The sequence below is a fragment of the Leiobunum rupestre genome, chromosome 3 (genome assembly GCF_980474605.1).
Source record: "Leiobunum rupestre chromosome 3, qqLeiRupe1.1.hap1, whole genome shotgun sequence".
Classification (NCBI taxonomy): Eukaryota; Metazoa; Arthropoda; class Arachnida; order Opiliones; family Sclerosomatidae; genus Leiobunum; species Leiobunum rupestre.
The window spans coordinates 27734828-27785548 of NC_143386.1; the positions used below are offsets into that span (position 1 = coordinate 27734828).

Consider the following 50721-nt stretch of genomic DNA (forward strand, 5'->3'; position numbering starts at 1 on the left):
CCAACAGCTCCCTACACTAACTATTACCGTTAACCTCAACAAGTTTTTGTGGAAGGGGAAACCGAAGATCTCGGGGGAAAACCCCTTAAACCAGCGGGGAGAGAACTTGCAAACTCTACGCAGAAGGAGTTGTTCCGAGTTCATAGTTTAGAAAATACGTTTTTATTGAAATTTAAACTTTATTCTTTAAACAAAATTAAAGTGTATTCTAAAGCATGATCCATAAACTTATAGTTATTCTGTAAGTCTATAAACAATGCCTACTACCGGCGACGAAACATCCGTTGTTACAATTTTAAAAAACACTTTCTGGAAATTCTTCATCCATTGTTTTTCTCAAGGAAGTCGGATACTCAAGTTGAAACGTATGGTATCCAGAAAACAAGGATGCGACTGTCATTCTTATAGAGTTGACGTCAAATGACACCCCGTCAATTTTAACCTCCAAGGGAGAATTGAATATTTATCTAATGTTTTCATTTTGGAATACTATTTTCGGTCTATTCACAATTGGATTCTGTATGAAATATAAAAATATAAAAATATACATTTTGTAAAATATAAAACCGCATGCTTTAAAAAAATTATTCTCACTTTAAACGTGAACTATGAAACTATGTGGTAATTCACCACTTCAGTATTTATTGTGCCATTTACGGAAGTTTTCCGAGAGCACATACTATATAAATTGTGTAGAAACGGAAGAAGGAAATTGCATACTAAGCAGTAGATGGCGCGTCAGTCACTGCGTTTGCGCAGATCGTGTTACTGAAGTGGTGAATTATCTTAATTTTTATTTAGTGAAGGCTGAAAAGCTCTTTCTAAAAACGCCAACCATTAATTTCGAGTTACCAGATTTTGGAGATCAGGTAGCGAAATAAAATGAAATCTAAATTCCCAATTTAAATTTATATCAAGTATATTTCTGTTTAAAATCTGTAGAGTCAATAGTTTTCATTTCTATACTAAACGTTTACTAGTTTTTAAAAAATCTCGTTCCATAAGCTTAACGTAGCCATTGTTTACCGAAAGCGGGGAACCCTATATTTTCTTTAAGAACAAATAATTTCATTACTTAATTCTAAGCCAAGAATAATATAAAATTAGAATAGCAAAACCAATTGATATTTACCTGCTTGATAAAAGGTACCCTCGTGAAGTCGTGGTAGTTGAACAACAAAGTAGGTTAAGGCTTAACACGACCGGGAAAAAATGGCTTAGTTCCCACGATGCTCTTAAGTAATAGCAGGGTCTTTTTGGAGTGGGTAGCGACGCATCGCTGCCACATTTTAAAACGCAAATGATTCCAGGCCGGAGCGCTTCCGCAGCCGTTACGAGAAAGCGGGGCTGAACATCGAAAATTATTGTAAAATGAATTTCAAAATTTTGTAAATTATTTTAATCGTATAAATTTGTGCTACTAGAGGGTTTAAGTAATATTCATTTTAGATTAATTAATTGGTTCGTATTTTAAATAGCTCAGCCCGATCACGTTTGGTATACAAATTTATGGTACCCTGAATGTGGTTTTCGATGGTTACGGTCGGTCGGCAAAACAAATTTGTTTAATTCAATTAATTTAATAATAAGGTGTATCCGCTATATACAAGATAATACACAATGATCTTAGCCAAGAGTCCAAGTTTTTTAATTCTTTAGCCATTACCCGCCTAAACCTAGTGATCCGGGTTCGATTCCATACCGTTTAAATATTGCTAATTAAAATAAAAAAATTCACTGAATTGTCTTTAAAAAAAGCTCAGCTCAAATTTTATTATTAATTATATAAATAATGTATAACAAAACTATTAAAGAAACAATTGTCTCTTCCAAAATTAAAAAGCATAAAGAATGGCAGAGAAACGTTAAGCTTTATGTTTAAAAAAAGTGTCCGATGCAGTAAATGTCGGAGGCTCAACGGTTAAGCACTCGCTCGGAGTGCAGAGCGCCGGGAGTTCTATTCCCAGTAGCCGGATTTGTTAATTCATTTGTATAATTACTAATACGCGAGTCGCAACATTTCAATTTCTTCTGTGCCATAATTTAAATCGAACCCAAAATTTCGTTATATTTATCATGGAAGAATAAAGCTTTCTTCTTCCATGTATTTACATAAGAAGCGAAAAATAAAACACTATTGATATACGCTTTTGATGAAACTGAATTTCTAATTTTCAACAAAGTGATTTAAAGGGGCTCCAAAGTTCGGTGGCAAAAAAAAATTGAGCATGCTTTTCATTCCCCCAACCCCTCACTCGGCCTTGGCAGAGGCGGGCAGAGTCAACCGTATATTTCGCACTTTACTGACTTTACACACATTTGCCACCGAACTTTGGAGCCCCTTTAAGTATCGGAGGTTCTTTGGTACTGGTAGAACGCCCGCCTGTCATGCAGGAGGACTCGGATTCGAAACCCACCCGATGCGATCACAAGTAAGACATATACCGTGAACATTTGTTGGAAACCTGGCCATTTGGTTGCTTAGACGTCAAAAGCATCGTGAAAGATTTTTCAACGCAGAGGCTTATGCGTGTTCGTTAAGGTTGAGCAAACCGTCATCTGCTAAACTTCGGCTGCTCACAAAGTCGCTTGGATACACTATTTTTAGCTCGCGTAAGCGTCGTCACTTTTTATAGCAGACGACACAGCAGCCGAGAGCTCACTCGACCAACGATCTTTTGTGCAGTGGCGTCACCAGGATTTTAAAACTGGTGGCGCTTAAGCCATTAGCACTGGTCAGGGGCGTCCTATAGTGAGTGATATGGGGGAGGGGGGGAGCTCCCAAAAAGGTTTTTAAAGTTGAAATATTGAGGCCGACTATGAAAAATAAAATTTTTGATGCCCATTTTTAAAATCGAAGAAACTTTTCGACAAGTGAATTGGAAAAATTTTGAATTTTAGGTGGCGCTTCTCAGAAATTTTAGGTGGCGCAAGCACCGCCTAAAACACCCTAGCGACGCCACTGCTTTTGTGTAAACTGCTGTTAAATTGAATGGATGTAGAACTTGTAGTCAAAATTTAACGCCAGGATGACTGTTGAATTGAACTTGAAAGGTTTTTATTAAATTTGAACGCCAAGGTGAATGTTTATTCAAAATTTAAAGGAATTAGTAAAATTAGAACGTCAATTTGAAAGCTTTTTTAAAATTGAATGGTAGCGGTTAAATTTGAATGCCTATTTGAAGCGGCATTCAAAATTGAATAGTGTTATTCCATTTTGAAAGGAAATTGAATGCTTGTTTTTAGAGTGTACGACACTTATGCAATAATATCAGAAATACATGAACCGAAATTATCAGCGACCTATTCCTCTAACGCTAGAGCCTAATTCTCTGTTTCCCCCTTCTTAAACGCAGTATGTCATCAAGCCCTCCTCAAAAAACGAGAATCTCCGTCTCCGGGGTGAGCGTTTCAATACGCCACCTGGTGTTGCTAAGGTAAACTTTTGAGTTAACACAAACTAAAAAGGTGCTTCGCGTGCATCATTTTTAGTCTGTGTAAAAATTTAAAACCACGATAATTTTATCTTTATAAATTGTTAAAATTTAATACGAAAACCTTCAACTTGTCGAGTATAGATGCTTTTACACGGTGCTTTTTTCCTACAAAACAAGCCGAAGTTAAGAGATAAATCGGTACTTTGCAATATAATTAAACGACTAGAAATGCCAACGGCATTGAGTATACTTCAGAAGCTTTAACAGATATTTTAATATTTACATACATTTTCAGACTTTAACAATACAAAAATAACTCTCTTCTTTCCAAAAGAAACGGACGCGTAAGGTTTCCCAAATAACGAATTAATTTTCGTACGTTTTCCATTATTATTAACTAACAGACGTTTAGCTTACATACACTAAGCCTCGGTTGACAGATGACGTTTCGCGTAGTTTTTTTTATAAGAAAAACGATACATTTTACCTCACTAGATGGCGAACTAGTTACCCGTGGTGCACTCGGATATATTCCCCGCGGTCGGGCGGGACGAAATAAACGAAGCTAAATTTTCTACCCTCCCCCTGGCGTACAAAGAAAACGTATCCCCCGAAAAAAGCGCTCGCTGATAATTTCGGTTCATGTATTTCTGATAATATGTACAAGTGTTTTCTTTTAAGTGGTTCATTTTTAAGTATGTCTGGATATTATCTGCCACCAGTATTGTTATTTCTTGCATCAGTTTTAGGTTGTTCCATTATTTTAAAATCAGATGAGGAAAGTTTGGAAGCTAGCAAAGCAGATTAACCAAGAGTCCAACTGTTTCCCATCGATTATTCTGCTTATAGTTATGAGCACTGCTTTTATGCCGCTGAAGCTCTTCACATTTGGGTTCCTTAAGATGGGGAATAGAGGCTTCCACTTCCTCCACAGTATGTGAAGGGTCTTCATCACCCATTTTTAAACAATTGCTTAGTGCTTACGAAAATATTTCACAAATCCGAATTGAGTGAAATATTTATTTCATAAATTTCTACACATTTTCCAAACAATACTAAAAAACATTATTTATTTTTGTGATTGGGAGAAAAAAACCTGTAGGGATGGCGAAAGGGTGAGCAGTTTTTTACATAAGTGGATTTAAGAGCCATCCCAATTTGAAAACAGCCAATTATAGCAACAGAAAATATGTAATTGTCACCACCGCCTACATTTGGGTGTTGGAACAGAGCTCCAGCCGCTTAGTAGCTACTGATAATACAATCACTAGTTCGCTACTCCTACAGGTTCATATTTCTTGCTAGAATTTAATTCCATAAAGTAAACGAACTAAAGAATATTCGTCCCTTGTTGGTAACTTCACGAAGCTCTTCTTCCGTTTTTCCCGCGCAACTGAGTGGTCAAAGTTGGCTGTACTTTTATGTAAATTTTATTCAATAAATTGTACACTTTAGCTGAATATGTAATAAAAATATTGTAAAAAATACTGATGTTTTTATTCTGTGTTAATTTCAAACAAGATTCAGATAACTATGAAAGGCTATTTTTAATTATTGTTATTATCCTAAAATATAATGTTCTAAAGTTAATGAAATTTAAAGTAGATGGCATTGTTTTAGGGCTATTACTTTTTGGTTTGTAAGAAGATGGCATTACAAAAGTTTGAATAAAAAATGAAAAATCGATGGCATTGCAAATAATCTTCCCTAAAATAACACTAGATAACACTGTACGCTTAATTTTGGAGAAGGGAGCGTTTTAACGTTATTTCCGGAACATGGGTCATCAAGAGTCAGGTCACACTAGTGACGTCGCTGCAGCCCTTCAATTGGCCAAGCAAGAGGGGAAGAAGAGGGAAATCAGTGAGCTCTCGTCGAATGGTAGTCCCGAAGTAAGTAGGCGTTTCCCTTCTTACTTGCGGGGTCATGCAGAATACGGCCAGACAAGAGCCTACTGATTTCCCCTCTTGCTTGGCCAATTGAACGGCTGCAGTGACGTCACTAGTGTGACGTGCTCTTGATGACCCATGTTCCGGAAATAACGTTAAAACGCCCCCTACTCAAAAATAAAGCGTACAGTGTCATCTAGTGTTATTTTAGGGAATATATTTTGCATGAAATCTATTTTTCATTTTTTATTCTAAACTTTTCTAACGCCATCTTGTTACAAACCAAAAAGTAATAGCCCTGAAACAATGCCATCTTCTTTAAATTTAATTAACTTTAGAACCACATCTTTTACGATAATAACAATAATTAAAAATAACCTTGAATATATAGTAATCTGAATCTTGTTTGAAATTAAAACAGAATAAAAATAAAATATCTTTATTACAAAATCAGCTTTAGTGTACAATTTATTGAATAAAATTTACATAAAAGTACAGCCAACTTTGACCACTCAGTTGCACGGGGAAAACTAGAGGTCGGGGATGGTTAACTTTTATTCAATAGATAAAGCTCTCAAAATTATTCGTAAAACGTTTTGATCAAGTAATTTATATTTCTGTATTATCCGATTAATTTTTTGATAAATTTGTAAAATTAAACGGAAAAACGACGTTTTCTTTCGATAAAAAGCTCAAATTTTACGAATAATACATGTTTTTTAATCATTTTCCGAAATATTAACCGGTAAATTTCTTTGTTTACATTTTTCCCCCGAAAAAATCAATTTAATCATGGATAATGTTTAACCGTCACCGACCTCTAGGGAAAACGGAAGAAGAGCTTCGTGAAGTGACCAATAAGTGACGAATATTCTCTAGTTCGTTTACTATATAGAATTAAATTCTAGCAAGAAATATGAACCTGTAGGCCATATAGAAATATGAACCTATAGGCCAAATAGAAAAATGAACCTATCGGAGTAGCGAACTAGTGATTGTATTATCAGTAGCTACTAAGCGGCTGGAGCTCTGTCCCAACAACGAAATGTAGGCGGTGGTGATTACTACACCTTTTATGTTGCTATAAATAAAGTTTTTTAGTATTGTTTGGAAAATATGTAGAAATTTGTGAAACAAATATTTAACTCAATTTGGTTTCGTTAAATATTTTCGTAAGCACTAAGCAATTGTTTAGTTATGCTTTGTTATTATGGAGCTAAAAATTAAAAATGGGTGATTAAGACCCTTCATATATTGCGGAGGAAGTGGAAGCCTCTATTCCCCGAATGTGAAGAGCTTCAGCTGCTTAAAAGCACGATTCAAAACTATAAGCAGAATAATCGATGGGAACCAGTTGCACTCGTGGTTAATCTGCTTTGCTAGCCCCCAAAATTTCCTCATCTGATCTTATAAAAATTGAACAACCTAAAAACGCATGCAAGAAATAACAATACTGGTGGCGGATAATATCCATACATACTTAAAAATAAACCACTTAAAAGAAAATATTTGCACAAATTATTGCATAAGTGAGAGTGAGTGAGACGTTTGGAAGATAAATGAAGCTTCTGGAGTAGGGGAACATTTTTAAGTAAAAAGCAATTGCGATAAAATAAATATTACCTTTAAGTATAATGCTAATGAATTAACTGAGTTTAGTGCTCTCGATTGAAAAATATTCTTGCGAATTGTAACAGGACGGGGGAGGTTTTTCAAAATTCGAAAATTATGCGAGAGATAAAATGATATTCCAATACTCCACCGACACGTCGGCCCTCAGAGTAAATAAAAAAAAAACATTATAGTAAATATAATTCGTATTGATGTATTTTTAAGTGGGTTAGGACACTAAGCCAACGTGCAAAGATATCACCCAAATATACATGGGAATGTGTATTATTGATGTAGTAGTACGCATCTGTAAATAAAATTATTTTTATTTTGAAGCGAGGCGAAAGTGCTGACCACTCCGCCACACTAGAGTTATCTTCCAATTTTTGTTAAAGGAAAAGTCCAACTTGCTTAAATTATTATTTATAGTGAAAAAGCATCGTTTAAAACAGCGATAAAAATAATATATGATACAATTAAATGCCAATTTAAATACCAAAATTAAAATTAAATTGTATTATTATGCCGTTTGTGTGGACAGACATACTTCCGAACAAACTAGCCGTTTTTAATGTAGTATGACGTGTTTTCTAAATGACTACGCGATTGGCTGACCGATCAACCATAAACCTATACAGAACCACGGCCCCCTGCACGCGCTCGCTCCGCGCGCGATCGTGTTTGAGAATTCCAGATATTCCGAAAAACCAACAATTAGGCTCCTTTTCTTCTCAATTGGCGTGAAAAATTCTGATTCGTAACCAGCTACTCTTCTACTACGTCTTAATTGGTGAGCTCAAATAATTCCAATTCTCTTTATAATAATTATTAAACGAGTTAATTGATGCTATTGCATGTGATAGAGACCTCCAGTGGCGGAATTTGGAATCACCGAGTGAGAGGTACAGTCGTGGTAAAAAATATTTTCCCATAGCGTTACGCGATTTTCGAGGCATCTTAAAATATTTCTTAACCTAACTAAATATAGTTAATAAATAATAAATATTAGCGAAACGGCTTCAGAAAGGCTCGAAACATAATCTATTAGCGTTTTGAGATACACTGGAACTTTATTTTCTAAGTAAAAAAGGGGAAAAATATCACAGTTGTTTAAGCCTCGGCGAGTCGGCGAATATATTTTTGCGTCCTTCATCCGCTGGTAGCTTACAGCTGTGTGTAAAAGCCAATGAAATTGAATTTTAAATTGACATCAACTCTAACTTTCGGAGCCAATGAGAAGCAAATTCAGGACTTTCGTCACAGCCGGCTCTAAACTAAAATGGCGCCACCCTACTAGTTGATTTTTATATATTATAGAAGCGTAAATATATTTTATTTGAAAGTTTAAAAACAAAATGAAAATTATTTAAAAAAATTGAAAACTGGGCCTTTAATTTTAAATTAAGTTTATTTTATCCTGGACTTTTCCTTTAAATTAAAATGTTAATGGGCTTATTCAAAATTGGTATTATCCTGCGAAGGAAATTAGAACATTAAATTTAAACGCTTACTATCTGATAATTTTCAAAACCCTTCGTGACAAATCGGCGATATTTCATTTCGCTAGACAGATTTCCCCAACTAACAGTAAATACGTCCTCGACTCCTTTCATCAAGCCACTGTCAGAGACTTTGGGTATTTATTGGTTGATTTGAAACCAACCACGTCAGATGAACACATAATTTGAACCGGGCGTACACCAGGAGAAGAAGCTGAAAAAATATTTTACTTCCGAAACGGAAAATTAACAGGACTTCATAAGGAGATTTTAAAATATCTGACGAAGTGTAATACGTGAATACGCAAACAAAACCGAGCTGCAGCACAGGGCCTCGCGATTTGAAGGGACCTCGCCAGGGCTAGGATCCCACCCTCCTGAGTCTCCTCCGAAGGGTTTTACATTAAATTATAGAGCCTTGCCGCCTACAAAATGTTTGTAGTAGTTTGCACAATTTTCCGCAGACTGCATCATTTTTCTCTACCTCGTCAATTGGCAAAGGAATATTGGCAGTCATAGCCAAAGGTAGGGCGTGACGTCATGCTGCCAAGTCGCTGTTTAATTCCTGCTAAGTGCCGATTTTAGTATAAAAACTGCAGATGTAAATTTGTTAAATAGATTATTGATTATAAGATTTGAATTCCACTGACAATGAGACGACCCGAGGTGTTATTCACCGATTTTGTTCAAACTCGGGGATTAAGTAGACCTTCGTGTAACTCAAATTTCAATGGGCTTCCGTTTTGCCATGGCAACGAAATATGTTTTTGATATCTAAATCGAAACTTTTCTTTACGGGATTTAACATGGGAAAATATAAATATAAATATTTGAAAAAATTAAACAATTTGTTGTAACAATATCTTACCCAAATGAAATTTTATTTTTATTTTTAGTGAAATTCGGCTTATTTTGGGTAAATTAACGTAATTTAGTTTAGAACAATAAAATTTTGGGTAAATGTGAATAAATTTGGGTAAATGAAGAGAAACTTCAAAAAATGCGAATAAATTTGAGCAAATGTGAACAAATTTGGGTAAACGCCAATAAATTTGGGTAAACGGAAACAAAATGGGGAAAATTGAAACCAAATTGGATAAATGTGAATAATTTTGAGTAAATGCTAATAAAATGGGGTGAATGAAAACAATTCGGTTAATGGAAATAAAATTGGGTGAATGAAAACAAAATTGGGTAAATCGAAATAAAATTGGATACATGAAAACGAATTTGTATAAATGCGAATAAGTTTGGGTAAATGCCGAATAAAATTGGGAAATGCAAATAAATTTGGGTAAATGAGAATATATTTGGGGGAATGGAAACTAAATTGGGTAAATGCGAATAAAATTGGGATATTATAAATATATTGGGTAAATGGAAACATAATTGGACAAATGGAAAGAAAAATTGGAAAGATGCGAATAAGTTTGAGTAAATGCGAATAAGCTTAGGTGAATACGAATAAAATTGGAAAATGCGAATAATATTGGATAAATGGAAACAAAATTGGGTAAATCCGAATAACTTTGGGTAAATGCCAATAAAATTGGGAAATTCTAATAAATTTGGGTAAATGACATTAAGTTTGAGTAAATTCCAATAAATTTGGGTAAATGAGATTAAGTTTGAGTAAATGGCAATAAATTTGGGTAAATTAGATTAAGTTTGAGTAAATGCCAATAAATTTGGGTAAATGGAAACCAAATTGGGTAAATGCCAATACAATTGGGAAATGCTAATAATAATTTGTTTATGGAAACAAATAAATGGTACGAGTTATTAGTAAGTTTTTTAATTTCTTCAAATATTTTTAGAGATAAGTTATATTATCCCTTTTAATTATGGACTAATCTACTTTTTCGCGTATTTAATCATCCTTTGCACAGTCCATAGGTGGTTTCTTCTAACTAAAAATGAATTTGAAATTGGAAACAAAACAAAAAAATACAACCCTTTCAAAGACTTTCCGCGAGCTATGGAATGATGTATCCGAAGTGGATGATTTTGCACTTGGGCATCTCGGGCTTTAAAAGGGACAACCACCCCCCCATCCTCCCCCAAATGATTTTAGATAATTGGATTATAGAATCAGATAAAACTTTACAGATTTCGCTTTAAAATAAATGGAAGTAACGTTATTATAAAAAACGTTCCGTGAACTATAGGGTTAAAAATCTTTCTACGGCGGGTGATAAACGTTTTTCCGTATTCAGAGGCCAGTCGTGCGTATCAAAGAAGAACTTCTAATAAAAACTGTGTTATCTGCGGGTGACGCAAGGTTCGCGAAAAAATGGAAAAAATAATTGGCCTATTTTATCGCCTTCACGCCGTGCTTTATCGGAGTTCAAAGTGTCAGCAACAGCTTTTCATGGGCGAAATCAACATCGTGATCCTTCAGTTGGCTGGCGAGGCTCATACGAAGCGCTTAGAGACGACTGCTAACTCTATTGTCTCTTCTAGTAGGTTTGTAAATTGTATAATTTTTAGTTTGTATATATACATATCGAGTGGGACTATTGTTTTCGTTAGAATGTTGTGAAGTGTCGTCGTCGTCGTCGTCCACATTTGCAACACCTTTCATATCTTTTTAAAGGGGTGACATAAACAGGCCGTGTTTTCTAAGAATACTTAATAGGGTTTCCACTATCTGCACAACCAAGTGCTGCGGGTTAAACGTAGTTAGTGGTGATTCGCCAGCCCCTTCTATCCAACCCCTCTTAAACACTTAAAAAAAAATAGTCAGTCTTATAATTTTGGATAAGATTGACTTTAAAATTCCGTTTCTCTTTTAATCAATATTACCACTATACCTCTACACTGTGTGCAAGTTTCAACTCCGTAATTTAAACGGGGGGCGCTACATCCCCTTTTCTGATTTTGAGCGTTGATTTACATAAAAAATTTATTTATATTTAAAATACGTATTTATCTTACTTTTAATGGTGTGCCGGGCTATGGCGCTCTAGAAAAATTAGGGGCCCTTGTGCGCCACTTAAACCGCATTTCCGCAGACGTTCGTTTTTGCAGAGTACGTGACTTACTTATCGAAGCCATGTATGGCCAGAAGTAACTAATAAGTGTGACACTTACTTATCGAAGTCGTGTTTGGCTAGAACTAACAAATAAGTGTGACACTTAATTATCGAAGTCGTGTATGGCCAGAAGTATCGAATAAGTGTGACAGTTACTTATCGAAGCCGTGTATGGCCAGAAGTAACGAATAAGTGTGACACTTACTTATCGAAGTCGTGTTTGGCTAGAAGTAATAAATAAGTGTGACACTTACTTATCGAAGTCGTGTTTTTTCTAGTTACTTGGTTTTGGAAATAAAGTAGGGAAACGCTAACAAAATTAATTTTTAGACAAACCGAACTTTTCGAGTTTTCTGTTTTGGGAAATATGTTAGCGAAACCCAAACACGTTAATTAAAAATTAAGTTTTAGACAAAATGAATTTTTCTAGTAGAATGGGTTTGGAAATGAGGCGCCTGTATCAGTTGGCAATATGAACCCGCGAATTGGCGCGAAATCTTATTTAAAATTAAAATTCCTAATGCAACCGAAAAAGTAGTTCAGAAATGATCAGTACTACCTAAATATATGATATTCAACCAGGCTGGTCTTAATTTAAAAAAGGTATGTACATTGAAATTCCAAAATCGCCAAAATCACTTAAATGGGCAAATGCCTCACTTCTGGGGCTCCGATCTCGCAAATGTCCACAATGCCGGCGAGGGCATGATATTTCCAATCGATTGACGTCGGCGGCGGATACAATACGTGAAACTAATGGTATGTAGGAAATAGAGCGCTTGACTAAAATAGCGTTTTCAAAAGCGCGTTTTTCAAAACAGCACTTTGTTGCTACGGCGCTTTGTTAAAACAGCGGTTGTTGAAATAGCGTTTCTCAATACCGTGGTTTATTGAAAGCGCCGTTTTGTTTAGTCAGCCTTTTTTGGTTAAGCGTTTCTCAGTAGAGCGGTTTTTCAAAACAGCCTTTTCCATAAACAGCGTTTCTGAATATAGCGTTTCTCAAATTAGCGATTTTGAAACAGCGGTTTTGGTCCAGACAGTGGTTTTTTTCGATATATAGAGGGAGTTATCTCGAGGCTAGCGTGTTATGTTAGCCGGGCGCGCCGAAGGCACTGTTCCCCCTCTTTTGTACCTTCTACGCCCTTTGGTAGATCTTGTCGGCTCTTTTCCGATCTATTAATTTCTTGGTAAATAAATAATAAGAATTCGAAATTGGAAACTTTCTTTTGCAGACAATTCTTAGTTATAACTTTTATTGATATAGAAAGCAGCGCGGTTTTGGAAAACGCTGTTATGACAAAGCAAAACCAATACACACAAATTCCTAGGGATTGAGAATATAAGACACCGTTAGCCTCATCTGTTTAGTTATTTTTGTACTTAGGTTTTTTCTTTGAATTTTAAAATTATTATTGTTTATTTGGATATTATTAATAATAATTAATAATAAAGAAATTTTCAAACGCATTTGATAAATTTTTCCATATTTTTTTGTTTTACACCCATAGCATAATTATACATCTGGTACTCTATTGCACCGTGATTTGTGCCTTTTCAAACTTTTGTAATTTTGGCAGATTGAATTTTCTCGGGATTCCCCGTAAATACTGTAGCATAGACAATGGCTGTTCTTCACTTTTGCCCCAGTGCAGAACCGGAAACCCGACAACGAAATGTCCCTAACCAAGGTCTATTTTTAAGGTACTTTCCTACCATTCTCCCAATCACGCACTACTACTTCAAAGCTGATCATACGGTTTATATCAACCCAAGGGTCGAGCATTGATTGATTTTTCGGAATTTTTCCTGGATTTGCGGATTTGTAATTTTAGGAGGATTTCTCGGTTTTTAATTGAATTTCCGTGTCTTTCCTTAGATATGTATATTTTATAAAATCTATCTGTATTTGCTGGTTTCGTAAGTTAGTTTGAGAATTTTGTGGATTATGTCTTCATATTTTGTTTCTTTGTTAAAATCCAGATTATTTTTGAATTACGAAATCACCGGCGAATTTTTGTCTGAGTGTATATTGGAATCCAGCAGCTTGGAATCCAGATCATCGACAGCCTTCCAGAGACAGGGTGCCCACCAATGAGTTCCACCACCACCCCCAAATAGGAGAGAGTAAGTAACTGTCAAACCTTATAGTTTATCAGTAGAATTGCATAACTGTGGTGCAATACGAATCTCAACATTCTACAACCTTTAACCGCCTGCTGTGTAAGCCATTCAATTAGCTCTTTTGAAATATGGCGTCTGTTACGGCATCTTCCTCAGATAGCGTGACCACCGAATCCATTTTTACGAAACATTTCGTGATTGCTAATATAGGAATTTTATTTGTTCAGGCTTTTCTAAAAGTGGTCTTCAGCGAAAACAAACGCAACAAATCCTTCCAGTCATAGCAGCGAGACAGATTCAGCAACTTCCAGATACCTTGAAGCGTGAATCTGGTAAAATGAGCAGCCGAGAATTGAAGAAACACAAGTGTACAGAGTGCGTCTATGCCACCAACAAAAAGGGACATTTTATTGCTCACAAAAGAAAGCATACCGGCGAGAAACCATTTCAATGTGACCAGTGTAGAAAGGCTTATTCCCAAAAGAGCCATTTGGTTTTTCATAAAAGAACTCACACGGGCGAGAAACCTTTTCAATGTGATCAGTGTAGTTACGCATGTTCACAAAAGATTTATTTGATTTCACATAAAAGAACTCACACGGGCGAGAAACCTTTTCAATGTGACCAGTGTAGTTACGCATGTTCACAAAAGATTTATTTGATTTCACATAAAAGAACTCACACTGGCGAAAACCATTTCAATGTGACCAGTGTAGAAAGGCTTTTTCCCACAAGAACTATTTGGTGTTTCATAAAAGAACTCACACGGGCGAGAAACCTTTTCAATGTGAGCAGTGTAGTTACGCATGTTCACAAAAGATTTATATGATTTCACATATAAGAACTCACACGGGCGAGAAACCTTTTCAATGTGACCAGTGTAGTTACGCATGTTCACAAAAGAGTTCTATGATTTCACATAAAAGAACTCACACTGGCGAGAAACCTTTTCCATGTGACCAGTGTAGTTACGCATGCTCACAAAAGAGCCGTTTGATTAATCACAAAAGAACTCACACAGGCGAAAAACCATTTCAATGTGATCAGTGTAGTTACGCATGTTCGCAAATGATCCGTTTGATTTCCCACAAAAGAACTCACACGGGCGAGAAACCATTTCAATGTGATCAGTGTAGTTACGCATGTTCCCAAAAGAGCTCTTTGATTTTCCATAAAAGTACTCACACGTGTGAGAAACCCTTTCAATGTGACCAGTGTAGTTACGCATGTTCCCATAAGAGCTCTTTGATTTTCCATAAAAGAACTCACACGGGTGAGAAACCCTTTCAATGTGACCAGTGTACTTACGCATCTACACAAATATCCCATTTGATTTCCCACAAAAGAATTCACACGGGCGAGAAACCATTTCAATGTGATCAGTGTAGTTACGCATGTTCCATTAAGAGCTCTTTGATTTTCCATAAAAGAACTCACACGGGTGAGAAACCCTTTCAATGTGACCAGTGTAGTTACGTATGTTCACGAAATAACTATTTGATTTCCCACAAAAGAACTCATACGGGCGAAAAACCATTTCAATGTGACCAGTGTAGTTACGCATGTTCACGAAAGAACTATTTGATTTTCCATAAAAGAAGTCACACGGGCGAGAAACCATTTCAATGTGATCAGTGTGAATACACATCTGCACAAAAATCCACTTGGATTTCCCACCAAAGAATTCACACGGGCGAGAAACCAACTGGAGCTCCAAAGCGTGGATACCGGGCCAGATACGATATAAAATTATTTCCCAGTGAAAAAGCGCGTCACGCTCAGAGGGCAAGGTCACGCAAGTGCCCAATTTGCGACCAGACCTTCACCACGAAAAGAACCCTCCGAGCTCACCTTCGAATTCATGGTCTTCCAGGAAACCAAAGTGGCGCTTCAACCAGTCACGACCCAGATCCACTACACAGAACACCTTCACGACCACGGCTGATTGAGAGCCTTTGTCGTCAATGGGGAGTTAGGACTTGCTTGGTGCAGCTACGACGCCTGACCAATGAACAGATTCAATCTTGCACCAAGAGATCTGACTCCGCCCACATCGTTAAATCTGAAGTTCCAGACGCTGACGCCGACCAAACCGTGACCATACCCATTAAGAAGGAATTCTTGGTCCTTGGCCCTGATAACCTCTCAATCGATTGCAGCGACATCAAAGAAGAGCCCTTTATATATCGGGCAACTGGGGATTAGATCCAGGGTGTCTCAATGAACACGAACACTCTCGTCAAGGTCGAATGCAGTTCCGAAGAACAAAACTTCTGAATTTTAGATCCAAACTTGCGAAACATGTGTATTTTTTGTTATTTTATGTTCTTATTTTTCCCCCAACTAATGACACGGTCCATTATTTGGTTTTTGCAACTTGTTTTATAATTTATACAAATAAAAAAATAATTTGTATTTTTCTAAGAATAATTTGGTACCGATAGCCATCAGACAAAGGATAATGTTGTACAGCGTACTTTTAAATCTGGAAAATTACGTCTAAAATAGCTATCGCACGCCCCTTAATATATATTTCCTGTATATTCAAATTTATTTTACCTGGTTCCTCAATTCAGAAAATTTTCGGATAATTTTACCTAATTTCATTTTTCTGAAAGGTTTACTACTTTATTCAGTATTCAAATGTAATCCAAGTTGTTAATAATTGAGAATAAATATATTTGTTTATACTTGGAACGAAATAAAACGTTTAAATAAACGATATTTAGACGAAACGATATTTAGAGGAAATATTTTTGCGTAACCCTGGAGATTTTGATTCGTGTTGCTCTGCGCAGGTGGAAAGACAAAGTTTGTTGCATTTCATATCTCAATTTACAGGGTGTTTCAGAGAAGTCTGGCACAAATTTACAACCGTTTTTTTAGGGTAAAACGAAGTGAAAAAGGTCCTAAGAAACGTTTTCCTTAACGGAACCGTATCCGAGTAATTGGCCGTCACAAATCGACCTCCAAAACGTCGAAAAACGTGCAATTGTGAAGTTTCTATTATTCCTTGGACCCAAATGTTTCCTTTCACTATCTTTTTCGATAGTCAAACACAAAAAAACTATTAACATGTTCAGTGTACAAAACTTGTTCTATTACTTTTTGGATGGGTTCGAAGCTCCAATTTACAATAAATTTAGGAGCCTCAATAATTAAATTCAAATTTTAATCTAAAACTTGCTATGCAATGGCGTAGTTCACGATTTCTGAATATGGCGATATGGATCTTATGTATGGACTCGCTCAGGGAAATGCGAAGAAAGCGCGGCTCATGTACCAGGAGCACTTTCCTCAAAGACAGCTTCCCAATCGACAAACTGAAAACATACAACCCACGGCACCTGCTACTGCAGAGAGAGACGCGGAGGAACAAGAACTTACTATCCTACGACAAGTACGAGGCAAGTTGGACGTCAATTGCGACCATGAACTTGTCTGGCATATCCTTCGAGGATACCAGTTCCATTTACAAAAGGTTCAACTTTTAAATGAGGCCGATTATCCAAGACGAGTCAAATTTGTCAGTGGTTTCAGGAGCAGACTTACGTCATCAATTGGTTAAGTACGCTCCTAGTTTCTGACGAGGCTAATTTTTCTCGTGACGAAATGTTCAATTTACATAATGAGTGGCGGCCATAAAATCCGCGCGCGACTACCGTTTGGTCACATCAAGTGCAGTTTAGTCTCAACGTCTGGTGCGGAATTGTTGGCGACCATTTAATTATTTTCTACCACCAAGAATAACTGGTGAGTTGTACTTTACCTTTCTACAAGACACGTTACCAGAGCTACTTAGAGACGTACCACTAGCAGTAAGACCACGAATGTAGTTTATACACGAGGGAGCACCCCCTCATTTCAGCCTTTGGGTTCGAGCTCATCATGATGCAGTTTCCTCAGAGGTGGGTAGGTCGAGGCGGAACTGTTGCATGGCCTGCCAGATCTGTTTCGAACCCATGCGGTTTCTATCTTTGGGGCCATATCAAGGACTTGGTATATAAGATTTAAGTTCGAGACGCTGAAGACCTACGTCAACGCTCAATTGACGCCTGTGACACAATTCGAAACACGGCAGAAATGTTTTGCCGTGTTCGAGAATCTATCCGAACACGTGTCCAAGTTTGCGTGCACGCCAAAGGGGGCCGTTTCGAACAACTTTTGTAAATACAAAGATCAATTATCATGGTGTTAGTTAACAGTACAAGTAACCTCTGAGAAACCCAGTGCCGAATTATAATTATACCAGATGAATTATTTAACACTGATGTTGAGATAGACGATTTATCAGTGATTAAAGATAAAACGATTATTACCGTTAAATTTGCGGTAAGAAAAATATTTATTTTAAGATAATATAATTTAACATGATTTTTCATTTTTTTATTAAAATTTATAGAATGTAGTAATATATGAAATTAATCTATATAAAGTTTTCCAATTTTAATTTCAGGGTGAAGCAGCTAAAAAACGCAGAACAAATAGCTACTCAGATTCAAGTTCTAAAGATTTGTTTGATATAAGCAGTACTATTTCTGAAAACAATTCCGAGACTCCTGAGACTAACAAATCAAATGAACAGTGTCAAGATGAAAACAAACCTGAAGATAACACAAACCTAAACCTTCCATCTGGATCTTTGTAAGTTGAAAATTTTTGTTAAAATTTAACTTCTCATTCTTAATAGACTTATTTCGCTCTGCTCTCGTGTAAAAATAATGCTTTCCAAAAATCCAATTTTACCGATTCCATTAATTGTATACTAATAAGTAATGAGCTAATGATGTATCTGATTGAAAATTTTCAACCCAATTTTTTTTACTATTGGTTATTTTTGGTACTTGTATGTTGTTAACTACTAAAATCGTATGCATTATATTAGGTTGTTTTTCGTATTGTAAAATCAAATTAAAAATAATGATAGAGAAAATTAATTCAATACTTTAAATTAAAAATAATGATAGAGAAAATTAATTCAATACTTTAAATTAAAAATAATGATAGAGAAAATTAATTCAAAACTTTAAATTAAAAATAATGATAGAGAAAATTAATTCAATACTTTAAATTAAAAATAATGATAGAGAAAATTAATTCAATACTTTAAATTAAAAATAATGATAGAGAAAATTAATTCAATACTTTAAATTAAAAATAATGATAGAGAAAATTAATTCAATACTTTAAATTAAAAAACTCAATAGACATTTTCCTACCAAATCTTAAATTCTTAATATTTTAAAATCTATTGCCCGTATGATAAAATGTTAAATTTAATAGTAATTTAAAAGTTCACTCATTTAAGCTACCATTCACTATTAAATTTCTATTTAATATATAATCACATTTTAAATAATTTTCGATATTAACCTATCTAACATAGTTTTATACCAATTGTCACCAAATGTAAACGAATGAATGAATTTGAAATAATAGAGAGCCAGCCAAATTTGTTCTTTTTTAGAGATTTGAATGATTGATTACTTAAAATTAATTGTTTTTTTTAATAGGATAATTAATAATGAAAAAGAAAGCATTCCCAATACCTGCAAATTTAGTTTTGGTTATGAATATCAAGTTCCAAAACTTCCCGAGGAAGCAAGTAATCGTGATAAATATTTAGCTTTATCTGATGACCAAAGATAATTACTAAACAAAGAGGTTCTCCAGGTTATTGCTAACAATCTGATGCACTAATACTCCTTGTAAGTAAATGATTATAATAAAATATATAAATTTCAGCTTAGCTTGGATCCGATCTTTTTATTTTAATTTTCTACTACTTATTGTTGAGAGACCATGTTTTTAAATAACAAATCTTAAGTTGATCTTTTTAACTTATTATATTTTATATATTTCACCTTGTTTATTGCATTTTTAGAAAGTTTTGAGTATTATTTTACTCTAAATTAATTTCCTTTAACTTTAAGTTATCCACCTTCATGGGTTGTTATTGCTTCAAAATTGTACGGGAATATCCACATTTGGGTGATGAACCAGGCGCAGGATACGGATACGTACGTTTTATCTATTAAATGACCATTTGAAGTATTAACAAAATACCAATCTAATTAAATTTTTAGGAAGGTTGGAGAAGTAAACTTAGGGGCCAATTCAAAAACTTTAGGCAGAAGTTACCTAATGATCGGACCGTTAAGAAAAAGAAAATACAATTTGGAAAAGGGACCTGGAAAAAGCTTCCCACGGAGCAGATGGAAACAGAAACTACTGTTATGCGCTTCGAAATTCCGGTAATCACTTAAGCTTTTTATTTACCGGTTTTATATTCTAACCAAAGTGTCAGATTTAACGCAGTTACAAAAATTGAAAAAAATATTAATTATATTTCTTTCTATATATAAGATAATTTCCAAAGCTGTAATCTTAAGAAAAATTAGTCTTCCATATAGCTTTTTTTTTATATATTTACGATTATGACATTAAAAATATGACTAATTTTGTTATTAGGACAATTTTGAAGATGATATTTCCATAGAACATCATAAGAAAAAAATTAAGGAAGAATTAAAAAAAAACGATCCTGACTGGAGGTTAATAAAATCAAGAATGGAAAAAACTCTAATTGATAGGACCAACTTAATTAGATCTGCAAATTTAGGAACAGTTCTAGAGGAATATCCTGCATTACGTGATCCACAACATGTAAATTTTAATAAATAGTTGGTAGTAATACCATAAGTAACAAAACAACAATAAGTATTACAATTAGGTAACCTTTATATAGTGTTGATTTTCCCAATTATTTAAAAAACTTCGATAAAGCACAACTCACAATTGTCAGTATTGACGTCATGAATTTTGTTTACGCAAATGTGATAATCTAGGAAGCTGGTTTTAATTTTAGGCCAAGGCCTAGACTGTTAATTCAAATTGAAAAGTTGGTCTTACTTTGGCGAAATAATGATAAATGATATAATTTAAACTTAAAATCTATTATTACTGATAAAATGTTGATAATTTTCATATTTAAGATCTAAGTGCGTTTGGTTCCAAGTTTACAGTTTTGCAAAAAAAAATAAAAATTTGTATTTAACTGACCAATCGGAAAAGAGCAAAGAAACAAACAAATATACTTCAGAGCTTACTGAATTTCTAGTGTTGAAAATCAGTTTCATGAAAAATTTTGCACTTCAACAAACACTGTCATATTTATGGTGTTATGTTACTTATGATAACATCATTTCTCTTCCCAGAGCTATCACTGGTATCTTCGAAGAAATCTGAGATAAAAGATAAAACAACTAGCTAGTTTTTAATATTTAAAAATTAAATTTTCAGATTCTTTTGGAATTCAAGTCTTTGACAAAAGTTCATTTAAGTGAAAAATTTATTTCAATGTTGACTTTGAAAGCCGACACTGTCTGGAAAGTTGTTGTAGTGAAAACAACGCAGACGCTCAGAAATGAAATTCTTCAAAAAATGAGAATGGAAAGCGATCCAGAGAAAAAAATAGTATGTTCCAAATAGTTATATATAGGTTTTTAACTAAAAATTGTCTGTCTAACTAAAAAATATCTTGTTGCACTGTAATCCTCCAGAGCTACGCTTACTGGGAACGATTCTTTTGATCCCAACACTATTTCGAGAAACATATAAGATAATTTTTTGCTCAACATCAAGCCTTGAAGATGATGCAGAGCCAATAATTAAGTATAATAATAATAGCATATTTGAAAGTGACGAATTCAAGTTGTATCTGGACAAAACTCATATTTGCACTGTGGACGATCCAATAACCGCGTTTACAACATTCTACTCTTTATTTTGGTTGTTTAATGTAAAATACTCTAAAAATGTTTTTAAAACGTTATCTTTCGTGGAAAATTGTTTTCTAGAATTGGAATATATCAAAATAGGCAAAAGAGTAGAAAATGTAAAAAAAATGTTTCAGTAGAATTTTAAAATGTAATTCAACAAATCAACACTAAATAATAAAAGTTATATTAAAAGCTTAAAAGTATGGTATTTCGACGCATAAGGACTGAAATTTGTACCACAAAGGTGTAAAAGGGGTTTAAATTCGATTAAAATTAAACCCTTAAAATAATAGTTTTTACATCTTTATAAGGTGAAATTTTCAATCCAGTCAAGATTGACAAGGATTTAATTTAAAACCTATAAGGGATGATTTTTCCACCTCCAATAGTATAAATATGGTTAGAAAAGGGTGTCAATGGGTCTCAGTATGGTTTGCATAAGGTCTGGAAAAGGCTTTAAAATATAACTCCTAAATCGGAAAGTTCCTGCACCATTAGGGTTTATTTACTACTCCTTAGAGGTTTTAAAAAGGTTTAAAATTTAACTCCTAAATCGGAAAGTTCCTGCACCATTAGGGTTTATTTACTACTCCTTAGAGGTTTTAAAAAGGTTTAAAATTTAACTCCTAAATCGGAAAGTTCCTGCACCATTAGGGTTTATTTACTACTCCTTAGAGGTTTTAAAAAGGTTTAAAATTTAACTCCTAAATCGGAAAGTTCCTGCACCATTAGGGTTTATTTACTACTCCTTAGAGGTTTTAAAAAGGTTTAAAATATAACTCCTAAATCGGAAAGTTCCTGCACCATTAGGGTTTATTTACTACTCCTTAGAGGTTTTAAAAAGGTTTAAAATTTAACTCCTAAATCGGAAAGTTCCTGCACCATTAGGGTTTATTTACTACTCCTTAGAGGTTTTAAAAAGGTTTAAAATATAACTCCTAAATCGGAAAGTTCCTGCACCATTAGGGTTTATTTACTACTCCTTAGAGGTTTTAAAAAGGTTTAAAATATAACTCCTAAATCGGAAAGTTCCTGCACCATTAGGGTTTATTTACTACTCCTTGGAGGTTTTAAAAAGGTTTAAAATATAACTCCTAAATCGGAAAGTTCCTGCACCATTAGGGTTTATTTACTACTCCTTAGAGGTTTTAAAAAGGTTTAAAATATAACTCCTAAATCGGAAAGTTCCTGCACCATTAGGGTTTATTTACTACTCCTTAGAGGTTTTAAAAAGGTTTAAAAAATGCCGTTAAAGGGGTTTAAAGGGTTTTGATTTGAAGATTTTTTTTAAACCCTTAAGGGTGCACAATCAAACCCTTTTTTCTAAGCGTGTACCAGGCATAGGCCTATGGGCTACCACGTACTTATCATTATTCTAGTGACACAAGCCTAGCTTTGGGACATTTCGAGAATTTCGTTTTAATACTTTTCTTACATACGCCCCCCACCCCCATAGCGCTACATATTTTTATTTTTTTTATGCTTAGGGCCCCACCTTCAATAAATCTGGTACTGGAGAAACCATAACACAAAATGGAATTTTTAACTGTGTTCCTTGGCAATTTAAATCACCTGGTCATTATTTTAAATCTTAACGATAGCATACTTCTAGATGCGAACCCTAAATAAATTTTAAAGAAATTTTTGTTCACTTATCTCATAAGACGTTTTTACTCCTTGTTATTCAAAGAACACGAATTTATACCCTTACCCAACTTTTAGTTCTGGGGTCATCTTGAAAAATTAGTAACCGAGACTGAAGTTAGCAACATAATTGACGCATTCTTGATCGCTGTGAAACTATTCGCGTCCGAAACGGGTCTAGATGACGCAAAAGTACCGAACCGTAAAAGGGATCTAATTACGTCTAGCATCTGCTTAAGTTTCTAACTTGCTATAGCTTCCCCAGCAGAGGTGGCCAAACATTGTGAGCGTTCATTTTTGAAAATCCTCCCGAAACGAGTGAGCACTTCAAATACGAAGATCAGTTGATCTTGTTAAGCGAGAAATAGAAATTAAGCCAGCTCAGGGTGATCGCCGATTAGTTCGCTCAGTCAGTGATTTTTCACGGCGCGGTGAGCGAGATCGCCCGATCGACGCGCTAGCCTGCTCAATTTTAAGCGCCGCTTCCCCTAGCGGCGGGATAATTCGTTCACTAGAAAGCGCTGACGGTGGGCTCTGTTCCACGGTGCATTAAATTTGACCTCCGATGAGTAGTTCCGCCCGCCGCCGTTAGTGAGCGCAACCCTAGTTTTCGGTCACGAATTCGTAACACACCTCGAATCTTCGAACGGGTGATCATTATGTACATTTTTACCTCTCCGAGGGGACAAAGTTCCCTAGGAGGGGTTATACAATCACCGTGTCTGTCTGTCAGGCCTGCGAACGCGTTCGCATTTTCGGGGCAAAGGGTATACACTGCGTACGCAGTTTCTCGAAGGGTAGGCAAAACCACCGTGTGACGGTGAGCGTTAACGGGTTGATTTGCGGTTGGGTTTGGTTTGGTTGGTCTTTTTTTCGTCAACGCTCACCGTCGCGACAGTTTTAATTCAGTTTGATTGGATATTTCGTTATTTTAATATTTATGTGGAGGTTGTGAATGTTGAGTTCGTGTTATGACGGTTGTGGGTGTTGAGTTTGTGTTATGATGGTTGTGGGTGTTGAGTTTGTTATGTTTGTGTTATGATGGTTGTGGATCAGTGTTGGGCAAATTTTAATTGCTGGGGCAACTAAAACTTAACAATTAACTAATTGTTAATCACGGCTATAAAAATTAACAATTAATTAATTGCAATTGTGAAAACTCACGATTAAAAATTTATTAATTGTTATATACTGTAGTCGCAATTAAAAACTAACCAATTGTTTATCGTGACTTTTCACAATTAACAATTAACATTTAATAAATTGTTAATCAGGACTATGAAAATTAACAATTAATTGTGATTGTGGAAACTCACGACTAACAATTGATTAAGTGTTATATACTGTAGTCAAAATTAAAAACCAACCAATTATTAATCGTGACTTTTCACAAGTAACAACTAATCAATTTTCAATCTTTTAATACATTTGATTAAACACTAACATTTAAAACTGATTATTGTAAAGGACGCGGACTGGAGAGTGGCGTCCGAACCAATGTGTAGTGCGATGGAAAATGCGTAGCGTAGTAAGTGGGAGCGAAACAGAGTTGGCAGTTGGGCAATTTCCCGCCAAATTGGGCTACTTTAGGAACTTTGTTGCGGAAAAAAAATTGGACGAAGGCAGGGCCGTATTAAGGTATGTGTCAAGGTTGCTACGGTACAAGGCCCCCGAAGTTGGGGCTATCTAAGGAAACCTCCGAGGTTGGGGCTAACTTAGTGGCCTCTGAGGTTGGGGCTTATTCGGAGCCTCGGAGGTGTTGCGTGGACTAATTCCTAATTTCTTAGACGAAAGAAACTCTCGCGATTTTGCGCGAGCCACGTTCATAAAAAAATGCGCGCGCTACGGACTTTGTAAGATCGATGGAAAGTAACCAAGTGACGTGACCCTACAACATTTTCAGAGCTAATGTACCTATTCTTTTGGTGTTTTGCGTGTAGACCTTATTATAAAAGTCGAAAAATAAGGGCCCCAAATTATACTTGGCACAGGGCCCCCATTAGTGTTAATCCGGTTCAGTTTTTAGGGTGATATTATAATGATATTTAAAGACAAAATGACGCAGATTGATTTAACTGAAGCAAAAAAAGCTACGTAGTAGAGAGGTGCTGTCCATACAGGATTCTAATGTTTGCTTCAATCATAATTATGTAAGCTATATGCTTTATGAAGAAGTATTTTACTGCTCTCTTGATTTTTGCCCAATTAGCGTTCAATAAATTGCGATGAATCACCAACATTTCTTAATTTGTTTAAGAGGGCCGCTAGGCGCGATCTTATTGGGATGTATTGAGGAGAGAATGATGCTTGATTGAGCGACATTGTGCTCTAGTTGTCCAATTGAAGTGTGCCGTATCCTTAAAATTAATCTGGCCTATCTGGAGCGAAAGGCAAGTACCCTTTACACTGCGTGCCGTGACAACCGCCTACAAAACAAACAAACACGTCGCGACTTGTAACTTTTGCTAGTTTATAGTTACATTCGACAAACTAAAGAAATATGAACGACACGCAAAGAAAATAATTAAAAAATGAATATTATAAAAATTGACATAATTACCAAAAGTGTGTCAATCGGACCTATTTCTGAATGAATGTTTCGAGCGAAATACAAGTTGGGAGGGGAGAAGGGAAAGTGGTGCCTTGGGTATTAGCCTAGCTGATTATTATTATTATTATTATAAATAAATATATATAAATCGTGTTCATCTGATATCCGTAAAGTTAAATAGGGTACTTAATTGTTAGTTTTAAATGATACTTTAAACAATCAAAACGTAAATTAACAGGTATTAATCCAAATAAACTAATTGCAATGTGGAATTAATGGTTTAGTTGCAACTAATTTTAATTGCTATTAATTTAATTGCAATGTGGAATTAATGATTAAATTCCAATTAAATTTAATAACAATTAATTTAATTTCCATGGACGATTAATGGTTTAATTTCAATTAAATTAATTGCATTGGGCAATTAATGGCTAAATTTCGATTATATTAATTGCAACGTGCAATTAATGGTTTAATTGTAAATATTTTAATTACAATTAAATTAATTGCAATGTGCAAATACTGTTTTAGTCAAATAATTAATAGATTGAAAATTTAATTGATTAATGCCCAACACTGTTGTGGATGTTAAGTCTGTTGTGTTTGTACGGGCGTTTCTCTCCAACTCCTTCTTAATGACTTTGGGACGGACCGACTGCTGAGTGCTATGCAACCTCTCAACGTACAATGGCCGGGTTTCCACCTATTGTACACGGTATTCGTCTTAGTATCAATTTGCGATTAATGGCGCCGGCCGGGAATCGAACCCGGGTCTGCCTCGTGCAAGAGATTTACTCTAACCACTAATGTCCTTTTCAAAGTTGTAACGTTATTAACTATAATTTATTCTACATCATTTTAAATATTTATAAATTACATTTATCTTATATTTAATTAAATATTTATAAATTATATTAATCTTATATTTAATTAAATATTTATAAATTATATTAATCTTATATTTAATTAAATATTTATAAATTTTATTAATCTTATATTTAATTGAATATTTATAAATTATATTCATCTTATATTTTATTAAATAATTAAGTATTTTAATGTAAAAAATGATCGTGATCCAGAATTGAACTCGGGTCGCATTGTTACCACGCGGATAGTTCACCGCCGAGCTATTGACTTCCTTAGGGACAATGTTAAGTAAAGGAACCATTATGATAAGGCGGGTTTTTTTAACTAAACGGATGAATACAATATCTGTGGATATTTTTTATTCAACTTTGTTTTTTTATTTTTGAGAACTTGTACGCGTATGAAATTTTTAAGGTCAAATCTTTTTAGTGCAGTCAGCAGAGATAAGAGGATTAAAGGGTAAAACCTGTGGGCGATCCACTTTGTTATTTTTTGTTATTTATTTACGGGTTTTCTAATCGGCTTAAATATAGTTGCAATACAGCGAAGGCGTTCATTTAACGTTTTTTGAAATTCAACCTTGCGTTTAGTCAAGTGACTCTCTGTGCTTTGTTGATGGTAAGGTTTTTGGTTCTTGGAAAATTGGATATCTACGATTCGTAATACAGTCATTGGTTTCCTGGGGATATTGGAAATTGGACGGCATTGGTCTTTTTCATGCGGTATGTGTCACAGCGTCAACTGGAAGTCTACGAGTCGTCCACTACCAGATGTCGAAAATAGCTTTTCTACGGTATCTTCATCAAGGGCAAGTGTTGAAATAAAATGAGCGTTAAAGGTGTGGCTATAGTATTTCATAAGCGAGAAAAATACAAATACCCTCTGTAGAAATATTTCTTTCATTAAAATTTGCTTCGTATTTTATTCAACTGATAAACCTTTTACTGTAATAGGGTTTAATTCAATTGTGCATTGTTATAATACGTCTAACTTACTGTTGTAACTACTTAATTTATAATATTCTGAATAAATTAAAATTGGTCGTTTCGTCTCAATTATTTTAATTATCATTATCATTTTTTACCGGGCGGGATAGAACTGGGATAACATTTTTAACAAATAACTCTAAATTGCGGAATTAATACCACTAGGGACAATTCTTCCGAGGAGAGGTATATTTTGGCTTGCCAACTTGTTTGTAACGCAACCATAACTAGTCATATTAAACAAAATTCTTGCACTCTTGTACTATCGTTGTTCGATGTCTCCGTGCAAGTTCCGCTTAAATGCTCGAAATATTTATTGTAGTTTTTTAGGCAGTATCTTTTCGACATTTTTTAAATTTTGCTAGTTGTAAAAGCGTATGTTTATTGGGATGATTAGGCCAAACTAGGTAGAACTTCTTGGGAAAAAGGGTAAAGTGTGCTTTTTGAACCATCTGATAAATAGGGAAGTGGAGGTTTTTGAAGAGAGGCGGTAGATTTTGTATTCCTCTACAGTTACTTTCGTCACTGGAAAAAATCACACGTCACGAACGACAAAGTAGAATCTGGCGATTGGGGGAATGCAGGAGCGGGAAAAACAAATTCTGGTGATTGGTGGGGATATCTGTCGATTGAGGATAAACTTGATTTCTAACTCGAGCAACTGTATTAAACAGCCGAGGATAAAATCGACCGAGTGATTCAGGCTTTTTCGATACTTCCAGTCACTTGAACCTAATTTTCGGTGACAAAATTAATTTGACTAGGTTTTGATAATTATTAAAATATACGATCCAAACGGGCTAATACTTCAGAATTAACTTCAGCTTAGTTTATCAGTAGAATTGCTTAACTCGGGAGCTATACTCATCTCAACAATTAACAACCTGTGACCTCGAAACGACTGCCCTAAACTCTGCCTGCCCTTCTCTTAGCTTTTTTCCAATACGCAGTCTGTGACGTCATCTAGCTAAATCAATTATTCTAAAATACAAATGCATGTCCTTGGTACCCTTGATCTTTGTCAACAATAATTAATTAATTACATTCGGAAATCACCTTGATCAGGGTTGACAGCCGAAACATTTCGCGAATGATTATCCTGCTGGGATTTAATTGGTCTTAGATCTTTATAAAAGCGGTTTTTATCAATAAGGAGCACTTCAAGTCCTTCGGTTGCCATGGGAAAACTAAAGCCCATTGCAACTTTTCCCTTTGGCAATTTTCATACTACCATAAGGTCTACCTAACCCCCGAGTATCAACAAAATCGGTGATAACCACCTCGGGTAGTCTCCTTGTGAGTGCGTGTTTGGCGCTAGCCAAAAGGGACCAGTGTAGTTACACATCTGCACTCCAGAACTGTTTAAATACGAATCAAAGAACTCACATGGGCGGAAAACCCTTTCAATGTGATTATGCGTCTGTAAGAAAAACACTTTGTTAGTCCACTAAAGTGGGTGAAAAATCCTTTCAACGTGACCAATGTACAGTTCCGCATTTGCGCAAAAAAGCTATTAAATTATCCATCAGAAAAGCAGTCATGACCCAGATCTAGTGGTCGGCATTATCCTTCCATTATCCGAGGAAATTTCGGTTATTTTTCAAATAACTGCCAAAATCGGTTATTTTTATCCGATTTTTCTACTTCTAGTTAATTGTAAAGATAATTTAATGCAGAAAAGTCAAAAAACAAATGAAGTCCGATAAAATAATAAATCTAAAAAATGATGTATATTGTTCAATTACTTAAGCTTACTTAAATCGAAAATATATTTTATTTGCAAGTAAGCTAAGAAATTCAGCGGGTAGTAGTAGTTTGCCCTTGGCATAACATCGTAGTATCGCATTCATTTTCCAACTCGGCCAGTAGGCGGCGACACTTCTGCCTAAAAGTTTCTCTACGCACGGTTTTATACTTAATTTTTTTCAAATTATCCTTTAGTCCAAGTATAAGTTGTTTTACCATTAAAGGAAAGTCAGTTAAACCATTTTAAACTCACCTTAACCAATTTAATCTTAACCAACAGAGCATACGTCTCCTAACCAAACCTTACTCCCTAACCTCAAATAACCTAAACAACATATTATTGAATCTCTCAATATATGCCGAATTAAAAATATTATAGTAAAAATTTCCAATATCCAATTTCTAGTTTCCTTATTTTAAACGCTACTTTTATTACGTGCATTATTTTCATTCAGAATATTACATTTATTTTCATTTTCGCAACTTGCGAATTCTGGTGGTGATTCAAACTATGATCTTCCTTGACGCCATGAAGCGAAGGAGTGCACTCAAATTGTTCATGTAGTTAATAGTTTTTATCGAATATTTTTTGGTATTGACGTCTCAATATGAAGATAATCATTAAAGACACAGTAATTAAAATGCTTTGTTATCCTTAATATTCAGAATTATGTAAAAATAGAATGCATTTTCCAATTCAAATGAAACACGAACGAACTATTGTTAATACGTACTTCGATATTTTATAATTTGGTTGAATAGGAATTCGGTTGATGGTAGGATACCGAAACGAGTCACGAAGGCGCTCAGTTCCGAATAATGTTAATATAAAACTCGAAATAGTAATATATGTGTTTTCTTAACGCCCAATGCAGATTTTCAGCAGTTGGCGAAAGGCAGCGAAGTCGAAGTGTGATCATGAATGTAATCATTTCTACCATAAGTATTGATCTGCAGTTACGAAAAATTACCATAATAAATCGTGCTTTGTTCGCTTACTCGTCCTGCCAAAACGTAGACTCTTTTTATATTTTTGGAAGGTTTTATAATAATTTTATGACGTAAGATATAAATATGAGAATATTCCAATGCAATATTAATTGTTGCTAGTGGTCGTAATTATCCATCCATTATCCGAGAAAATGTTATATAAGTTTAAAAATTTATACTCCGGGTAATACCTAAAATGATAATTTTCGGTCGGTTAATGATATATTTTAGATTAGCTAAGCAATTTATTTATTTTCGTAATCGATTTACGGCAAATATTATAATTCTCACTGTACTTACGTCGTTAGTTATCTTCGATAGCGCTGTAGCGATAGTTAAAATTTTATTGGTTTTTTAAAACCATAACTTTATTGTCAAAACTTAATTTTTGAACAACCCAAAATGAATTTCCGAATGTAAATTTTGAGTTCTGAATTTTACAACTACCCACTAAAATAGGCCCTTTTTCATTAATTTTTTAAGTATTATATCATCTATTGTTCATGCAAATTGTCATCGACGGTCATTGGATTTTTTAACGGAACTTACCATGGGTGACTTACTTTCGTGTCATTTTTCCATTAGTAAACATTATTTTCCTAAGGCAAATTTGATGATAAATTCAATGATCATTACATTTTTCGAGCAATTTTTCAAGGATGATTATTTAAAATTTCCACTTTCCAGACTGTATAGGCGCCATCTGGTAAAACTTCGGGTATTTAATAATCAGCCTATCATGGTGTTAACCGATGTGGAAGGATATTGTCTCTTGTAAAGCGATTGTCGTTCTATTTTCTAGTGATGACTAAGCTTTATCATAACAATTTTCCATTGCTTGACTTAATATACAGGGTGTTTGCATTTTTGTTTAAATAGAGCTTATACCCAAGGCACCACCTTCGACCACATAAGCAATGTTGCTTGTGCGTGATCAAGTAACAGGTGGCCGGGTTACAATGCGTAGGAGGGTTGTGGCAAGCCCAGGCGTTTTCCTCAAAAACTATAGTTGCTAGAAATGTGAAATTATCAGGATATACTCTCTCGGGGAGGACCCTTTTCTTTTGGAATTTTCAGAAAAATCGTGAAATGTTTCACCGTTTTGAAATTTTTATTTTCTGAACGACAGGTGGTAGACAAAAATTTTCTATCAACAAGTTGTAGAGCATACTCGAAAACCTTTAATGAAAATGGGTTAGTCAAAAACGGAGAATTTTTCATTGAAGTAATATGTCATGAAAAAAAAACAAGTTGGTACTACCCAAAAAGGGACTGTTTTTTAAGCCAAATCATTTCAAATAATTTCTTAGAGAAAATACAATCCAAACTTTGACTGGTTTTCTGTAACTGGTTTTGTACTATGGCCATAGGCGTGCGCAGGCATTTAAAGCAGGTCGGACCAGCTTATTTTTAAAGGCCATTCAAGCTCTTGCGCCCTCTATTCTTTTTAGTGAAACTTATTAAATACCACGGCGCTCCTGTGTAGTTCCTTTCTTTCTCTATAGATGTAGCTAGAAATTGGTATTTTTTTGAGTATAGTAGAGTATGTAACGAAGAAATAGTACTTTTCATTTTAAACTAGACTAAAAACCAATATAGTTTACAAAATTACATTGCCGCGTGTTGCGTTAACGTGTTCTAATTTTTAAAATATGATTTTCATAATCCCATAATATTACATTTTTACTATATTAATAAAAAATCCGTCAAACCTTTTATTTTATCCTTATTAATCCAGGTATCTAGTTTTCGTGTTTGATTTATTACTAGCTTTCTACCTGTAGCCTTTTTAGACGTTACTTTTTAAAATCGTTGCCCGATTTACGTTTTCGATTTAACATATTTATTTCTATGTGCTTTTTCGCGAAGCAATGCGAAGAGGGTTCGGCCAAGGATGCTATAGAGAATGATACAAAATTGCGAGACGAGCTACTACCTGGCTCGTGAAAGAAGTCACCCGCAATGGGTGGATGGGGTGGGTTGAAAAATGGAGGCCGCATCCTGGTAAATCGCTAGCTGTTTCCATCTAGAGAAAAAATTCGCAACTCGCTTCAAGGATAATCCTTGGCGCTAAGTATTGAATCTACCAGGATCAGACCCCACTTCATTGCCCCTTCTCTCCCAACATGTGGGAGTAAAACTTTACGGGTGGGGAACAAGAAACGCGAGTAATTTCGCATCCTTCTCTATATTATCTTTAGTTCAGCTCGAGTTTCGCGAACGAATAGGATTTTCGCTCGCTGCAATCGCTCTTGAAGACGTGGCCAAAATTGTCCCTTGAAACATTTAAAGAACAAATTAAGAGCTCTACTCTACCGGAAAATCTTTATCAATGTATTCGTGAAACTGTTGCCTCCATGAACGCCGCTCGTAACACTCAATTAGATAGGAAGATTCAGGACTGACTACGGTCAGTTTCTGTTGACCGCGGTGAACAAAACCGATTATTTAATGCCATGATTTTCAACTTTCCTGAAGCGTACACGGAACCGGGTTACTCTACCACGATACTTACCCTCCTACTGGATGTCGGATTCTCCAAGGACTCTGCAAGCGTGGTCAAACTCCACCGGCTACGTCCACCGCGTCCTTCGACTTTACAACACGCACCTCCCCTATCAAACTTGAATTCCCCACGTTAGAACTAAAACATGTATTCCTGAATGGTGTAAAATCTGTGAAGGCTAAAGAGAAAAGGATAAGATTTTCATGTGCCATCGACCACCCTCCGTTGCAACGATTAGCTCACCGCTTTGCAATAACTGAGCTAAAGAGTCGACTGAACGCCGGTCTGAAGGACCTCTGTATACGTAGTGGCCAAGTGATTCCAAGGGGGGCTCTAGACAAAGCCTCGGTGGTCAACCCTGCTCCTCATCCAAAAACCTGAGTACATTACTGGACGTCAATCTTGTCCCTTCATCCATTGTAAAACCCACCTTCCCCCCTCTCCTGTATCAACACCCCTGTACACGTTCATATTGTAAATGTCCCCTCATCACCTTCATATTCCAGTGGAATTAATCGCCCACTGAATCCACTTTGCTGCACCTTTCGTCCATAGTGTTGCGGCGGTTTCCCGATCTCATCAGCATATAAATATTCTTCTCACACACTCATGCACACTTACTACGTAAAAATTGACTGGACTTTCGTTCCTGATACAAACTCCCCAGTCTGGCGATGTTGCAGTGACTGAAACTGGAAAACTCCCGCAATTTACTGCCTTCCGACAAGACCGATGTGGCCCAGCCAGGGGTGGAGGCGTCGCTTTACTATTTGTATCGTTCTTTAACGTCCACCGTGTTGACGTCCTACCGGCACCTCTGGTCCGTGACTACTCCGAAACACAAGGACTGGATTTCATAGCTATTAGCTGGAAACTATCAACCGTTTCTTATCTCTTCTGTCTGGTCTACCGCTCCCCTTCATATGACAATCACGAGGCCATCCCAGCTATTCTGAATGGGTGCACGGCGTACTGTACTGAATTGGACCATGAGCTTGTATTAATGGGAGATTTTAACTATCGCAACATTGACTGGACTCTGGGGCTGCCGCTTCCTTCTGCTAACAAAGCGACATTGGCCTTCCTAGAAGCTGTCCATTGTCATAATTTATCACAAGCAGTCCACGTAGCTACCCGCCTTGGCCACCTTCTGCAACGGCCAAGTGTCCTAGACTTAATTTTTACAAATGATGAGCACCTAGTGTTTGATGTGACCCAGCTTCCGCCACTAGGGAAGAGCGATCACAACGTCATCTCCTTCAACCTGACCTGTCGAACCATAATTCCCTGAAACCATCTACAAGGCTATGTCGCGACTTCTATAAGGTAAATTATGAAGCCTTTCATGAATTACTCTCACAGCAAGATTGGGCAACTGTTGTTGGCAGTGATGATGTTAATATTTGCAGGTCAGCCTTTATTGAAATCCTACATCAAGGCATCGAGCTCTATGTTCCATATTGAAACGACTGGTTTTAATTCAAAGTATTTATTCGGGATAACTTATTTACAATCAGTTAAACTTTGTAATTCGGCTGGACGGTCCTTGGCCGGAGATGGTACCGTTCATCGGTAGGCGTCGACGGCTGCGGCAGAGCGGGAGCGGAGAGGCGCGGCGGAACAGCAACGGCGGTTGGCGGCGAAGCTGGAACTGCGGCTGACGGCAGAGCGGGAACTGCGGCGGACGGCAGAGCGGGAACTGCGGCTGACGGCAGAGCGGGAATGACGGCTGACGGCAGAGCGGGAACGGCGGCGGACGGCAGAGCGGGAACGGCGGCGGACGGCAGAGCGGGAACGGCGGCGGACGGCAGAGCGGGAACGACGGCTGACGGCAGAGCGGGAACGAGTTGTGGTAGAACTGGAACGGCGAGAGAGCTCGGCTCGACTTGTCCAATTGTGGCTGTGTCTCTCCTATTTATACCGGCAGCGCGGACTTCAGGGAATTGGCTGCTGCACAATCCTCGCGGCGGTGTGGACAGGTGGCCGGGAGCGCGGACCTCGGGGAATTGGTTGCTGCACAATCCTCGTGGCGGAGTAGTCGTTACAATATCGACGTCTCGGAGAGAAACAGGCTTCGCTCTTTCATCCCCGTTTCGTTAAATCTAGGGAGTACAAGACCGGTGCCTGGCGCCATTACCTTCGAAGTAAGGCTCGTCACTACTCGTCTGCGGAGGTTGAGTTAGCACATGTCAATTAAAAAAAGGCGAGAAATGCTGTCACTAACGTATCCCGAAAGTTCAAGAGGAAGCTTGAGCGTGACTTAACGTGCCGTATTGCTGATAACCCGAAGGTCATTTTCAGTCATGTGAATAGTCTCCGAAAGACTAATTATGCCATGACTGCCATGACTAATCCCAGTGGAGGCTCATCGTTCAATCCCAATGAAATGGCTCAAACTCTTAACCAGCATTTCATTGGCGTCTCTTCGACGACCCGCACTTCATCAGCTGCAGCTAGAAGCCCTGTCCCACTGTCAGCACAACGTCTGAGTCACTTCTCATGCACTGCTAACTCTGTGCTAAAGCAACTTCTGTCATTGGACACGACCCAGTCTGCTGGTCTGGATGGTCTTCATCGGTATATGTAAAAACAGTTGGCTCATTCTATTGCGATACCTTTAGAGGCCATTTATAACAAAAGCTTTAGCTCCAGTGCCGTTCCACACCAGTGGAAAGTGGCTACTATCACGCCTATCCACAAAGCGGGCTTAAGAACCAATCCGTCAAACTATAGACCGATTGTGAAAACCTGCCATATTGCTCGTGTTGCTGAACGTCTGGCCGATAAAGCACTTCACTCCTTCCTTGACGACACGGAATTCCTCCACCCCTCCCAGCATGGTTGCCACTCAAGTCGATCTTCCACCACCAATCTCCTCTCTGCGACTAACGAATGGACGGCGTACTTTTAATCCTGTTGACGTGGTGTACCTGGACCTCAGTAAGACGTTTGATACCATCCCCCACCAGGGATTGTTTGATGCGTTATATAAATATAAGATTAATATAATTTATAAATATTTAATTAAATATAAGATTAATATTATTTATAAATATTTAATTAAATATTAGATTAATATAATTTATAAATATTTAATTAAATATAAGATTAATATAATTTATAAATATTTAATTAAAAATAAGATTAATATAATTTATAAATATTTAATTAAAAATAAGATTAATATAATTTATAAATATTTAATTAAATATAAGATTAATATAATTTATAAATATTTAATTAAATATAAGATTAATATAATTTATAAATATTTAATTAAATATAAGATTAATATAATTTATAAATATTTAATTAAATATAAGATTAATATAATTTATAAATATTTAATTAAATATAAGATTAATATAATTTATAATTATTTAATTAAATATAAGATTAATATAATTTATAACTATTTAATTAAATATAAGATTAATATAATTTATAAATATTGAATTAAATATAAGATTAATATAATTTATAAATATTGAATTAAATATAAGATCAATATAATTTATAAATATTTAAAATTATGTAGAATAAATTATAGTACCTAACGTTATAACATCTTAAAGGACATTCCTCAAAGCGGTTTTCGAAAAACACCGTAGTTTAACAAGCGTCGGTGGCTCAGTGGTTAGAGTAACTCCCTTGCACGCAGCAAACCCAGGTTCCAATAAATCGCAAATTGATACTAAGACGAACACCGTGTACAATTGGTGGAAACCCTGCCATTGGCCGTTGAGAGGTTGCATAACACTCAGCACTAGGTCCGTCCCAAGAGTCAATAAGAAGAAGTTGAAGAGAAAACGCCCGTACAAACACAACATACTCAATGTCTACCACCATCATAACACAGACACACCACAATCTCTACACCCACAATCGACATAACACGAACTTAACATGCACAACCATCAAAACACAAACACAACAAACTCAACACTCAGAACCGTCATAACACGAACTCAACATTCACAACCTACGCATAAACATTACAAAAACGTAATACACCAAACCGCAAATGAATCCGTTAACGTTCACCGTCACACGGTAGTTTTGCTTACCCTTCGAGAAACTGCGAACGCAGAGATTTCGAGAAACTGCGTACGCAATGATTAACCTTTGCAGACAGACAGACACGGTGATTGTAATACCCCTCCCGGGTACCAAGTCCCCTCGGAGAGGTAAAAATATAGGTAATACACCGAGGAGATTATGTGTACTTCAATGTCAGTGACATCTTGTTAAATTTCCTTTAAGGGGAAGAGAGTGCCTTGGTGATTTTTGACACTAGATATCACTTAGAATTGCAGTAGCTTATTTAGGATAATTCCTCTAAATACCGTGTTTGGTATATTCCAAGGATGGTTCAAATACAAAAAGTCGGCTAGTACACTCGTTAAAGACGTATGGAAAGTAAAGTCATTACTTTAAATTGCTCGCCCACCCTTCAAAGTTTTCCATTTCGCCGGGCTATTGACACATCAAGGCTGATTTTTTCGATTCAAGTCAAAGTTGACCCTGCTAATTTTATCGATTTTAAAACCGTCTTCTTTCGCGCTCAAACTATTTTGACAATTTTAAATTCTAATAGTTAATTAGTTATAAAACCCAATGAGTTGCGATTTTACATCTACTTAAAACCAATAACTTTATTTATTTCTTAAGAGCTAGAAATATGTTTGGTCTATGGAAATAAAGTTTAAGGTATAAATATTAAACCAAAAGTCTTTAAAATAAAATTACTCGTAAGAATATTACGCCGCGGCATGAGATATTTCTTAGGTAGGCTTAAGTTGTTTCAAGGGCTGTTTTAAAATATATTTTTGGTGCAAAAAGGTCAGTCCGTCCTGTCAGAGGCAATTACAAAAGACGTTCAGCCGTGTTCTCTCCACTCTTTCGACACGTGACCCTTGGACCATGCTTGACAGTTGTCGAAAAGCCGGGGCCTAAACTCCGAGATAAAAAAATACTGCATTTTACTCAGAAACCTTATATTTTACCATCTCCTGGGTTCTTAAATTTTTTGGAAAATTAAATTAAACAGCTTGATTAATTTCTTGGTCATCATAAAAATATTTTTAAGCACTGAAAGATTCGAAGCTCTATCAAATGCAATAACAATGGCTTCCCTACCTAGATTTGTCTTTAAGTTCTACTACGCACACCACATTTCTAAACTAATTATACCACATTAACTAAAAAGGTAAAAATAACCAAAATTATTTTAAGCACTAGAGGACAGTTTGATCTATGCATGGTATGACTAGCTTTTAGTTAAAAATTAACTCTTATGAGGAGGTTTCGAGCGCACAAGCTCCTTATCATTTTTTAAACATACAGAACAAAACCACGGGAACCACCAATGGTCTAGAGAGTGAGGAGTAAAAACGCGAACGAGTAAAGAGACCAAGAACAAAAGGGGAATACAAACACGCGACAAAAAAGGAGAATACAAACACGCGACAAAAAAGGAGAATACAAACACGCGACAAAAAAGGAGAATACAAACACGCGACAAAAAAGGAGAATACAAACACGCGACAAAAAAGGAGAATACAAACACGCGACAAAAAAGGAGAATACAAACACGTGACAAAAAAGGAGAATACAAACACGCGACAAAAAAGGAGAATACAAACACGCGACAAAAAAGGAGAGTACAAACACGCGACAAAAAAGGAGAATACAAACACGCGACAAAAAAGGAGAATACAAACACGCGAGAAAAAAGGGGGGAGTACATTTCCGAGTTTCTTGGATAGTGAAATGCAGTCCCTTGTGACCGCTCTTCCGAGTTACATTAAAGACACAAGTGATGCTCTCCGCCGTTTCTCTTCTTTCTCTTTGACAGGTACTAAAAGGTGGTTAGTTTCTATGGATATTAAATCTTTGTACACGGTGATTCCTCACGCTGATGGTCTTTTAAAAACCTACTAATAGCTCGTACCAATAGGTCTTCGAGCAAACAAAAAGACGCGAAATAGAATGATATACAGGTACAAATGCACCTTCTAAATAGACGAAACATTGAAGGCGTTTAAAACGGACCACGTCCATTATTTGCATTTGTATTTTTTAAAATTATGACGCGGTCAATCAGATTGAAATCAACGTCAATGACACTACAATAGAGACCCTGTAGCACAAAGAGTCGATTCAGGGTCGGGCTTTGGTCGAAACGTAGCTTTTGGGTCCTGGTCCACATGCCGACTCTAAAAGTCTGAAACGTCATTAGTCTATGACTGACCTGGTCTTGGACTAGTTTAAAATATTTTTATTGATAATATCATCAAATGACGCATTAATTGAAGATCTAGATTCGGAATCAGAACTTGTATGAGGTGCAGTGGACTCTTGATTTTCTACAAGCGCTACAAGCATGTTGTGATTTTTTTTAATAAAATGGGATTGTTGAATGATGAATTTATGATACGCCATATTCGCCATTGTTTATAAAATTATTTAGGTACATTTTTAACTAGTCAAATTGACTAGTGAGCCCCCAGATTTCGATTAATTTAAGTAGTCAGAGCATTTATTTTAGTAGTCAATTGCCGTGACTAGTGCCTTATGTCCAACCTTGGTATGGACATTCTCTCCTCCTCACTCGACAGAGGTAGAACTAGCGAGTAATTGAAGCTGACAAAGCCCAGCTCCCGAACTCTCACGAGGAACTCAAATCTGAATCTACTTTGGTCGGGAACGCTCTCGACCTTTCACGGTGGAGCATCCACTCACGCCGTCGCGCTCTCTTAGATTGTATCGCTTTATTTTAACTTGTTAATATTTTGCACATTACTCTGTAAATAAATTGCATGGAATCTATAAAACATTTCATTTAGTGGCGTGACAACGTGATATTTAACCAAATTATATTCAGATTTGACTCGGTAATTTGATTGTAGACCATTGGACCGAAATCCCATTCGTCCGAATGTACCATTCAACCGAATTCCAATCGACCGAAAACCGCGTTTTGCGCGGTTTTCATTCAATATATCGTTAGTGATACATATTGATATATCGTAGTTTACGATAGTATATCTAATTTGGATTAAACTATGTCTTAAATATTTATTATTTCGTACCGACGTGTATTTTTAGACCTTTTTCCCTTGAAATTTGATATTTTCCGGGTTTAATTTTGGAAAATAACCTTGATAAGACCCGACGTTAAAAAGTTGACTACCATATCTAACCTTACCCAACCTAACCTAACCTAACCCAACCCAACCCAACCTAACCCAACCTGAACTAACCTAACCTAACCTAACCCAACCCAACCTAACCTAACCTAACCTAACCCAACCTGAACTAACCTAACCTAACCTAACCCAACCTGAACTAACCTAACCTAACCTAACCCAACCTGAACTAATCTACCCGAAGTGAAAACGAACCAGATTTAAATTTCCCATTCAACTGCATCCCGCCATGTTGGACTATAAACGAAAATTCTTTTCGGTTCATTGGGATTCGGTCGAACGGGATTCGGTTCAATGGTATACAACCATTTCTAGTGGTTTTGGCTTATGGGGTTACTATACATAAGTGTCAAGGTATGAGTGTGGAATGTGCTTTGATAAATATAGGACCAAGCGTCTTTCAAAGTGGGATGGCATACGTTGCTCTTTCGAGAGTCACATCTTTGGATGGCCTTCATTTGCTTGATTTTGATGCGTCTAAAATATATCCTGATTGTAAAGCAGTAGTTGAGTATAATCGCCTAAGAATTGAGTTTAGGCCTGATTTACCAGAAACAACCTTTAATCTAAAAAGATCAGCAAAAACAAGTTTACCTGTGTCAGTAACGGCATTTGAACAAACTGGGAATGAAATGGATTTGGGTATTGAAGCTGTTGTAAGCAATGAAGCTGGTCTCTCCAAGGCTAGAGTGCCTAAATCTGTAAGTGCTAATATTCCTAAAGATAATTCACTTTTGGTTATTAAAGGATTTTTGAATAACGATAACTCCTGATATGATATCCCCACTTTACAAGCTTTTTTTCCAAATTCCAGAATTTGTCAGAAGCATTTGAGAAAGTTATTTCTCCAGGACCAGCAACTGTTGTAGCTTTATTTTGAAATCTATTAATGATAGAGTCATGGTATGTTTTGTGGTTATAGCCTCAAATGGTTTTAATTAAATATTAATTAATTATACAAAATGTACGAAATAAATAAGAAAAATGAATCAATATAAAAACCGTGAGATATTTTATTCAACTTAAGCGAGTGTTTCTTTCAGAAAAGAGCGAGCGCTTTAATATTTTGTCGTTTGTCGAATTGATTTACAGCAATAAACAATTCGGTAAAATACTACTTACGTGATTATTTACTTTAGATTATAGAGAGGCAAAAGGCTTGGCCCGATTTCTCTTGAACCAGAGAGGCTCACAATTAGATTTGTATCTATCTGGCAAACCTGAAAACCCAGTTGCCTCGTAAAACATGTAAATTTTTGTTCAAAATCTTCTGATTTTATTATTATTTTTTAAACAAAATCATTTTTACTAGTGAAATAGCTTTGTATCAGTATTTTCGTAAAAATGTAAATTATAATCAGGATATATTTTGGAATATAGTCTCTTTACGTAGACTACCTTAGCTATGTACTAGAAATCAGCCTTACGCGTGAAACTTTAATAACTACTAACCAAAACAAATTGAACATAACCTAACCTGGGAAAACCAAAGAAGTAATTGTGCATTACTGGGTCTGTCTGAGGGATTTGACCCGTTGAGCCCCGGAGTTTAACGAATTGTCTGTTCGGATAACCTTTTAAATATATTTTAATGGAAAATGTGAATATTACCTTTTTCCCTAGCTATCACGTCAAAAATTCAGTTTCATAGTCGTAAAATTGATTAAAAGTGTTAGTGTATTTTCTAAAATATTGTTTGTTGAATTAATTATCTGCTACTTATCGAATTTACTGAGATGTAAAAAGTATTTTCTACCGACGGATGTGTAAAACCAACTTTAATATGCCAATAAAATTACGTATGAGGTTCACGTACTCCAGACTGTTATTCAGGTTGATTTGACAAACTTTATTACTGGGTTATTTACAGCTATTTCATCATGTTAAATTAACATAAAAATACTTGTAATATTATAATACGGAATAAGCTGTTAAATTTACAGAAACGTTTTGGCATCCCCTGCTTCCAACACTTTCATGTAATTTGAACAGGGATTTTTTCTCTCAGTGTGTGGGGACTGAAGAATATGAAATATCTTGTAAAAACATTTCCTTGATGGTAGTAGTGGCATAATTCTTTGATATCAAGTGGCTGGATACCAGTTTATTTCAAATCATTCATTCCTCGATAATTCGCTGCTCAATTACTGCCAAATATTCATCTACTAAGTCAGTAAAGGTTTCGTGCGGCTACATTACTGGAATTGGTATACAATGTAAAGCAGCTGTCATTGGACTAGTGCTGTATATTTGTCTAACCCATGCGACTGTGGGGACCGGAGAATAAAAGAGACCTTGTAAAAACATTATCTTGGTCGAAGTAGTGGCGTACTTCTTTGATATCAAGTGACTAGAGACCAGTTTATTTTGAATCATTCCGTCCTTGATAATTCACTGTCCAAATACTGCCAAATATTCATCTACTTGATACTATTGGCAAAATCAAGACAGGGAAAGGTTTTCTACTGCGACATTACTGGAATGGATATTTAATTCAAAGCAGGTGTCATTGGACTAGCGCCTTATATTTGTCTAACTCATGCGACGGTGGGGACTGGATAATAAAAGAGACCATGTTAAAACATTCTCTTGGATCATGATGAAGCCCCCGAATGGTGGCGAAACAAGTCGTCCGAATTTTAAAGATTTGAAAAAAAATTAAAGATTTAAATAAACCATTTATTGTACAAGAAATGGTTTTTGCAATTTTTAATCTTCATTCCTCTTTATTATTGTTTATATTAAAATCTAGTACAATGGTCCTGAAATTTTATTTTATTCCTCAGTTCAGAAGAAGGGTCAGATTTTATCGGAAAAAGCTCAGCTACGCTGAGAAAAAAGGGGATATATAGGTACACCTGGGCATTTTACTGCGGCTAAGAAGGGACAGGTATTAGTGAGGATGGTATTAATTGCAAACGCCCTAACTGACATCGTACCTAATGGCATCTTATTTAGGGACATTGTACGAAGGGACATTGCCGTTAGTAGAAACGTACCTAGTGGCATCGCTCTAAATGGCATATACATGTAGTACCTGGTGGTCTTGCCCTAAGTGGAATTGTGCCTTTTCTGGTACTGAAGTCTGGTGTGTATTGAGAGGGGAGTTTTGTTTTCAGCCTATATATCGCCAAGCTATAAGTATTTCATTTCGATTTAATTGCTTTCTACCAAGTCACCTGTTTTGTACAAATCTAAATATTTAAGAGGTGCCTATCAACACAAGTATTTTTTTAAATATATGACAGATTTATAATAAAACTTTTAAAAATTGATGTACTGCTGAAAATTAAAGCTTTTTGGAGATATCTAATAAAAAATGATTTCGAGTCTATTAACAAGTTTTAAAGCAAGTGCACGGGCGGCTTTATCATTGCCACCTATATTATATGAAAAGGCCCCTGTTATTCGAGATGACCAAAATTTAGCCAATTCTTCGAAAAACGCGACTTAACTATACAAAATAGCCTAATGATAACGTTGTCAGAGAGCAGTTGTAGAGAATTATAGTTAGACATCTTATACTCTATTTAGTGGACTTTAACCTAATTCATATATCCCATGTAAAAAAGTTGTTTATAAATGTTGGAATTTATGTTATTGCCAATTTACCAACGATCCATTCAACGTCGGTGTAACGTGTACCCTGTCGTTTTAAATATTCGCTCACGTCGTTTATGGTCACTTGAATAACCTTCGCCCACAACTGCCTCCGTAACTACCGGCGTCTTTTTCAGTGAAGTATGTTTCTTCAAGCTCCATTCCGTGTGCAGTTCATTTTCTGTTCATGATAAAAGTAAGCAAAATCAAAAAATTAAAAACGTTAATAATAAATAAAAACATCAACTTGCTGTAACAACTTTGGGGGATTTTAAGTTTGATAACGATAAAGAGGTTAGCAACCCAGACGGAGTAGGATCGTCGCTTAATGCCATGTTGAGGTGTCATTCGTCAACGAAAGAACTGAAACCGGATATGGGATTATATTTTTATTTCAAATATATCCAACTCAATAGTCCATTGCCATACATAAATTCGGGACTGGGTGTGAATAACCTAAATGATCGTACGTCTTCTCTTTCGAATCATTGGAAGTAAGAGACACGTAATCAATTAGGGATTCAAAGGCGAATTTATTTTTTACAAGTGATTTTGATACATTTTCCTTTTCCAACAATTCATCAAAATTATTTAATCCAACAATTTCGTGTTTCGATTTAGTTCTGTATCCTTTAACTGATTCGTGTAAAATGTCGATGATATTAGATCTAACTATAGGGCGTTCATTATAAATCAGTGCTCCACCGCGTGACCATTCAATTTGGCTATTTCTTTCGATCCACTTGTGCAATGCAATGACGGGTTTAACTTAAGTTGGGAATCTGGTATCGCGATTGCTATTTCCGAATAACAATCTTTCTTTCTTTTCGGTTCTTCAACTATTTTTGCCTTCTTAGTTATTTGTTAGGTCCTGGAAATTGACCATTAACATAAATTAAAAAAAGGAAAAGGGTGACGGGTTGTCTAGCACTTTCGCCTCGCAGCAAGAGGAGTCTGGTTCGATCACAGCTTGTGGCACTGGGTGAAATCTGGGAACCACTCCTTGTGCGTTGAGGTTGTAAGTTCTCTCACCACTAGTTAAAGGGGTTTTTCCTCGAGTTCTTCGGTTTCCTCTTTGTTTAAAAAAGACGTTAACGGTAATAGTGAGTGTAGGGAGCTGTTGGCTCGTGTGACATGAAGGACTTGCCACCACCCTCCTACGTATTGTAACCCGGCCTCCTGTTTACAGGCATTAGAAGTCGCTAGAATACTTTGTTCCTATGGTGATGCCGTGGCTATTAGCCTAGCCTAGCTGATTATTATTAGCAAAGACAAAACCACCGTTAGGGCTGGAAAGTTTTTCGAATAAAGAATCACAAAACCATGTGAAAAATTCTACCCGAATTTTAACACTTATTTCCTAGTGATAGCTGATCTGACCAATCACATTGTTGAGACCATCGTGGGTAATTAATCCATTTCCAGATGTGTATCTTTATATAAAAGATGGCTTTAAAAAACACTTCTTATTGAAAATTTGCTAAAGTAAAAAAATATCATTTAAGAGTTGTGCTTTGAATGTTCATTACATTGTTCATAAATTGATGAATGATTATTTGTCAATTTAATTTCCTAGGACGTTCGTATACATAACTAAATAAGATGTCAAGGACATTTGAGTACATACAATGCCCACGATGTTTTAAATATATTTTCAATGTTAAATGTAAATTAAAAAACAAGTTGGCAAGCCAAAATATACCTCTCCTCGGAAGAATTGTCCCTAGTGGTATTAATTTCTCGAGATAACCCTTAAAGATATATCTCCGCAATTTAGAGTTATTTGTTAAAAATATTAACCCATTTCTATCCCGCCCGGTATAAAATTTTAATTATAATTAAAATAATTGAGACGAAACGACCAATTTTAATTTATTCAGAATATCATAAGTTAAGTAGTTACAACAGTAAGTTAGACGTACTATAACAATGCACAATTGAATTAAACCCTTTTACAGAACAAATTTATCAGTTAAATATAATACGAAGCAAATTTTAATGAAAGAAATATCTACAGAGGCTTTTTGGAATTACTCGCTTACGAAATACTTGCCGCATCTTTAACGCTCATTTTATTTCAACACTCGCCCTTGATGAAGATACCGTAGATATCTGGTAGTGGACGACTCGTTCACTTCCTGTTGACGTTGTGACGCATACCACATGAAAAAGACCAATGCCGTCCAATTTCCAATATCATATAATGACTCGCACACCCAAGAAATCATTGACTGCGTTAGAAATCGTAGATATCCAAATATCCACACCAAATGTATTTACAAGAAGCAAAAACCTTACCATCAACAAAGCACAGAGAGCCACTTGACAAACCGCCAGCTCTTAAAGCAATTAACGTTAAATTATCTCCTTTGAATTAACAGAACTATATATAGGTCGTTAAGAAAGTGGACCACCCACAGGGTCTACCCTTTAACCCTCTAATCTCGGCTGACTGCGCTAAAACAAGATTTAACCTTTAAAAAATACCAGATTAGGCCTTCATAAATTCATTAATAAAAAAGACTTTATTACCTATTATGCTTACGATGCCTGTCTTAATTTCAGAGAATCTAAGCAGCTATCGGTGGTTCTGTGGTAGAGCGCTCGACTGCCAAGCCGAATGGTCTGGGTTCGAAAACTGGGTGGCGCATTTGTTTTTAATCAATAGAGAAACGCTAAATTAGAATTTCTTCGATGCAATAATTTCAATTTCAATTCTATTTCAATTAAACCAAAATTTCGTACTCTATTAAATACGCTTACGATAAAGCTGAAGGTCTTATTTTCAATAAGGCGTAACAAGTGTCGGTGGTTCTGTGGTAGAACGTCCGCCTGTCAATCAGGAGGTCTCGGGTTCAAATCCCGCCCGATGCGATCGCAAATTGATACTAAGACGAATACCGTGTACAACTGGTGGAAACCCTGCCATTGGACGTTGAGAGGTAGCATTACACTCAGCACTCGGTCTGTCCCAAAGTCATTAAGAAGAAGTTGGAGATAAAACGCCCATATAAACACAACAGACTCAACATGCACAACCATCAGAACACAAACACAACAAATTCAACACTCACAACCTACGCATAAACATTACAAAAACGTAATACACCAAACCGTCACGACGGTGAGCGAAAAAACACCATCCAAACCAAACCGCAAATGCATCCGTTAACGCTCACCGTCACACGGTGGTTTTGCCAACCCTTTGAGAAACTGCGTACGCAGTGATTACACTTTGCACCGAAAATGCGAACGCGTTCGCAGTCCTGACAGACCCACAGACAGACCCACCCACAGACCGACCCACAGACAGACACGGTCGTTGTATAACCCCTCCTAGGGGACTTTGTCCCCTCGGAGAGGTAAAAATCTATCATCTTGTACATGAACTTAATAAGCGTACTATAAAAATCCAAGAATAATTTTGTCGGAAATGAGCGTTTTTAACAATTCTGTATATTTAAAACCATGTGTCAAACACCCTGGGGTTTAACATAACAAACGCACTAAGCATCAACTACCAAACAATAACTAGCCACGCATTATTAAACAACCTGACCAATAATTATGAACTATATGTCAATTAATTAATAAGCGCAATATAATAACCTAAGACGAAATTTCAAGTAAATACTCTAAACACCCTGTATTTTAAAATTAATGTATAAAACAACCCACAGTTTTACATAACTAACTTACGCATTAAGCATTAACAACAAAAAAGTAATTTTAACTCCATAAAAAACTAAATTCAACGAAATATCAATAACCCAGTTCATTAGGATTAATATCAAAATTAACCTAAAAGGAATTTTTACCAAAAGCAGCACAAACTAGTACATTAACACCTAAGCCAATCACCTTGAAAAACAATTTTATCAAACACACTGTATAATAAAATAGCGTCGTTGAAAATATTCTCCGAAAAATCAAACATAGTCTAGTTAACCCCCTGTATAGTAATACCCAAGATATCATAACATAGTATAGCCAACACTTTACCTAGAAATAGTCAAAATAGCATAGATAGCAACTTGAATACAATCTTGCGCTGCCCTAAAAAGCACGGGTCGAGAGACTGCAATAAAATAACCACAGATCGCAGAGGATTCTTAGGTCAAACATAAAATATTGGAAAACAGATGGCACCTGTCCCTCAATCTAAAATAGGTTGTGGGGTCCGGCGAAAAAAAAACATGATTTAAAATGAGCATTTCTTGATGCACACATAAATGTAGTCGGTTAATGACGAGCACTAATTTTTTAAATATTTTCCAACGAATTCAATCTTGATTTTGACATGCTCATGTGGAAATCTTTTTGGGGGAGTCTTTAAAAGGGTTGTATTTAATAGTTCAATGTTTTTATAAATAAAAAGGACGTTTTCAATATTTTTGGTTCGTGAGGCTAGTAGTCGTAAGGCGAGTGGCGGCTCGACCAATAAACCATTCACATAGAGTGGAAGGCCCTATGGAAGCGCATGAAACCTTAATTCTATTGGGCGATCTTGTTTTCGAGGCGTGAATAAATATAGTCGGAACAGCGATGGTGTAGTTTTTAATTGTTTTAGGTATGTACCTAATTTTTTATTCAGATATTGTACATTAACTTTAGACTTGTTAGTTTCACGCCTCGAAAACAAGACGTTGCGTACGAAAAGTGTGAACAAGCTTTGTTGATAGCCTTCCACTTTATGCGAGTCCGTTACTCTATGGGCTTTGGGCTCGACGTGAAGTAGCTCTTTTTCCAATAGATGTCGCTAGTCTCGAAATCAAAAAGGCGGTACTTTTGTAAATTGGTCAATAACATGGATTCCAGCATTTATAAACAATATTTTTACGTGGGATATTTAATTTAGGTTAAAGTCCACTAAATAGAGTGTAAGTTGTCTAACTATAATACTTTACAACTGCTCTCTGACAACGTTATCATTAGGCTATTTTGAATAGTAAAGTCGCGTTTTTCGAAGAATTGGCTAAATTCATAGTCATCTCGAATAACAGGGGCCTTCTCATATAATACATGTGGCAATGATAGTGCTGCCCGTGCACTTGCTTTAAAACTTGTAAATAGACTCGAAATCCTTTCGGCCGTGTCTATTTTGGCCCGTTTTTGGGCCAATTTAGCCAAAATAGTCTTCACCGCGCGGCCAACACTATTTTGGCCTGTTTCTCAAATCGTGCGAAAATAGAATTTGGCTGGGTTACCACTATTTTGGCCTGTTTTTCGGGCTTTGATTATCTACAGGCGAAATTAGTCACGGCCGCGCGGCGCACACTATTTTGGCCTGTTTTTCGCAGCAATGAATTTGAAGGCTTATTTAGTCCTTATAGGGTGGAATCACTATTTTGGCCCCGGAATTACGACGAAAAATAAAAACAGGCTAAAATAGTGTTCACCGCGCGGCCGTGACTATTACCCCCCCCCCCCCCCCGCTACTTTTTTATTCAAAAGTGCTTTTCGCTGCGGGTTTTCTACTACTAACGTCATGAATTTATTCATTTCAACCATGAATATCGAACTGTAAGTAGAAGGAAAGTAAGGTCGACACTCCGAACCTAGGTTCAGGTTTAGGTTCTGGATCGAGATCCGGGATTTAAGGGGTGAAATGGGGGTAAAATCGTCGAAAAGTCAATGTATTTATGATATTTCTCGCGACGATTTGTTTTTTCGTATATCAACATATTGTGTTCAGACCAACTTGTTTCTTTATATCCGCTTATCTCGAGTGGCACTTGAACGTATTTTAAATATTTTAAATTTGTACAGAAATTATCTTCAATTTTCTATAGACAGAATATTTCACCCCGGCGAGGAATTGTAAACTAACTCATATACAAGCTAAGATTGAACTCTGCTTTTATTACAACAAAATGCAATTCCGATATTAAAATTTTTAAAAATACTTAATTAATGATATTAATCCATATGAACCCGCCGGAGAGATAATTTTAGTTGAAACGGATATAAGCATAAGGGTACCTGCGGGTTCATATGGACGTATAGGTAATTATTTATTAATGGTTACTAAAATTATTCCCCTTTAATTTATTCTATAGTACATGTATCTTTAGCTCCACGTTCAGATCTAGCAATACGCAACGGCATCGACGTTATGGCCTAAAGTCCATTTTTCAGGTATTAGTAAGTATTTCATACAAACTAACTTCTAAGTTTGAAGAAAATATGAATTTAGTTTGTAAATAAAATCCTTTTATAATATTTGAAGGACTCTTTATACGTTTTGAACTTGAATAAAATTAAAAACAATAATCTAAGATTCCCTTTAAAGTTAAATTCTTTAAGAGTTTATCAGTAAAACCACTTACTTTAAGTATTTTTCAATCCTTATACCTATATTTAAATATTGAAATTGTTACAAAAGGTTCTTTTAAACGTAACTTAATTTTTAGTACATTAATTAGGTATTTTTAATTTATCGTATTTAAAATATAGGTAAGTGGTTTTTATCGTATTTTTATACCTATATTTACATATTGGAATTGTTACAAAAGGTTCTTTTAAACGTAACTTAGTACCCTATTTCGGACCATAAGTACCCTAAACTGGACCTATTAGCTTTATTGTAATGTTAAACTCCCATAGAGATTCACCTAAAAGAAAAAATATTTCCATTCTACGTCACTTTAACAACTACTTCGAATATGCCATGACGTCACTTTTAAAACACTTCAGTCCATGTTTTCATTTAAATTTAAATTAACCGCGCTCCAGGTAATCCGCGCACGCGCGCGCTATCTCTCACCCAGGCGAAATACTCGTGAGATAGGTTCAAGTGCCAAGCGTATTAAAGTACTACAATGATATTAAAATGAAGTCAAAACACTCAAATCCATGTTTTAAATTTAAATTAACCGCGTTCCCGGGTAATCCGCGCTATCTCCCACCTAGGTTATAACTTTTTACATCATTTCAACTTATTCCGTACGATAAAACGCGATAAGAAATACGTTCAAGTGCCACTCGAGATAAGCGGATATAAAGAAACAAGTTGGTCTGAACACAATATGTTGATATACGAAAAAACAAATCGTCGCGAGAAATATCATAAATACATTGACTTTTCGACGATTTTACCCCCATTTCACCCCTTAAATCCCGGATCTCGCGCGGCCGTGACTAATTTCGCCTGTAGATAATCAAAGCCCGAAAAATAGGCCAAAATAGTGGTAACCCAGCCAAATTCTATTTTCGCACGATTTGAGAAACAGGCCAAAATTGTG

General features: G+C 35.9%; 1 protein-coding gene across 1 annotated transcript; it reads left to right on the plus strand.

Moving 5' to 3' along the window:
- Window positions 1-10849: 10849 nt before the first annotated feature.
- Window positions 10850-15934, plus strand: LOC149951344 (uncharacterized). Its single transcript, XM_090167993.1, has 3 exons — window positions 10850-10902; window positions 13820-14229; window positions 14313-15934. Exons 2-3 carry the CDS (start codon window positions 13930-13932, stop codon window positions 15795-15797), a joined length of 1785 nt encoding a protein of 594 aa, XP_090024119.1. The 5' UTR covers window positions 10850-10902; window positions 13820-13929; the 3' UTR covers window positions 15798-15934.
- The last annotated feature ends 34787 nt before the right edge of the window (window positions 15935-50721 follow it).

Excerpts from the sequence above, each read along its gene's own strand:
- LOC149951344 (XM_090167993.1), top strand. The coding sequence starts at position 13,930 with ATGAGCAGCCGAGAATTGAAGAAACACAAGTGTACAGAGTGCGTCTAT. Across the intron at positions 14,230-14,312 it reads AATGTGACCAGTGTAGTTAC|GCTTTTTCCCACAAGAACTA; the intron begins GCATGTTCACAA and ends CAGTGTAGAAAG.